Raw genomic sequence first — 62,101 nt, 5'->3', positions numbered from 1 at the left:
TCATTACCGCAGAGGCACCGAGTTCGAATCCTGAAGAAGACATAGATGTTTGTAGTTTTCTGTCCTATTGTAGGTTGAGTCTCGCATCGTGGCCGTGCGGTCTTAAGACGTTATGCTTCAGGCTCCGGCTACGAGACGTGCACGATTCAAGTCCCTTGGGGGACAACTTTTCTCCTGAGATTTAGGCCTATGTATGGGACCGGTGTCCATCCACCATCGTGAGGGAATTAGGGAGCTACGAATTAGTAGCGTAACCACGTCATGGAAACCCACACCAACGACTAGGGGTTCGTCATGCTGACCACACGCCACCCCGTAACTGGTTGCATGATCTCCCACCTAAGTATGGGTGAGGCATTCAGTCGGTAGGTAGGCCCTAGCCCTCACGGGCTGTTGCGCCACGGGTTATTATTATTATTATTATTATTATTGAAAATTGAAGAATAGAGGGGAATAATAGAAAACAATAATATGAACAGATTTTAAAAAGTACGGTATAGCGTCTGACTGCCACGCGTGAGACCTGGGTTCGATTCCGCGCCGAATTATCTCAGGTGAGAAGTTTTCCGATATTGTCCCTGCACAAAGGGTGAGGGGGATGGAGCTCACTCAGCCTCTAATAAATGAGCACCTGAGGGCAGTTCTTGGGTGTAGCCGACAGGAGCGTGGTGCTCATAACATCACGAGAGTATGTCCACCAGCCCCTATGTGCCTTCATGGCCGGGTACAATGTACAGTCAACGGCACAGATAATGGTAGGCAAATTGTCCACCGCTATTTTCACTACTTTTTTATTCTACATCCTATGTTGTTTTAAGGAATGAAACTATGTTGGTTCGAAGCAGGCATTGTTCTCTGCTTATTGAAGTCATTATTACAATTCATTTGTCATCACAATGTGTAATACAGACCGAATTAAAATGGTGGTGGACAATTCGCCTACTGTTTCTTTCGTCGTTGGGTGTACAGGGAACATCTTTCCTTTTTTTTCACCGAGTGTTGCTTTGTGGAAGGTTTGTTACTAAGAGCATGGTGTTGATCACACACCTAGATCTACGGGGCAGCTCACTTCAGTGCTCAAAGTGAGGGCGCGATAAGGGGATGGTTTCCCCAGCTAGGGAAAATTTGCGCAGAGCATCTCCCACAGACCTGACAATTTCCACTACAAGCTCTGGCTCACCTTATACAGAGCGTAGCGCATAAGCTAATTGGGACTAGACCTTCAATATGTAATCTTGTATCAGAACTACGAAGATGTGTCCTCCTCCGTAAAAATCTGTGTCGTTAATCAAATCCGTGACACTAATTACCCTGGATCTAAAACAAACGCTTAGATAAATACGAATTCGCTCTGAACCACCGACATGTTCCGCTTAGTAACAAACAGTATAGTAATTAATATACAATCACTTGTAAATGACAAAGGTTCCTTACTGCATCCCTATTAGAACGATTGATTTAACTTAAGCAATGAGTACCTAGGCACCTTTTAAACTGAATGTGAATAAAGCCACTAAGAGCATGGTGTTGATCACACACCTAGATCTACGGGGCAGTTTGTGATTGCATTGTGCCTCATTCCTACGCTTTCCACTGTCCTTTGTTGATTGATTGATTTGGTGCTTTAAGTCCACTTTATGCACATTAAGGCTAATCGGGACTGGGCCTACAGTTTAAAGTGGGATCCGAACGCCTCCACCGGGTATCGAACCATGGACTCCTTGATTACAAGGCGACGACGGAACCACTGCGTCATCGGGGCAGCTTTACTGTCCTTTGTGACGAGATGCTAATATAGTGTGCGTCTCATTAGTACCAGTATAGCAACGAACTGCATTGTTTGGCATCGTCACGATTAGCCAACAGTGATAGAAAGACGACGTTCAAAAAACGAAATCAATCAATTAAAAAAAAGGTCGTATCAGTATGCCATATCCATCAATGGTGATGTTTCTGAAAGTGTTTGGCTACACTGTTAGGAATCATTCGTGAAGTGTCAAATTGTCAATGCGAAGGAATAATCCTTGAAAAAATGGCGTCGGATGAACACGATGGAGCTACAACTAGTGAGTTTCTATTTATTTTTGCTTATTTATGTTTTTGAAAATTTCAAGTTAATAATAAAATATTCGTGTTGTTATATTTCTTGGTAGTAAAGGTACGTTTCAGCGAAATAAACAAGAAAGTGTCATGATAAAATCCTCCCAACACCGGTTTTATTCAAAGTTATAGTACTAGAGAGTACTCCCACGGGAAAGAAAATGTATTCTATAATTTCAAAAGAAATATTTTCCTCCTAAACTTTAGTTTTTGTTTGAAAGTGCAAATGTGGACAAAGAAACAGCAACGGTTCCGATTGTTTTATGATTTTTTTCAAATTCTCCTAGCAGGAAGACTAATTATCAATTATCATAGAAATTTGGAAATCATTGTCACACGAAATATGAACCTGCGCTGTTTGGGTTTCAAAAAAAGTTATTTATGTTCAAAAAACAAATTAAAAATTACCTCACGCAAGCATGGACAATGTATTTTCCGTTGACAAGAGACTATAAGGGCCCAAGTTCCTTTTGTTTTATTGCGATGTCATCATGCTACAAATGCAATTTTTACATGGTTCGATTTCGATTTATTTATGTTAACACATACTGCAGAGTTTTGGCGATAAGTTACCGGGTGTTTTGTTGACACGGGTTATCCACATCCATATACTCCTATGTAATCCTACCGTTGACAACAGCCATTTGTTTACTATCGTCTTCCGGACGAACTTCCGCTCCTGTGTAGGTCACATCTGTGAGGTATGAAGGGGTTTTCGGCATCGGTTCACTGATTCAGTACGTCCCATATCAAATCGAGGATTCGGAAAATTTGTATGCCAAAGGAAACATCCAGGTGGGGGCTACAGATATTTTTCCAGGTTCTTCTAAGAACTGGTTTGGTAACATTATCGTATGGGCAAAACGGATTCCTTGAAATTTCCTTCAAATTTACAGGAGAAAGTACTTACGGAAATAATTTTCTTGAGCGTTTTGGAAGTTCCTGAATGTAGATTTGATCCATTTTAATGTGAATGCGTGTTGTTTTCTGCGAAAATCTCTGTACGACACGCTGTTTCTCCTCACGCCATTTGCTTTTTGCATGAGAGTGCAATGTTCCGTGTGTTAAGACGATGCAACCCCGTAGCCAGTGTTTCAGCCTCGCCGTGTTTTCACTAGAACCACCTGTAGAGTTCGGAACAAGCCATTTTTTCCGAATGGGTGTCACTTATCGCATAACATTGTAGCAACATTGTGTTCCGACGTCACAGGAGAGAGGTTTTTTTATAATTTTTCTTTGTATTTATGCTAATGGAACCTAACCTAACAGGCCTAACCTAACCACGTAGGCATTCCTCGTCTCACGTCTGACGTCAATATTCAAGGTTGGAAGGAAGAGAATTACGAAAGAAAGATGGTTCCGACCCGAATGGGTGTCACTTATCGCACAACACTGTAGCAACATTGTGTTCTGACGTCACAGGAAAGTTTTTTTTTCATGTTAGGCAATACAAAGGTAACGCGTCTCTTAGCGAAAATATTATTTTTTCTTTGTATTTATGCTAATGGAACCTAACCTAACAGGCCTAACCTAACCACGTAGGCATTCCTCGTCTGACGTCAATATTCAAGGTTGCAAGATGGTTGTGTGTAAAGGAAGAGCATTAACAAATTTGGAAAGAAAGATGGTTCCGACCCGAATGGGTGTCACTTATCGCACAACACCCTAGCAACATTGTGTTCTGACGTCACAGGAGAGACCTTTTTCATGTTAGGCAATACAAAGGTAATGCGTCTCTTAGCGAAAATATTATTTTTTCTTTGTATTTATGCTAATGGAACCTAACCTAACAGGCCTAACCTAACCACGTAGGCATTCCTCGTCTGACGTCAATATTCAAGGTTGCAAGAGTGTTGTGCGTAAAGGAAGAGCATTAACGAATTGCGAAAGAAAGATGGTTCCGAATTGCGAAAGGAAGATGGTTCCGAATTGCTGTTTATGGACAATGAACGTGGTAAATCGCAAGGTTATTTCACAAGTTCTACACGTAAATGCGACGTATTAGCATAATTTCAAATAGGGGCACGAAAGTAGATATTTTCCGGTGAACGAGGTTGCACCACTGCATAAATCGACAAAACACTCTCAGAACGCCCCCTAAACCAGTATGCTATCACGGCCATAATGTGTTACAGATTCGAAACAACAAGTAACAGTAAGTACTCGTAAATAGAGAAAATAAACATTATCTTAGTTAGAAATGCATTATTTCGCCTTAAGAAATGTTCCGCAACACGTTAGCAATGTAAAGAAGTCCGAAATATATGATTCGTAGGTGTTTTGCCCATACGATAATAGTACCACTGGTTTTTTTAACTAGCGCGGAAGGAAATTTTTAGAGATCTAAAATTCGGCTTATATTTACATTACCGGAAGCATCTCCGATTTCTTTCATATTTCTTATACTCACGAAATAAGGGTAACACTTTACTATACCGGAGACGGATTTCTTCAAATTTAGAGGAGAAAGTACTTACGCAAATCATTTTCTGGAGCGTTGTTGATGTTCGGGAATTTAGTTTCGATCCATTTTAATGCGAATGCATGTGGTTTTCTACGACAATCTATTTCTGACGCGCTATTGCTACTGCTGCCATTTGCTTTCTGCACGAGAGCACAATACGCTCCCGTATTGTCCGTATATGCTAAATTGAACGAAAGGAGTGCTAATGGAACCTAACCTAACCTAGTAGGCATACCTCGTCCCCGTGATAGTTGGTGGGGCTATCGTGAATTTTTGGGCTGCTCGTGGAAGGTTTGTGGGAAATAAGGAACAACAGTAAGTACTCGTTATTGTAAGAAATAGACATTGTTTTCGTTAGAAATTCATTATTTCACCTAAAGAAATGTTCCGCAATGCTGAATAGTACGTTAACAATGTAAAAAATTGCAAAATAAATCATTGATAGGTGTCTCCGGTATAGTAAAGTAGTACCGAAATAAGTTGTCCCGATGAATGATCTGGTGTTAACAACTGGGGGTGACTTGTAGAAATTGTTCATTGACGTCCAGAAGTTCAAAAATAAGGTTATCCATTTCCTGCATCCCGTTGCATGTTACGAAAATGGCATCTTCCGTGAGGAAGCATTGTTTGCGGTTATAGTGCTACAAAACTGTTCGTGATCGGAATTGGACCACAAACCATTCACGAATAGCCTCACAAACCATTCACGGATAGCCCCACAAACCATTCAGGGTAAGGTTAGGCAAGCATAGTTCAAATGTGGGGTCGTAGAACCATGCGCGGGTAGCCCCAAAAACCATTCACAGTAAGGTTAGGTTAGGTTAAGGTTGGGTTAGGCAAGCATAGTTAAAATTTGGGGTTGTAGTATATCAATTACCCCAGGGGCGGAGCCCGGAATCTGCGGCCAATTTTCATGATTTTTTTTTTTAGCCCTGAACAAGCGACTTGTCATTTTTAAAAGTCGTTAATTCTCAACGTTTTTTGCATTGTAAATGTCTGGAACTTATCAAAAAAATGGTTAGCTTTTGTACGAGAAATGCAAAAACAATTGCATAAGATGAAAATGACGTGTAGAATTCCAGATTTTCAGACTTTCGGGAAATTTTCAACATTTTCCGTGTCGAAATCCTGACTTTGTCTGAAAATTGCGAATTTTTCCAGTTCTAATTAATTTCCGTAACGTTCTAAATTACCTCAGCAGTACTTTACGATACTTCCTTTTGCTTCCATGAACGGAGAATGCCTTGCGTATCGGGAGGAGACATTGTTGTGTAAGGTATTTTTAAAATATTTTTTTCACCACTAACAAGTACTTTTCCGAAATCCAAACAGTGCTAAATACTTAAAGGAAGGTTCAAATTTCATGTGTCAATGATTGCCGAAGTCCTACGATAGTTAGTGTTTCTGCTACGAGATTTTGAAAAACAGCATAAAACAATCTGAACCGTTACCGAACAAAACCTGACCTGCCTAACCTAACTACGAAAGCACATATTAAACAAAATCTTAAGTAATTGCTTAAACTCCGCAGTATGTGTTAACAGAAGTAAATCGAACCATGTAAATATTGTATTCGTAGCACAATGGAATTGCAAAGGAACTTGAGCCCAAACGTGTGCTTATTTAGTACATTTTACTAATAAAATGTTTCTGAATTTGAAATAATGTATTTATTTTTAAACTTAAGGCAAGCTACCTAACCACACTAACTGAGCCTTCATTCTGACTTGGGAGCCGCAGAAAAATCTTGAAATACTAAGGGTGCTGTGAAACTAAAAGGTTTAGGAACCCCTTGTTAAGGTATTGATTACCAGTTCCGTATATCGGAGACATATTAAAATCGGATATTTTGTGTTTCACTTGGTTCGTACTTAGCAATTGTGTATTGCAGAACATAGTTCAAGGTGCCATTATGCTTTTTACACGAAAACAAACACTTTTTCTACTAAAGTAACGCAATTTGCGAAGTGTTTTCTTAGTGCTACAGAACGCACGTAATGGTGCGATATTGCTTGCTTTGCGAATGATATTGCGGCTTTTGTTTTAGAATATCAGTGTTTCCAACTACATTATGCAAGAAAATAGCTACGTTCCACGAATTATTGTGTTTTTGAAATTATACTTTCAAGTCACGAAACATGCACAGTTTGGCAGGTTAGGTTTGGTTAGTTTAGGTTATCATAGTAAAAAACAGTTCAGCAGGTTAGGTTAGGTCAGGTCAGCATAGTAAAATTTGAGAGATTAACTTAGGTTAGGTTAGGTAACATAGTAAAAATTAAGAGATTAACTTACCATCATAGCATCTTTTGGATCTTTATTCCATGACACATCGTTACATGTTTTGAATTTACATGTACTGCATGGTACCGGCTTGTTTGAAAAATATGCACTTCCATATTTTACACAATCTATTTCTTCCTTCACTATGCCGTGTTGGATTGTAAAATCCAAGGAATCTCGTACACCCGATAATAACTTCACGTCACATCCAGGACATGCCATTTTCTCATAAAAAAGGGCACTTTTGGAAACCCTTCTTCCACTGGCGACAGTGAGTGACTATCGATGCTCGCGGCATCTGCAGGTACATAATGGAAATAACAGCATAATGGTATCGCTTCACACAAAAGACAAGTTCATTAAATGAAAACTGATAATTTTTATGTTCTGCAGTATTCTACGGTGAAGTTTTCAGTTTCTGCAGCATTTTGTACTCTGCTGAAACGAGTTTTCGTAAATACTTTTCTTAGTAAAAATGAAGAAATGTGTGTGCGATTTATGGAACCGTTACCACGTATTGTACCTAGGTTGTGAAAATTCAAAGTTTGGAAGACACAATAAAAGCAAAACTAGTTATACAGCAGCTGGTGGCCGATCGTACCCCCTTAAAAATTCCAACTTTTTTCTTTCCAATCTGACTAAGAAATTGGAAGGGCCCAAGTTCCTTTTGTTTTATTGCAATTTCATCATGCTACGAATGCAAATTTTTACATGTTTCGATTTTGATTTATGTCTGTTAACACATACTTCAGAGTTTTAGCGATTACCTAAGATTTTGTTCAATATATGCTTTCGTGGTTAGGTTAGGCAGGTCAGGTTTGGTTCTGTTAGCATTAAAATAAAGTCCCTAAATGTATTCTACTAAGGTTCCGATTTACTTCTACATTCATTCCCACTAGTCTACTATACTTACAGTCGCTTCTCAACAGAAAATACATTGTCCATGGGGAAGCATGCGTGCTTGTGAAAGGTAATTTTTAAGTTGTTTTTTCAACAAATGATTTGTTAAAAAAAATCAAATAGTGGTCATTACTTTAAGGAAAGTTCAGATTTCGTGTGACAATGATTTTCAAAATTCTATGATAATTAGTTTTCTGCTAGCACAATTTGAAAAAAATCATAAAATAATCAGAACCATTACTATTAGAACATTCGAATTTTATATATATATATCTTTAACCAGGGCTCGAAAAATCCCGGTCGCCAGGTCGCCATGGCGACTGTAATGTTATGCTGTAATATGTACGAAATTTTGAAGATCAAATTTTGAAGTTCAAATTGCAGTACAGTGTAAGTTAGCAAATTATTTTCTTTTTAAATCAACGTTGTGAACATTCCAGAGAGTCTGTAATAATTTCTTACTCTTTCTCCCCAACACCCCATTTCTTGTTTTCTCGAATGATTTAGAATACCGTGATGCTCAGCTTCTTATACAGTGTGTTTCAAAAGTTGCACAACCCAAACTTTGAAAATGTATATCATGAAAACCGTAAGAGAAATTTACACCAGGTTTTCTGCATTATAAAGTCTCATCCATTGAGATATTTTTCAATGCTTAAAATTATCAGTTTTCTCCATACAGAAAATTTAGATAAATTAATAACTGGTGGAAGGCAGCGTTAAATTTTTTCCAGAAATTCACTTTTGAATGAGAAAAATACGTAAGAAATTATGGAAGGGTCATAATTAGATGACTGATGCCATGTTAATCTGTCATTTGCGACCAATATTGGTCATGTGCAACATTTGATGGATTTTTTATTAGCGAATTTATGGGTTGAGTGAAAAGGTGCCATTTTTGGGACATATATGGCAATGCTAGCAGGTTGAAATATTGTCAACAGACGCATGCCACATGTGCCTAAGTATTGGCTATACATTTACGTGAAAAATCATAAACTAAGAAATTGGACTCTTGAGAGAATCCTAGTCTGCCTCTGGTTACACTGAATTCTTTTCGCTCACTTTCGATGCTACTATGCCTGTTCTTTTAATTGATTCAGCATGGCGTATTCTTTGGAGCGGCTCGTGTGCATTGCTGAAGAGTATTTTACTACTCATTCTTACACTCCTGTGCAAGAGGTTTTCCAAGAAAAATCCCCTGCTTCTGCTGTACCTCACAAAGCAACTGTTTTACAACTAGTCAAACACCAACAAATGATCCCACAAATTGTTAGGAGTTGGTACACACAGGAGATGTACTACGTAGAAAGTTTCAGCGAAAAATGCAGGCTCGACCAGGACTTGAACCTGCGTCTCTGGCATACCGTATGATTTCTCTAACCACTGAGCTACTGAGCCAGCCTGATTTCTCACTGTCGCTGTTTTACCTGTGTGGAATCATCTGCCAGTGCTACCACAACGGGATCTGTTGCCTTTGAAACACAGTAGACTTCGATATTGCCTGGTTCCTCCCAGTGTAGAGATATTAATGCATTTTTCGCTGAAAATTTCTACGTAGTACATTTCTTGTGTGTGCCTGATCTTACATAATTAACATCTCTACACTGGGAGGAACCAGGCAACGTCGAAGTCTACTGTATTTCAAAGGCAACAGATGCCATTGTGGTAGCACTGGCAGATGATTCCACACAGGTAAAACAGCGACAGTGAGAAATCAGGCTGGCTCAGTAGCTCAGTGGTTAGAGAAATCATACGGTATGCCAGAGATGCAGGTGCTACTGGCAGAGGAGATTCCACTCAGGTAAAACAGCGACAGCGAAAAATCAGGCGAGGCCAGACCGACTCAGTATCTGTGGTTAGAGCAATGGCACGTTATATCAGAGATCCGTGTTCAAGTCCTGGTCGAATCTGCATTTTTTGCTGAAAATTTCTATTGTTGAAAATCAATTCTCATATGTTTTCAGCAAATTAACAATATTTTTTTTAAATAATGTAATTGCTTTTATTTGGATACATGCTAACATGTGATAGCGTACATGATTAGTTTAGTGTAAATACCTCTTACGGTTTTCTTGATATACATTTTCAAAGTTTGGGTTGTGTGATTTTTGAAACACACTGTAGTATGCACAATAGCTAGTAGGTAGTTTCCTGGCACCTGATTTTCAGAACTGGCGCCTAGCTTTGAAGAACATTTTTCGAGCACTGCCTTTAACTTTTGTTCTTGATTTGACTCAGTAGAAGTGCAAAGTTTCACTTTAATTTACCTTATATTATGAAAAGTATATATATGAATAATGTAAATAATCTACAATAGAATATTTCTTATTACCATATTTCAAATGATAAAAATCTTACTAGTTTTTTCATTGCTATTACTCGCACTAAGGAATTAATCTTGGAAGTCAGCCCAGTGTCCATAGTTTCATTTTGGGGCATCTAAAAGATTAGAAGTATCTATTGTAATATTTGTTTGTTATGAGAGAAGTAATTTTTCATGTTCAAGGGAAGTATTGGGATAAAAAATTTGAGTGAATTGTTGTTGTCTGTGAAAAACTGTTTGTGTTCTGTTAAATTAAGGAAAAGTTTACATTATAATTTTATTTTGTGGTTTAATGTTTGTTTTTGCAACACTTGACTAAGCTTTTCTTTTTTTTTTCCAGGCCAATGGCTAAGCTTTTTCAAAGAGGCTGGCATACCTGCGGGTATTGCTGTTTCATATGCATTAACTTTTTCTGATAATAGAATTAAGATGGATATGTTGCTTGATTTGAATAAAGAGTACCTTCGAGACATGGGGATCACAATGATGGGAGATGTTATAGCGATCTTGAAGCATGCCAAAAATGTACATGAAAAGGTATGTGCAGCGCTTTGTTCTTTCTGCTTTGTGTCAAGTGTTCTATTCTCAAATGATTTTCTCCTGTTTTCATTTTTTTTAATGGCATATATTCCTTATACATTTTTATTGTTGTTATTACTCTTACCAGTTGATTTATTACATGTCAATACTGTTATGCCGTGCTTTTTCTCAGGTGGTACTCCATCCCAGTCCCTTTTTATAGGTGAGAATAAAACTAATAATATTATATAACAAGTGTGTGTGTGTGTGTAACTTCATGGATACACTATAATTTATCAACATTTTCCAATATTTTGAGTTGTTCTTATGAGGAATGGCCGCAGTGGCTCAGTCAGTAACGTGTGTCACTACCATGCTGAAGGACCCAGGTTCGATCCCCGGCCGGTTCAAATCCAGGAACTTTTCTAACGGAAGCGGCCCCTGTGCCCACCCAGTGTCGAATGACATGGATACCTAGGGGAAACCCTGGGGGGTAAAGGCGGTCAGGGGCGTGATGCTGATCACATCACCCCCACTCACGACCCGATCAAGAAAGTGTGGGGCATTACCCCCACACCCCCTATACGCCTTCATGGCATGGTGCTAAGCACAGGGGACCACTTTACCTTTTTTTTTTACCTTACGAGGAATACAACAATACACCTTTCGTCCCAGAATAGAAGCCCTACTCTTGCAGATTCCCGCCGATATTAAGAATTGAATTTTGAATTGTAACTATACTTTATCATTCTACCAGAGTTTTGCTTTAAAATATTCATAATTTCACATGAGATAGTCATTTAATCACAAACATGAGATAGTCATTTAATCACAGAATCATCCCCCTCCCCAACCATTTTGTTGCAAAACAAGAACATTAAGCAGGATGTTTACACTCCAATGAAGTGTTGCACTGCTGTTTTGCAGATGTTGCAAAACTCCCAGACCCTGGAAAGTATTGGCCGGTATCGGTGCTGCTTTTTGATATTGATAAGCTGGTATAAGTATGGGATCAGCCCTCATTTGTTATTTTTATGGAATTCTGTTAGTAATGTAGTGATAAAAATTGTGGTTTACTTTACCAATCTCACATAAAATTGAAAACATATCATAATAATCTTAATTTATTCGGCTACAATGAAGAATACAGAGAATGTCTTCAATTTCGTTAATGCACGGGTAGCCCCACAAACTATTTCCGGTAAGATTAGCAGGGTGGCGACAGATCTGGAAAACTGGGAAAAGTAAGGTAATTTGAGGTGTCAAAAGAATTCAGGGAAATGTCAGGGAATTTTGTCTTGATTGACTTATCGTTATGGAACTCTGCACTGGAACAGGAAATCTTGTTGCTAAGTTAATCATTAATCTGTCACTGAGTGAAGTTATTGTCCAATATTATGAAATAAAATACTAATAATAAATACATAAATAGTTTAATATATTTACTCGAATCATTCAATCATAAAAGCATATCACATTCTTCAAGAATTGACTTTTCTCTGCCAGCCCTGCTAAATTTACATTTCATCTACTGATTTATACGAGGGGTGCCCGGAAAGTAATTTCCAATTACTAGGGACCTTGATTTTTCGCAAACCTGAAAACTGTGAAAAATGTTAAATGCTGCGAAGTTCTGTTTATGAATGTGTAGTGATGTCTGGACACAATTTTCGTCCGTTCGAAATATCGAAATAACGTGAATTTGGCATAAAATGTGAATTGTTGGCATTTTTAGTGATTCTTTTTAAGAAAATGTCCTAAAACAACGAAAAATTCCATGAAATCCAACATTCTTGTCTTTTCTAGGCTTAAAGAAACAAAATGTGCCATATTTGTGTACATAGAACATGCAAGTTTTCCAACATTTTATTCAAGAGTAAACTATAATGCTTGTTATACTTGGAATAATTCCGACAGCCATTAAATCATGATTTTTTCAACTTTAATCGAAACAATTTGCATCACAGAGCAAAGTGGCAGGGTTCTAACAGGAGATCGAGTGTGTACCGACACACGGGAGCCGCATCTTCAGTATTTGTCGTGCGAGATGTGTTTTGAATTACCAACCTAAGTGCGCACCATCGGCATTTGTCGAGCGAGAAATAATGGAGCTTAGTCATTAGGGCATCTGACTACCATGCGAGAGACCCAGGGTTGATCCCCTCAGGGGAGAACTGGGATCTTTTCCACCTGTTCAACCTGCTCTGGCACCCCACCCAGCATCGTATCAAGCAGGTACCTGGAGGAAACTTTTTTTGGGGGGGGTAAAGGAAGCCAGGAGCATGGTGCTGATCACATCACCCCCACCTTTGGCCGTTATCAAGAAAGTGTGGGGTCCTAAATCCACACCCCCTAGTAGCCTTCATGACTTGGTGCCAAGCACATGGAAGCACTTTACTTTTACTTCCTCAAAGATCTGTTTCAACATATCAAACTGTCACGAAAATATGTAGACCATGTAACCTACAATTTAAAGTAATAGTTTAAAAGCACAATGGAAGTATTAAGTTTTGGTATATTTGGCAGAAAAATGTTCTAAAACAAAAATGCGAATTTTGGGAAATTTAACACAAACAAGTCACAAAAAGATAATGCCAATTTGTGGTGCCATAATAGATCGGTATCTGTCATGTGAAATTGATTGAAAATGTTTGGGTGCCTCGCCACTTATGGTCATTATGCACCCTTCAGTATTGTCATATGACTTACAATTTGAAATAGTAGTTTAAAAACACCATGAAAATATAATTTCAGGTATTTGCCTGAAAATGCACTAAAATGAAAATGTGAATTTTGTGGAAAATAACATGGAATAGTAAAAAATATTTTTTTTTAAAAAATACACCAATTTGAAAAAAAAAAATAACAAAAATAACAAAAAGTCAAGGTCCCTACTGATTAGTCATAAATAAAGCAAGAATATCGGTAGTAATTTATTACATTAGTAACGGTGAGTCCTAACCTAATTTTCGGTTAATCACCACCGTTGTTCTGGCATTTGTCTTAGCATGGCATTAAATTTTGTATGCCCATGTCATATGTGTCTGACAGCAAAGACTGGAACTATCTACCTCAGTGTAGCTGTCAAATCCTCGTCCTGCCAGAAACCTCTTCAGTTAAACAAAGAGATGAAAGTCGGTACATGCAAGGCCAGGGCTGTACAGGGAGTGGTCCAAAATCTCTCACCTGAAGTGATGCAAAGGGCCTGCGTGTGCTCAGCTGTATGGGCTTGTGCACATTCGATTGGCCTTCTGTGAATTGTCTGCACCATTGTTTGACAATACTATCACTCACGACGTCCGGTCTGCATACCTCACACAATTGCTGGTGGCTCTGTGCCAAATTCTGAGCATGCAAAAATCTGATTACTACACGTAGGCTACATCGCAGTCGGTGGGAGACTGTATGAGAGCTACAATCTTTAACCTAGAACTGTCCTAAAATGGCTGGATTGTGACTACCAGATTGCAGCTACATGCCACTTCTTCCTGCCTGCATGTGTGTGTCGCTCTCCGGCCTCTAGTGCTGCATACAGGCACCATTGGAACCTTTGTCTCGATGCCCCTCGTATATGAACTTTCAGAAGCTGTTATTAACAGAGTGTTCCTGTTTTAATGTTTGGTTAGCTAAATCAGGTACCTATATAATGCAATTCTATAAATTGCTTGTGTTAAATTTCTAATACCTACATACCCTTTTCGTCAGCAATAATGGTATAACTGCATGTTGTCTGTTTCACAGTACTTCACTTGGATATAATGTACTGAAGCAGAAATCCCATTCATAATGTAAGGAAATATGACATTTTGTTTTGTACCATTCAATTGTTTCACTTATATGCAAGAGTTGAGTTGTTTGCTTTACAGAGAAGAGAGAAGTAGCTTTATGCATAAAAAAAATGAGTCCGGTCTCATGTTTCTTGCAAGCAGAAGGTTCCAAACCTCAGTGGAAATATCAACATATAATACTGAGAATGGATAAGGAGACTGATAAATTACAACATGTATTTCTTATTTCAATCACTCTTCACTTTAATCTCATTTAGTCGTAACTTAAAAAATAATCAAGTACATTATTTTAAACTTGTTGCGTATGATAAAATTCTCTAATCCCTCCCTGGCTTGCGAATTGTGTTAATTTTCCAAATTCACTATTTTGCAGTTTGAATTCAAATCATAGAGAATAGAGAAAAAAATGTCAATTTCATAGAAGATAATATTGGTACTTAGCAAATCTATACCTGGATCTGTATGAGTTTATTATTTCCATTTGCAAAAACATCGATTTAGTTTAGTTTGTAATTGTCAGGGAAAAATGTAAATTTTGTCCTGGAAAAGTCAGAATTTCATTTCTGCTTGTTTGTAGCCACCCTGGGTTAGGTTAGATTAGGCAAACTTAGTTAAAATTTTGATCCTAAGACAATGCGATACAGCTGTAAAAGAAATTCCACTAATATCGGCTTTTTTCCCTATTTCTACACATGACCCCCAAATTTTAACAACAGATTCGTGATTGGAAGGCCAAATTTAGTTAGTATACCAAAAATTAACGAAATTGGAGACATTCTCTATATTCTTCACTCGCTCCATTTATTGAATAGAATTTTATTTTACCAGCCAGGATATATTATATTTTCATGTTAAATTTTATGGATCATATTGGCAAAAATTTTTAGATGGTGGAATCATGGCAAAAAATTTTAGAAGGTGGGATCAATTTATTGAATCTATATCCATTATCAGTTTAATACACTTATGTAGATGCAGTTATTTGAACATGCTAATATAAGTTGTTGATATTATGCAACATTAAGTGATCATGTATATTTTGTTTTCAACCTTACAGCTTTGTTTGCGAAGTGTTCAGTATTAAACAAATTTTGTTTCACATTTTGCAGTAAGATTATGCTTGCCAAGAATTTGAACCTCTAATATGTTTTTTCATCCAAATGACATTTTGTAGTTCTCAAGTTGCTTCTACTACTACTGTATTTGGTTAAGCGTATATGAGTATTGTATGTGATGTAGCTCATTGTACGAAGTTAATTGATTCCCTTTTAAGTAGAATTTAAACAGTTTGCCTGTCTAAATGCTTTCACAGTGATGATTGTGCTTAGTATGTTTAGTGCTAGTGTCTTTGGTTAATGAAGGACTTATTTTAATTTTCAGGCAGTTCGAGAGAGAATCCTTGGAACTTCCAGTACTCCTGGACCCACTCCGAAGAGATCAACACGTAAGAATTTATTCTTTAAAGTAATGCATACATGTTTTTCACAGTGCTTTGGGTGAATCACATACAGTTATGTTTTCTGTTAATTTCATGATGAATTTGGAAAACAAATTGTGCATGCCTGTGATATTTGGCAAGTACATTTTAGTTTCAATTCAGTAAGAAAAACACTTTGTGCAGTGGCAATTAAATATTCTGAGATACTTGTGAGCAACATCCTAGTCGATATTCCCGGGATCATACTGACTTTGCAACTGTCCCCGGTGTGGAGCAGTTTGTTGCAATATTTTAAATAAAAATAACTTTTCAAATGTTACTTAACAAAATTAGTATATTAACCAATTTCTACAGTCACTATAGTAACGAATAACAAACAAAATAACATCAAAATTGAACAGAGTAGCACAACAGAATTTTCTTCATTCTTTTCAGATTATGCTCACAACTAAATAACAAAATATGATTGTAAAATGTCTTTGAATTAAAGAACTGTTGCAATAGCCTCGTCCTCCGGTTGAAAACCTTGACATCATACTTTGATGTAGAAATACGTATATTTTTCAAATGTAACATATTCAATGTATCATCTTCACTTCTTCTTCTACTACTTCTTTGGCAGCAATCTTATTCCTTTCACATCTTCTTTACAGCCATCTTCAGTAGATTTCTTCTCTGCTGCAATCTCATTACCATTACTATTTCATAACCATCTTATGTCCATTCAAAAAGGTTTTATTCTTAACGAGTGCACTTCTTCCGTTTGAAACTATATGTGCAAATGAAACCCTTCAATAAAAATGCAAACCACATTACATTCAACTTACATTATATATATATTTCTTCTTATCATTCTTCCAGAGAGACACTTTGTATAATTCTCCCTTTGTTATTCGTGTCAACACTCTTCCTCAATACATTGACATACACCATACTGATGAGAATAGAAGCCAAACATAAGTTCTTACATAAAAGATAATATGATGATCAACAGAACAGAGATAATAAATTCATGCTGGTTTACACATGATAATAAAATACATAATGCAAACAACTGAACTCGTTTTTGCATAAAATTACAACAAATTCAACCCTTATGTACAATTAAAACATACATCAGTATTTCTTAACAACTCCTTTCTTTTCTCCTCCGAACAATTAAAAGGTTTAATGTTTTCTAAGTTTTGTCTACCTTTTGTTCCCTTTTCATCTAGAGAAACTACAGTCGCACAATTGTTTCTTACTTCTATTACCAAGAATGGGCCAATAAACAAATCATACAATTTGTAGATAGTTTTGTTTAACGCAGAACTCTTAGCATGATTTTTAATCATGATTAAATCTCCTTTGACAATATTTTTAGTACCAGAGCTTGTTTGAACACCTTTAGAATTTCTTCGATGTTTAAGTTTTTCTTTTAGCTCCAAGTGTTTTGCCTTCCAGGATAATTCGTCAATATTCTCAGGCCAATCGACAATATTAGTTATATTATCTTTAACTTGATCGTGTAAAAATAGTTCCGCAGGTGTAAAACCAATAGATTCAGAATATGAATTGTTCAACAATTTGACAACGTTTGTCAAACATTTAGCCCAAGATTTATGATTATCCTTGCAAAATAACCTTAGTAAACGCACAATCTCTTTATTGTAGCGTTCAATTGGATTAGCGTGTGGTGAATATGGCGAAGTAAAAATATGCTTGATGTTCTTGGAGGTAATAAAACTTCGCCACTCCTTAGATTTAAATTGTGAACCATTATCAGTTAATATAATTAGACATGCAGGATAATGATGAAAATACGATTGGTTTAGTTTATTGATAATTTCCATAGATGAAGCTTTACGCAAAGGATAAACCATAATAAATTTACTTGCAAGATCCACTATACTTAGTATATATTGATAACCTTGAGAAGCTGGTAACGGACCAATCAAATCTAATGAAAGGAATTGATGTATTTTAGGAGTTAATATGTGAAGATCTTCTCGTGTGATACGTTGTACTCTCTGCTTTGACTTGGCACGTTCAAGACAATTTCTCAGATATAATTTAATGCTGGCTTTCATGTTTGGCCAAAAGAAAAATTTTGAACACTTTCTGAAGGTTTTTGAATAACCAAAATGTCCACCTAAATCATGATGATCATACAGTACCTTTTCCACAGCTTTTTTAGGTACAAATATTCTCCAGTGTTCAGACGCAATAGATGTATAGAATAAGATATCTTCATGCATTCTAAAATATCCTCTGATTTCGAACTTAGAATCTCCTTTGTTTATCGCAATTCTTAACTTTTGACACTGCTCATCGTTCTGTTGAGATTGTACCCAATATTGTGGAGTATCTTGGGATAGGAGATCGATATTTGTATTATTAACGTAGAGTTTCGATGTGAATAAATCTCCCTGTGCCCTTGCAGGATATCTGCTTAAGGCATCAGCCACAATATTGGTAGAACCTTGAATATGTTCAACAGTAAAATCAAAACTTTGAAGTTTTAATGCCCAGCGGTTTAGTCTTGGGTTTAAACTTCTAGCCGACTGCAACCATGAAAGTGACTGATGGTCACAATGAATAACAAATGTTCTTCCACTAAGATAAACACTAAACTTTTCTACTGAAAAGAGGATAGCAAGACATTCAATCTCATGAGTTGAATACGTTAATTCTGTACCACGCAATACTCTACTAACATATTGTATTACTAACGTTTCATCTTCATCTGATAACTGCCATAAAACTCCTCCAATTCCAACTTTGCTTCCATCAGTGTTAAGATGGAAAATTTTACTAAAATCCGGTTGAGCTAATACATCAGGAGATGTAACTAGCTGTTTCAAATCATTAAAAGCTTGGTGATGATTCTCCTTCCAGTCCCACTTGTTATTTGATTTTAGTAAATCATACAAAGGAGCAGCTATCATTGCAAATTTGTGAACAAATTTTCTCCTCCAATTTACTATTCCTAAAAATTTCCTTAGAGCCTTCTTGTTTTGAGGAACTGGAAAATCCATGATTGCTTGGTTCCTTTCAGGATCAATATGAATGGTTTCTCCAGAAATCACATGGCCTAGGAAATGTATTTCAGTTTGGAAGAACTTGCATTTCGACAATTTAATAGACATATTAGCTGTCTTCAGAGTTGATAAAACATAACGTAAATGTTCTAAGTGGTTTTGAATTGATGGAGAGAAGATTAAAATATCATCAATATAAACAATCAGGAAAGAATTTGTATGATTGCCAAATATTTTATGCATTCTATCAACGAACACACTCACGGCACTTTTGATTCCAAAAGGCAAAAAATGGAACTCCATCAAAATACCTCTATAAGAAAATGCCGTAAACTTAAACGACCTTGGTGTCAAAGGAATCTGAAAATAACCGCAACTAAGGTCAATAGATGTGAAGTATTTTGCTCCCTTCAATCTTTGTAGTAATTCCGAGATAGGCTCTACCTGTGTCATTGGAGAAATTACGTGTTGGTTTAATTTACGGAAGTCGACCACTGGTCTCCATAAACCTCCCGCCTTTGGGACTATGTGGAGTGGATTCCTATAGGGAGATGTGCTTTCTTGTATGACGCCCCACTGTTGCCATTTTTGTAACTCTCTTTCCATATCATCCCGTCTAGCATAAGGAACAGGGTAAGTGGGTGCTATTATTGGCACATCAGTATCCAATTGTATATCGTAAGCTTCCACATTTGCTTTTTTAGGTCTGTCAGAAAATAAAACTTGGTATTCGAGAAGAAGATGAAATAACTGATCCAAACAATCAGATGGAAGAGTATTGTTCATGTACGCTGCACGCCTAATATCTTTCTCCGAAGTGATGTCAGATGTTCCTTCAATTTGTGAAGTGGTTGAAATTGGTAATTTGCAAGAACGTACTATTCCCTTCATTGACGGAAGACTTTCTTCAGATTGCACTAAAAACGGAGTAATTATTTCCTGACCTAATGAATTCGAAAGAATGACGGTTGCGTTGCTGTAATTTATAATCGCCTTATATTGCCACAAAAACGGCGAACCCAAAATTAAATCAGCATGTAACTGTTTGACAATATACAGTCCCATGTGGAAAAACTCATTTGCTATTTGAACTGTTACATATTTGAAACCCATTACCTTTATACGTTGATCTCCTGCAAAGCAAGCCAATTGTATTCCTTCTAATTGTTCCAATTTTGCTCCTGGTATAATTGAACTTAGAATTGTCCAGATTTTATAATCTAATAAATTACACTGACTTCCAGTATCAATTAAACAATTTAAAGACAGATCCGCAATTTTACCTTGTATTTCTGGATTCTCAATTTTTGGTATTGGAGTACCGTTTTCTGACATAATCCACTGGTTCAGAATCGTACCATTCTAATAAAAATGCTACAGATAAAACTTTATCTCTGGTAACGCCTAAAGATTTAATTTTATTATAATCCTTCAGACATTCCTTAACATGTACTAAATAAGGGTTATTAACTCTACCATCCAGCTCCTTTGCATTTATTTGTGGCAAGGTAAATCGGAGCATATCACCCTGCCTTAGTTGTTTAAGTAGTTAGAAGAATGTGCACTTGTGGTGGTAGTAGCAGTCGGGGTTAGGTGTTCCATATTTGCAGAATTACGCTGCAAGTTGGTGCTGCCTACTGTAACACTATTTTCCTGTGAACTATGAGATGCATTACCATACTCTATTGGTTGTTCATTGTAATTTCCAGTTCTACTATATCTTCTGTTATCAGATGTTGGGGTATTGCCAAGTCTGAAATTTGAATTATTTACGTTATTATTAATTCTTTCAGACCTTACAAACTGCCTTCTTGAGGGATTGCGTTCAAATCTTCTGGGAGATGGGCGATGATTTACAATGATTCCTGCATTTTCGGTCTGTGTTGTAGAATCATAAGAATTCCGCTCCACATTTACTTGCCTGACGAAGTATTTTGGTCTGTCGAAACTTCTCTTCTTATTAGCCTTGTCATCAGAATCTGTATTATCACCGGGCAAAGATAAACTTTTATTCTTTTCGCTCGAATACAAATCAATAGTCCTTAATTTCTGCGTCAGTTGCTTAAGATCTGTAATGTTATGGCAGCCCACATTCTTTGAAATTGACTCAGGTAGCTGTTTCAAAATCATCCGTATTACTTCAACTTTGTTTGGAGTTTCCACAAGGTTACAATAAGCAGAGTACGTTTTTAAAGCGTATGCTTCCAATGACAAACCTGAAGCTGGGTTGTATTTTCTTGATCGTAACAATGTTAACTGACTTTCTAATAACTCATTAGATGCAAACTGATCAAGAAATTTATGTACAAAGTCCTCATAAGAAATGAAACTCTTCTTTTCACTGTTGAACCAGTAAGCGCCTACATTATGAAAACACTTACGAATTATACATAATTTATACTTGGAAGGAACACCAATTATGTTTAACATTGTAGTTAGTTGTTCGATAAATTCTCTAGCAGACTGTTTTGAAACATCTCCTCCAAAACGTGGCAATTGACTGAGTTCACTAACTCGTGAAAATCTATTGGAGCATGTATCAGACTGATTATAAGAATTCCATGTAGAATCATTATTCAGCCACATCGGGTTATAAGTACAGTTTGTTCTAGTACAAGGACTATGATTAACATTTAAGTCATCAGGAAACTGATCATGGATTAAGGAATGACATGTACTTTGACGTTGGCAACCATATACTGAAGTTTCAAGACCTGTGAAATTGTCTTTATTATCACAAGCAACATAAGTTCTAGAAGGTATGGAATTTCTGTTAGATGTAGAACAAATTTGCTTTGATGTGTCTGTAGCACATAAAGAATTAGGTGCATTATTTTCAGTATCACAAGTATGTACGTGCTTATTATCATACAGTAAAGAGTTGTTCAACGAAGAAAGACATGAATGGTTATTGAGTGAACATGTACAATAGATTTTGTCAACAGTAGGATTGCTATTACTAAATTCAGTATTATCTAAAACACAATGCCGCAATGCATATGTATTCTTGCCTTGTGAAGTGGAAGCTTTAGCAAATTTATTTCTACTTTTATTGTGAGCAGATTTGCCCTTGCACAATTTGGTTACATTTTCCTTTACAGAATTCACTTCAGCATCAGATGTATCATAGCCAGAAGAACCTGTATGAAATGTTTCGCATTTATTGTGTTCACTAAAAACAACGTGCTTTATTTTAGAATTTAATCTTGTATCAGTTTGGCATGCTATGTGCCTATGTTCATTAATAAGTGCATCAACATTACTTAGTTCTTTATCTGGTTGTAGAACGTCTCTAACCATACTAGTACAAATAACATCGCTTTGCTCTAAGTTAATGCATTTCTCATTTAAATCCTTAAGCATAGAATCAAATTCTTGCAACTTTACCTGCGTAGTATTCATATTTGTTTGTAGTGTACTTATAGAAGTTTCATGTTGGCACAACTGGTTTGATACATGATGTTTTAACTCATCATCATGATGGTCTAGTTTTGATTCAAGATCACTGACTTTCGAATTTAATAAAGTTACTTCATCATTTATACGTTCATTTAGTAACTTATTAGCTGATTGACAAGAATCAGAAACCTGCTGCAACTTATTTTCTACATGTTGGAGTCCTTCGTTCAGTTTTTCAGTACTTTGCTGCAACCTAACCAATTTTGTACCCCAAACTTCACAGTTTGTTTGTAAACTTTTGCGCAGCTTTTCAGCGTTCTGATCAAGTCTATCTTGTAACCTATTCTCCAAAGCTTCAGTGTTCTGAAGTAACCTATTCTCCAGAGCTTCAGTGTTCTGAAGTAACCTATTCTCCAGCGTTTCGGTATTCTGGAGCAACTTGCCTTGCAACCTATTCTCCAGAGCTTCAGTATTCTGAAGTAACCTATTTTCCAGAGCTTCAGTGTTCTGAAGTAACCTATTCTCCAGCGTTTTGGTATTCTGGAGCAACTTGTCTTGCAACCTATTCTCCAGAGCTTCAGTGTTCTGAAGTAACCTATTCTCCAGCGTTTCAGTATTCTGGAGCAACTTGTCTTGCAACCTATTCTCCAGAGCTTCAGTATTCTGAAGTAACCTATTCTCATGTTGGGCCAAACTCAAGTGAAAAGCAGATAAAATTTGGTCAATATTGGGATTTACTGTATCCAAGTATGATTTTAGAGTGAATGAATTGAATTCTGGCTTGCATGCCTTACAGTAATAGTCTTCTTTCATAGAGCTGAATATTACCCAGTGAATAACTGTAAGACCCCTACAATTTACGTGTTCCCATTTCTTGCATGACGTGCATTCAATCATGCGAGTGTCAGAAAATCTGTCCTTACAACAGAGTAAATCCTCCATTTGCTTACCAGAATTGTCCTCTTCGTTGCTTACTTCTGCAACATCACTGAGATCCGGTTGAAGGCACACACTACTTCGAAGCACGTAAGGCACTTCTCTTTTCTTCATTGTAGCATTATCAGTTCAGTTCTTATCAACTTACAATTTTCGAATCCTGGCTCTAGGTCGCCAATTTATTGCAACTGTCCCCGGTGTGGAGCAGTTTGTTGCAATATTTTAAATAAAAATAACTTTTCAAATGTTACTTAACAAAATTAGTATATTAACCAATTTCTACAGTCACTATAGTAACGAATAACAAACAAAATAACATCAAAATTGAACAGAGTAGCACAACAGAATTTTCTTCATTCTTTTCAGATTATGCTCACAACTAAATAACAAAATATGATTGTAAAATGTCTTTGAATTAAAGAACTGTTGCAACTTCCCGTATAATGAGAAATTTGAAAGTACTGTTGTTCATATTTTTGGCTTTACTGGGAATATTGCTGCATTTTTCTGACATATTATTACATAATTACATACATATTTTACAGTTTTATTGGACATAAAGTCCTTCGCCCTACTCATAGCATCTGGTTCTTCACAATTAAAACTTTCTTAACTCTCCTTGTTGGTTAAATTGATGCTGTTTAAGTATTGCTTCTACGAGGCTAATCTTGGATGCTCATGTTCCCATCTTTAAAATGTTTCACTAATATTCTGACACTGCTAACACCAATGCACATATTTCCATAGGTGCACTGAAGTCACTGGTGAATTTCTGCGGTGGGGATTTCTTATTTAATGAGAAACTGATGAAACTAAATATTGTTGTCTTCCAATTTGTTAGTAATACTGGTTCCGTGGGTTCAGGTGTAGCCAAATGGTTAGTGCTCTTACCTTTGGTGCAAGCTGTCAAGGGTTTGATTCCCCGTGAAATTTCGGCATTTACCCATCATCCTAGGACAATTGGGGGACTGCTTGGAAAGAAGTAGTAGCTGGTTCTGGTCTCGAAAGCTAAAAAGCAACTGCAAAGGGACCCTTGCACTGAGCACACATCACCCATTAAAAATGCCTTGACCCTTAGAGGCCTGTTGAATGGGGAGTTCCTTTTTTATATACTGGCCAAATGATGGAAGCTGCTGTCATCTTACAAAACTCAAGGATACACAATAGATGGTGCCACCTACCACACAATCCTCATTACTTTTTACATTTTGCAGTCTATTGCATGTAATGTCAGACTAACAACTTTTATTCGGATATGTGAAACAACTAAAACTTCTGCACATATTTGTGCATTTGATTCACACATAACACATGATTATGCAACTAATTATATGCAGTAGTTGTTTGCACCCATCATTGATTGTTATCTCTCTCATATTTTTTAGCAGCCACAAGAATGCTGGAACATTACATGCGGAAAGAGGATGAATCTCCAGTAAGAGCCAAACTTTCTGACAGTCTTGCACAGAGATTAGGGCCAATATCAGGTAATTATTCACTTGGTAATACAGGAAAACCTCATTAATATGAAGTACAAGGGACCAAAAAATGTCAACTTTGAAATAGACGACTTCAAGTTATCCAAACTTGTCAAGATATCGCCTGCTTTTCAGGTGAAAATAAATTAGAGCATAAATTACCCCCACAACAAATGTTTTAAACTTGGTAATGGCTCTCAAAATAAGCTTTATGTGTACTACATAATAATATTGTAAGTTTTAAAGAAACTGTATTGACTCAAGTATACCGTGCAATATTTAGACTAAAAATGGGACGCAAAATGAGGACATGCAGCTTACATGGGCACAGTGATTCCTACAAGACGCTGACACCACTTATCCTACATAGTTGTATAACCTGTTCTACACAGGATGCATATTGTGGGAAGAAAAAAAACATGAAAATGTTTTCACCAGAAAGTCTTTTAAAAATAGCATTTTGTTTTAACTGTGCACAGTCGTTGCTCTTCCACGAAATTCTTACAATTGCATTTGTACTGACACCTACAGAGCGGAAAACAATCTCTCATTTAATACAAGTGAAACTCAAAGAATCTCGGCAGCAGGCACACTGGCGCCAGCAAAAGTCTGGAGAATGAATGTTGGATTTTGTATGGTTCTACTAGAGCATTGTGGTGGATTAACTGGTGTAAAGCTTTCCTTCTTTCTCTCACCTGGATGCGTTTATCAGCTGTAAATTTCATTCTGGTTGGCTGTCTAAGTAAAAAAAAGAAGTTTTTTTTTCTTCAACCAACTTCATATTCATCTCCCCTCCCCCTTTCCAGTGAGCCGTCCAAACTCTTCCCTGACTTGCATTGTAATCTGCCCTGAAAAAGGAAACACGCAACTTGTGATCTGTTTGCACAGAATGTGGATCCGAAGAAACATTAAACAATGCCGCACTCGATAATCACTCAGTTCAGACTTCTGCTAGCCTAGGGTAAAAAAAGGAAAGAGAAATCAACATTGTCTGATATCTAAGAACTGCAGTGGAACTCCCCAAGTGCTTTCCCCACACCGAAGTCCCGATTAGCCCATCAGCATAAAATGAAGTCAAAACAAGCTTTGTGAAACTTGTGCATTTTTAGATATCAAAATGGGATGATTGTTATTAACTCTCACATTAATCGTCAATTTATTGTTGGATTAAGGAGTATTCTGGAGGTCAAATACACGCTGTGCCAAAAGTTCTCTCCTTGAATAACATTTTTTTTAAATCGGTCTTGGCACCATTCCTACATTGAGCATTACTGTCGTTCGTAAACTACAGCCAACTCAGCCCAGCTCTTACGAGTGGATTACACAGACGTCACGTCGACGTCACTAGCGAAGCTGTTCCATGCTGCAGTTTACGAACAGCGTGGATTATGGCATGGTGGATTGTCTGCTTGACTCTTGATCATGTTTAAAAGCAGTTGACTTTCTTTTGGAAATAGTATTAGATGTAAATGGCACTATATCTCACCTCTATATAAAGCTCGGCTACATTAATAGAAATTAATATAATATTTTGACAAGTTTTATAAATTGGCACAAAAAAAATGAAAGAAACTTAATCCACTATATATCCCTATGTATCAAAAATAATTATTTTGTAGTATTTTATTGGTTGGTGAATTTAGTTTAGTGTACCGTGTATTAATGCCAACTAATAACGTTGGATTATGGTAAATGATATGGCTTTAAATATATTTATTTCATTGCAGTTCAGATAAAAAACTATTTTTTTCATTGTTTTTTATTATTTTTTCTTTGGATACCAGTTTTTGCATATTTTCCCCATATAAACATCTACGGAAATAATTATAAGATAATATTAACTACACCTTTTCCTTCAGTTGACTTGTCTGACTTACGAAGGCATCAAATAAATGATTGCCGGCCATTGAAAGTTGCTGCTCACATTTTCTGCTAGTTTTCGTCTGCAGTCAGCCATCTCAGTCACATCGAGAACAGCTTACAAGTCTTACGAGCCAAGTAAGCTGGATACGTCATGGATCCGGAAGTGGGCAGAGCTAGCCGTACTTGGATTGAGTTTATGACCAGATGTAGCCGGCTTCGGCTGACTTGTCTGGAGTTTACAAACAGCCGTATTGTGTGATTTATTTCTAGCACGTGAGTTCTTCACAAAGATCCACATTGGAAACAGGAAAATAAAGGAGCATTCTTCATAGCAAAGGCCCAAAATCCTATAAGTCATCCCAGCATAGAATTCAAGCAAATATGGTCCCCTCTCTTCTGAAAATAGAAATAGTATCATACATAGAGCAAAAAGTTATAGGGGCATTCCATGTTAATAACAAAATGAATTAATATGTAAATTGTTATTGATTTAAATTGCATTAAGGTTTAGATGTTTGTGCATGCATATAATTTGCACATTTCACCAGTAAAAGTTACTAGCATCTGCAGCCTATATACTTCACAGACAAATGAAGTCAATATTTGCTACATTTCTAAAGCATCACACATAATGCACTTTTGTTAATGTTTTTTTTATGCATTCATCCTATGCCATCATGCTCGAAGTTCGTCAGCAGTAGCATGATAACTATATTTGTGTTAAAAACTTTGCATGTATATTAAAGTTATTTGAGTTGCACAAAATTTCATTTACGTCATATTTTCAGAGAAGAAAAAAGAGAGCAAGAGAGAGGCAGAAGCTGTGGAAGAGGTTCCTGTAAAGAAAGCACGACGAGTTTTGCCAGAACATGAGGGAAAGTACAAGGTTACAATGCCAAAAGGCAATACCGCACGAACAAGGAAGATATTGTCAAAACAGGGAGCTGGTAAGTATTTGTATAGTACAAGAAACAAAATTCATGTCTTAAAATAAAGATTATATCTCAAAATGCTAGTATTACATAAAGTCCTACAAGGTAATCCGGAAAGTTTTACATATTTTATGTGATTATCTTCCTGTAGTTTACGGTTATATAACCAACCAAAGGTTGGGTATACATCCCCAATACATACAGGCAGCACTCCACTCCAACCAAAGTACAAGGCCAATTCAATTCAGGTAGAATTAATAGGAATAGACATTCCCAGATATGTTAAGATTAACAGAAATTAGGCCTAATTAGTAAAAGTATGATATAACATTGAAATATTAAGTAATTAATAAGCCCCAGACCAAAATTCATTGGTTATCAAAAAAACAACCTTTTGTTTTTAGGTAGAATTCAGAGAGCACATGTTACTTTTCATGCCATTTTTTTTATTAACACATATTTTCAGGATAACATTTGTGCAAGCACAAATTAACTGGCTTTCCCTGAAAATAACTCCAAGTCACAATTATATGTGCAAACAAACCACAAAAACATTAAAAAAATCGATGTTTTTGGACAAAAGACAATCGGTCTCACAGCACCAGAGACATCTGGTGAGAGTCAGTGGAACTAGCCCTGACTAGACTGCCATCTACTGGGCTTCTCGAGGTACTAGATGAAGGCAAGTAACACAAAGTGCTGTGGACCAATCAGATGGCCTCATGGGCGTGGCTACCAGACAATGAGTCTGAGATAGCTTTTAACAAGAGAGGAAGCCATCTTGATTTCACTCTGTGTGGATAGTTGGTACAGTTAACATCGCTCCAAGTTTTGAGCCAGAGTAGGCCAGTGGAGAGAGGACAATGGAGTAGCCATTTGTGTTCCAACATGTGAAGTATCTATTAAGGGGTTGGAAATAGTCCTGTAGTGTATAATATGGACGAATTACAGCACTTGAAGTGCCATAAAGTGCATGGAACCAATATCCATGAAAATTCGGAAATTTTCAAAACCACATGGTGAGGACAATGAGCCTCCAGGAAACCATGATGCTTTGTATCCAAAGACATCCACGATTATTCGGCCCATCCTTTGTGATATAGCTCCCTGATACAGTTCATTTGCAAGCCAATACCCATATGTCTTAAGATACCGCTATATTTTTAGTGCAGACCCACAAAAATCCCCCATTTATAGTTGGAGTGACAAGTGTTGTTACAAGGCCCATGTGTGATGAGGTGGAAGCAGAAGATGTAAGTACAATGCTTTTGTTACCCATTTTGTTGGTTTCATATGTAAGAACAAACCTATAAGTTTGTGCAGTGCTTGTATATAGTTAAATGTGATATTTCCCAGAATATTAAATGTGTCTTTCCAACATCTTGATTTATTAATTCATATTTGGGCGGGTAAGTCCGGGAAGCGTACCTCTCGCTCCGGAATAACTAGGCTGAAAGTCCCTATGATAAACCAGCAATCATTCCTCGGAATGGATGCTGGTCTACTGGGGACATCCTCCATGTTAATGGTCACTGGAGGACAGCGTAGAGCTGCACGGGGATGGGTGCGTCCAGGTTGCACAGCAGAGTAGTTTCATAGGTTCAATCAAGCCCAAAGTGGGTGAGTAGGTTAGGTTAACCTATCCTATTGTTCGGCAACGTAACCTGGAGGCACGTATCCCTGGACCAGCCGCGTAGACGAAGCCATTCGACTCCCGAATCTATCGTCTGTCTTTTGTCTCGCTCGTGTGCGGATCGCAGTTATTACAAGCATAAGAAAACAGTAATAACCGTAAACTACAGGAAAATAATTCTATAATGCAAGCAATGCGTACATACAAGAAAAACTAATATTTTATGTGGTAAATCATTCTTGAATTGTACATTTCAGCCTCAAGAAGCGAAAGTCTGTTTGTCGGGTAATAGGCAAAATTGCATTAGGTAAAATCCTCAGTTCACGGAGATACTATAAATTTCAGTACATTTCCCTTGGCTATGGACTTTGTCATGAATAGAGCCCGGAAGTTCAGGCATTTATTTTCGTTAAAATAGGCAGGCAAAAAGGCATTTATAATGTGGCAAATAGGCACTAAAAATGAAAAAAAAAGGCAAAATAAACCGAAAAAGTCACATTTAGAAGTTGCTTACTTTCATCTATAATTTCTGGCAAAATGTTAAAATCTACATTGGGAAGAGCATTTCAATTTTCTCCGTCTTGATTGCACATAACTCCAAGGTGCTTTTTAAGTTCTCAACATTCATTGATAGTCGGCTGTCAGAGAGAATGTTTTTCATAATAGAAAATGATCTTTCTACTTCGACAGAAGTTATTGGAGCATACATATAACAAGCTAATGTACTTGGACTCATTTTGGTAACAGCATTTTCACCTTTTAGAATATCACAAATTGTTTTCAATTGTTTCAAGTCCTAATTTGCACTCACTACCCGTTAGCACTTTTCCGCAACAGCTGACCCCTTTTCTCCTGGCACTTCCATCATCTGCTGGATAGATTCCTCGAAGGTTTTCATGGATGCTATAATTGTAATTGTCTCTGGCAATGCACCATAATGTGCAAAAGTAAACTTGAATAGCACAGGAGTTTTTTCACTTCACGAATTGAAGCCACTTCATTTTCTGGAAGAGCATCGATCACCTCACTGATTTTTTGAAGGTTGTTAGCATAATATATAGCTGCTGATATCCAGGTTCCCTATCTCGTCAAGACTGGTTGCTGAGGTAAACTAAGATTTCAGAAATATTTTCTTTCTGTTCGAAATCAACATGTCCACTTCAGCAGTCAATCATGCACAAGAAATGTTAACCGAAAGGCAATATCCTGACTCAGCATGAAATACTTTTTTCTCACACTTTTCTCCTTCAGCAATGTTGAAACATGCGTGAGTTCAATATTACTTAAATAAGGAGAAAATTATTCACATAATAAACGGAAGAAAAATAAATGCCACAAACGTTTTTTTGGGAGAAAAATAATATATATATACACATTTTTTAAAAAAAAAATGTCAAATTTCATTGAAAAAGGCAAAAAAAAAGGCATTTTAATTAAAAATAGGCAGTGGGGTCCCAAATAGGCAAAATAGGCAAAATGAAAAGGCTTCCAAAACATTCGAAACAACATAAGAAACGTATATCCGGAAAAAATTTATCAATATATGCAGTAGATAAAAAGAGGCATTTTGCCAAACTTCCGGGCTCTAGTCATGAACATGTTTGAAATTATCTTTGACAGTGTTATATGTTGCTGAAATAGAACCATGGCATTCCAGGGGAGGTACAGTTAACTATCTCACATTGGGTGATTGGGTCGAAATAAGCAAAAGTGTAGAGTCATGTGACTGTGATGTTTGCAACACCAAGTTCAGGGACAAAGATATTAGTTTGAAGAGAAGACGAGTGATGTTTCTAACAGAAATTAGTTCAGTTTGTCCAGTCAGAGAAAAATTCGGGTCATTCAAAATTATTTCTTTGTTTTTGAAAGATATATATATACGAGGGGCGATCAGGTTGCTCCGACCCTAGCATAGAAGGAATGACGTTATGATTGATTTTTTATTTTGTTATTGTTTAGTGATCCTTTATATGCTTTCATTCTGAATAGCAAGTCTGAGTAGCGTACAGTTTTCTTTTTACAGGGGTTTAACTGAGTGAAGTTGTGTCAATGTGCCAGAATGGAGAAAACTGAGGTGAGAGCGGCGATCAAATATTTTGTGAAGAAGTGGACGGTATCCAAAATTCATGAGGACTTGGTGGATACACTAGGGGACACTGCTCCTTCATATAGTATGGTGAAGAGATGGTGTTGTGAGTATAATTGTGGGAGAGAGTCGTGTGAGGATGAACATGCAGGTGGAGCACCAAAAACTGTTATGACAACCGAAAACATTAACAAAGTCCACGATATCGTGCTGAAGGATCGTCGAGTCACTATCCGTCATGTTGCTGAGATGTGTGGCCTGTCATATGGCACTGTGCAAAACATAATTACCCAGGAATTGCAAATGAAAAAAATTGCTGCAAGATGGGTCCCTCAACCTCACCCCAGATCAGAAGCTCAGCCGAGTGCTCATCAGTCAAGAACTTCTTGACAAGTTTCGTGCTGATATAGACGATTTCCTTGCCCGATTTGTAACTATGGATGAAACATGGGTCCATCACTTCGACCCAGAAACAAAATCACAAAGCATGGAGTGGAAACACTCACATTCTCCACCAACGAAGAAGGTCAAGGTGCAAACGTCAGCCAAGAAGGTGATGGCCTCAATTTTCTGGGACTGCAAGGGTGTCCTTCTTGTGGACTATATACAAAGAGGCCAAACCATCACTGGCACATACTACAGTGACCTAATCAACAAATTACGTGATTCCATCAAGAAAAAGAGGCGTGGGATGTTGACCCGTGGTGTGCTCCTTTACCAGGACAATGCACCTGTCCACACCTCACGCATTGCGAGGGCAGCTATAGCAGATGCATCGTTCGAATTGTTGCCCCACTCACCCTATTCCCCAGATTTGGCCCCCAGTGATTTCTATTTGTTCAAACATTTGAAGAATGACATTCATGGACAAAATATTTCTGATGATTCTGAGGTGATAAGGGCTGTGGACTCATGGTTGGAGGACAAGTCGGAAGATTTTTTTTTTGCAAGGTATCCAGGCGTTGGAGCACCGATGGGAAAAGTGCATTGGATTTGCAGGGGAGTATGTTGAAAATAATAAAAAAATTGAAACCCTATTGCCGCTCTTTCTGTTAGGGTCAGAGCAACCTGATCGCCCCTCGTATATATATGCAATGCTTTGAAACATTGAGCATGTTAAAGAATTTCCACCACTAAAGAAACAAAAGTTATTATTAAAGTTAATTTAATTCCAGTGGTTTTCTTCTTGAGAATATTAACGGTGTGTTTTATCACACAGCAATTTTCAATTTTAGCACTCGTTGTAAATATCGAGGCTTAGCAGCAACTAAAAAAATCTCAATTTCAAGTAGTCTCGAGTAACAGTCACATTCTCTGAACGAGCAATAGTTTCAATACATATTTGCTTATTGGCACGCAAACAATAACAAAGTTTCAGGCTGCAATTGGTGTGACCAGAATAAAATACATTATGTAGCACCCATTTGGTAAGAAAAAATATTTTGGAGACACAGGGATTCGAACCTAGGATTTCAACTTACAAAGCTGGCCTTTAACCGACATGGCCACAAGCCACGGAGAAGGAACGAAGCTATTTGAGTAATTTATTCATAAGATTGCATTTTTTCCTGTCCAGCTCGAAACTTTTGATGTTGCTTCTTGCTAAATAGATTAATTTGAAAGCAATACACTTCATCAGATAGTGTTTGTGTGCTGTGCACGTTGCTGACAGAATACAAGTCAAGCTTGTGCATGAAAATGAAGGAAAACGTTGCGAAGTCATGCTTTTGTGGAAGGTGAGTGTTTCCAACCGTAAATGATAATCGTGTTCTAACTAACATCAATATAGCGGATTCTGCTATGTGACGAGGAATACTTATTAACCAAAGGGATATATATTATTTTTAAACTATTTATTTAAAAAAGAAGTCATTATTCTGGAATCTACGGAGAAATTCATTCAGCCGGTAGTGATTTTACGAGTCACAATTCTATTTTTTTCTCCATTACGAAACCAACGTGCACGTGTAAGAAAGGAAAGCCCGACAATTTTCATTTTACAAAAATTCCATTTACTGTTAAATTTAAGTGAGAGAACAACCGTTGCCTTATTGTTAATAGCCTGGATGACTGATGTGTGTGAGTTTGTGGGTGAGGGTACCACCTCTCATGTGCCTCCCTGGCTGTGACATGAACACTTCTTGCTTCGGATTTCTATTATTTTTTCCATCGCATATTCAGTGCCGACTTTGCGATTATGTTTGCCAAAGTGTATGGGGAAGGAGTTTATTTATTCCTCAAGCCTTCTCCTGGGCTATGATAACACTATTTCTGAAAGATTTTTTTTGCATCATTTTCAGGAATTGTAACAGCACTATTTCTGGCTCGCTTATTCTTATTGCGTTTTTTCCTTTTCGTTATTTAGTGTTGCTTTTCTTCCATTTTCGGCTACTCGCGACGATGAAGAGAGACTGAAAAAGAACACCCTGCTCAGGCCAAATTCGAACCCGGGGCCCTCGCATTCTAACGGATTGTGATAACTACTTCGTCACGAACGTCAAAAATGCGTCTCTTCTTCAAATAAATTTCAGGAATATTTCACATTTACATTACTTTGTTTGTAGACGTGGAAATTCCAGTTAATTATTATTTACACTGCAATATTTCCGTTAGCACTTTTCTTTGAGTCTGAGAGACACAAAATTCCCTGCATATGTTTAAATTGAATGATAGTAAGCAACACTGCTCCTTTCCGAACACTTACTTCGGTGACGAAGCTGGACTTGTGAACAGAATTGTACAACAAGCACAGTAAAACTTCGAAAAATCCATCTCCCCCAGCCAACAATCCAAACATACATGTACTTACCAACACTGCAAGACTGCAATGACATCTTCCTGCAGACACAATGATAAGCGCCAGCGGAACTGTAACCGCGTCGTTTCAGTCGCCCCTCGACCAGCCCTGATGATGATTCCGAGATGGAATCGAAAGCTCGGAAGAACTGCTAAAGTGTTTTTTATCGTGCTGTTTGAGCGTTTTTTAGTGTTTTTAACAAAAAACCTTGTTGAACATTAGCATGTGTTGTACATTTATGGGCATTGTAGTAATTCAGGCTTCATTGAAACAAATGAGTTATGGGCATGGTATCTAACTGTGCAGCTTTGTCCTTGAAAACTTAAGTATCAAGGTACATCAGTTTACAATCACAAGTGTTCAATAATTCACAGGATTGTTTACTTTTCAAATAAAATGCGAACATTGTAAAAATAAAGCAATTGTGCATTGTGCCAAATTTGCAATTCTATATGCGTGAGAAACCCAAAGGACTGGCTAAGCATGATGTCGCCAGTGTCCCAGATGTATGTTTCCAAACAACCTATCAAGCTGCAAAATCTGTATGAATTGCAAACTGATCGTGAAGGTGTGACTTTTGTTCTAGTAACAGCGGTCAGGAAAGAGAATGATGATGTGTATTGTACATCAATGTAAAGACGTAGATACTGGACAATACCTGGATATTACTCATTTCTCATGCATAAGGGGTTAGTTAAGAAACAAAGTAAGAAAATCGGATAGTTTTTCAAGAAATACGTAAGCAATTTACTGTAGGAACATCGATATAGTCTTTACACCGATATACAATAGACATCAGTACTTTGTTTTCTAACTGCGGTCACAGTAACAAACGATAACCTTCTACAATCAGTTTTCACAATGTAAGATATCTTCATATATTTTTTTTAAATATGAGCTAAAACCGCCAATGTTACGAGAGCTTAAAATTTTTCATGCGTTTCGTTAAAAAATACCCAATTTTCTTACGTTAATATTTAATTAACCTCTCATCTGTAAGAAATTAGTAAAATATCTATGTATTCACCAGAATGTAATCTTTATACTGATGTGCGATACACCTCACTATTTTGCTTGATTACTGCTGTTACTGTAACTAAAATTATCCCTTTCCCATAAATTTTCAATGCAAAAGGATAGGAGCAAGCGGGTTGAAAGTTTTGTTTGGAAACATACATCCGGGACATGGACTGCTAGTGATGTCACCACTCAACCAGTCCACTGGGACATAGAGTTAGTTACATTTGCTTTCCATAAGTAACTTTATTTAGTGTTTGAAACAAAATTAAAATCCCTAGGAATAGTACATTCAGAACACGTGATAAACTTTTTTGTGTTTGCTAACTTTGTACTCTTGAGTTTCAATTTTTTTGTATATTTTTCCCCTGTAGTTCCCAAGAAAACTGTATTTGACAGACTAGGGGATGGTGTATCTAGTACGACAGCTGATGTAGATAAGCCACGTATAACTATTACAGGGTTGGGCACCAACATCATAAAAACTGACAAGGTATGCTCTTAATCTTTACATTCCAGTTGACATCTTTAGCTGTTATGAACATTAAGTAGAGCTGAGCTGGTGTGGTGTATATGTATACGTTCAGATTTAATTACCAATATCTAGGGGCATGCATTTTTTGTTTTTGATGAAAACACGAAATGTGAAAAAACAAATTGTAATATTAATTTTTCATGTTTTTGCAAGGTGTTAGGTGCATTTTGATACCAAATTTTGTCACGTAATAATGCGAAATTCACTCTTGAACACAAAATTTGGAGTTTATTTACAGATCCGACACCTTCTGAGGTCTGAATTATCCTGTAACTTATGCAAATCATGTAAAATTGATTAATTCTGATGCAAATCACAAAAAAATTAATTAATTCAGCTGTAAATATGTTGAGAAGCAAAAAATGGACTCCTTTACATAGAAATAAATTTAGTACTCTGATAACTATATACATGAAATGTTAATTTTGTGTAAAAAGTATAGTTTTTAAATCGAATTTAGCTTTTATTCACCATTTTAACACCGAAATGCCATTTTATTTACCGCTTTTGATTCCGAAATATGCCCAGTTTTTGTACTGATATCTCGATCTTTTATTTACCATAAATACCAATACCAATACCGATTGATACTTTCCAAAGCCTGGATACATCACGGTGTCCACAGAACTGCTGTGAGACACCTACTTTCATGCCTGTAAACTATACTTAAATATGATTTTTATTTAATTTTGCACCAACAGAGTGTGGCGAAAGTAAATTTCAGAACTCAATGGTGACCACAGGTGAAGGTCATTGGTGGAAGGGCGGTTTAGAGTCTTTTCAGAAAGACTGAACATTGAAACTGTTCCTCGTGGCCTTAATGCAGAGTGGGTAGTGTAATGCAAGGATTTTAATCCAGGATGGCATGAATGTGTTTGTACTCTTTATGTATTTTATCTGTTCATTATTTATTTTTGTTGTCTACTAATCAAGGGAGATGGGAGAATGACAAAGGTTTGAAAATTAATCGTATTGCTTATTGATACTAAGAGGTCTGTTGCTTAGTTTACTGTATATAGGGTCAGAGTGCATAATCAGTTTCCAAATGTTTATTCTTAATTTCTCAACGTAAACATTTGTTGGTTACCTCGTTAAGTCTTGAGTTTATTGTTATCTTTATATTTATATATAAGATATTATTTTATTAATAACCAGGAAGTCTTATTTTTGTTTATTATTTCTTTGTCACTTTCATAATTTCTACAATTGAATGGACATAAAAATCAACTGTTTGGAGTGGTGGGTAGCTCAATGGTAAAACTTTGCACACAAAAGACCCTGGTTCAGTCACTATTTTCACAAAATATTTAAATATATTGTCACATTGACACATGATGTTAGAATGTATCATTGTCAATTATTGTGTGTTTGCAAGTAATGTATTTAACTGTAATTTTCTTTGATAGTCATCTGTCTTTTCACGACTGGGAGATAAAGCTGCAGGAGCATCATCATCTAGTATGGAAGATGATGAAATGGAAGGAGTGGATGAGTTCGAAAATATTGAAGAAGATACAAGACATGAAGAAGAGCCTTTGCAGTATGCAGGCATATTCAAACACTCTGCCCCAACCAAGAGGAAAGTTTTACCTTCTAAGAGTAAGTAACCTTCATACATGTGATTACTGTACACTATAGTATCTCTCGTTAGCTGATAACTTCTGCAGATGAAGATTCATATTGACAATTCATTGTAGCAATGTGTATTTTATAATTCTTTATTTGAAAATAATAAAAAAATACTTTCCAAATATCAATTGAAATAGAAATGAAAGAGTAAAATACATTATGGATTGAGCAGATTATTCAGTTGTTTATCATTATTTGGTCATAAAGGTGTATGTGTTTATTTGTAACAATTATAAATAATGTTGCCAATACAGTATTTCCGTAAACATTGTCCAATAGAGTGAATGATTCTGCTTTTTTTTTATATTGAATTTTCAGAATTTTAGAGGACAATTCTTGTGTTTTGGTTTTCTAAAATGAATTTCCAGCAAGAATTTCCATCATATATTAATTAACAAAGGAAATGGAACATACAAAATCGCAATGGTTGCTACATTTTATGGCTTAGCCAATACTAATGTTGATGTATTGGTGTAGGAAAGTATTTGCTGGAATTTATTTATCAATACCAGCCGATACTTTTCCTGCATTTTGATCTTTCATGACGTCTCCAAAATTGCGATTCGACACTTTTGTGGAGTCTAATTATCCTGGAAATTATGCAAAATTCAGTTCCTTTTCATTGTGCACAAGTTTTGCCTGAAAAACTGTATTTTGTGATTACATAACATGTATTTTAATATTCTGATAAAGTTCTTGAATAGGGGTGACCCTTTCTAGAGACACTCAAATGCCAACCTCCCTTCCACGTAGTACACCCTGGACTGCATTTTTCAGACTTGCAAGACTGATGTCTGAATTCACAGCCAGTATAATCCTCTGTGGGGCTTGTGTTGGGTCGTCCCCATGTTTTTTTTAATATCCCTTGATCCATCTCATCATCATTCATCTCATCTCTGCGATTAGCCAAATGTGGCAGAAAAGCAAAGTAAAATAAGTCGATCAGTCAAGTAGTTCAATATTTGAAAGCAAAACTCTTGGTAAATTGCTGCATACTTAATATTGATCAATATTTTCAACAACTTTTAATTGTTACATATTTCAAGCATCGCACAGTGTTCCAGAATGCCAAAAAAGTTGGCAAAAATAGAAATTTTCACTTTCTGTGCGTAAAGTGGGTTTAAAACAACAATTCAGTCAGTCAGGCATTCAGTCTTTTGCACTGCAGTAACCTCGAAACATGCATTTATCAAGGAGGTCAGTGATCCATTCAGGTTCTTTAAGGACCATTTGGAATTTTATCGGATCAGTAGAATATCGGTATCGGTAAATTTTATATTGGAACTTTATCGGTATCGCCAGAATTTCATATTGGCCTATCCCTACTTAATATAATACTGTATTCACCCTGGTTTTTGAAGGGGAAAAGTGACAAACAATCATGGACCCTCAAACTGGCAATTAGCAGCACAAGATTTCTTTCATTAAGGTATTTCAGGGTGGCTACTCACTGGGAATTCCTTGAATTCCGGGAATTATGCATGAATTGTTGGCTCCAGGAATTGTGCTTGAATTTGCGTGAATTTTTCTCCGTAGATGTGAAAAATTACAACTTTTATTTAACCCAAATCCCATTCAATGTGTACTACATATTTATAAATACTCTCAATTCATTCTACTTTGTTAGTGTCCTTTGCAGAAGAATCTATCTCACAGATTGAAGATTATTGCAAGATAAGATATTTTTTAGTTTATTAGGTAAATTTGAGTTTGAAATCCTTATACAATTTTTCGTACATTACTTTATTCCGTAACATTTGTGACTTGTGTTTGCAGATGTGTAAACTCCGCACCTCTCAAATATATATAGCTACTATTTACTTGGATTGAATTAGAATCTTTGATATGTTGGAATCACACAGGCCCTTTATATTGTCAATATATTTGTGTGTGGGTGGTGAGAGACGGTAATACATAAGGCTGAAATAGAGAAAACATCTGGTTGTACCCTTGAATTTTTGGAAAGTTCGCCTTGAAATCCCTGAATTATACTTGAATTTTATGGTGTTCCTAGAGTGGCCACCCTGTATTTACACACTGCATATACAGAGCATTCCCTGACATTCGCTACAAGACTCGGCGGCAAGCTGCCCGGCATCAGCGCTTGTCTTTCCCGGTGAACGGATCAGCGACAGTCACTAGAGTCGGCTATTAAAATTACAGTTTTCATATTGTGTACTAACCTTGACTACAGAAGGTGTTGAAAATGATGTCCCTCTGCTGCAACACATTCCTGGCATCTCCGAAGGAAATTGGCATTTACACGTGCAAGTTCGTCTACTGTAATTCTCCCGATTTTTCGTACAATACTCTCTTTTAACTCACGGATGGTGTGCGGATTGTCTTTGTATACTTTATTTCCCCATTTTTGTTTCCACTTTTATTCAGAACTGACCCTGTTACTCTAAACTTTTTTACGAGGTTTAATATAAGTAACTGTCGCAGACCCATTCACCGGGAAAGACAAGCGCCGATGCCGGGCCGCTTTCCGCTGAGTCTCGTAGCGAATGTCAGGGAATGCTCTATATTATTTGGCCAGTAATACATTTTCTTTTCTTTTTGCTTATATATATATATATATTAATAACTTACGTTGTGCGAGTATCTAGGTAACTCCTGCGACGTTTCAGGATGCAACTGCTCCCTTCCTCAGGCTGCTCACGTTTAGGTTATGTATAAATCATAACCACGTCGAACTCTCCATAGGTACAGGATATAGGAGTGGTAAAAGGTGTGTGGTTAAAAAACAATAAAAAAACTAAAACCCATTACAGGTGCATGTCAGACTACCATGCTGTTTCCCCGATTAGAAACTGCTCCTTGGAATGATAAGACTTTAAAAATGTGAATACCCACAGTCCGCTTGTGCTGCAATACTACAATGATTTCTCGTAGAGCGTGAGGTCCGGCACTTCCCCTCTCTTTCTCCTCTATTTCCCCTACATTCCCCCCCACTCCTCCATTCCAGTTCACGTCAAGGCCAGCGATATGATAGGGTTCCGTAAACATGGAAAAATCAATGCAAGTGTCACAAAATCATGGAATGACCCTGTACGGTTTCATGTTGGCTGTCTGAATTATTCCATACATAATGCGCACCACAGTTTTTGGGGGCAAAAATTTTGGGAAAAAGTGTGCCTTATACATGAGTAAATACGTTACATATATGCAACATGTACAGCCAATGACTTTTACGAAGTAAAAGTAGGTGAATCGACCTTTACCATTATTTTCCTGTATTTACGGTTATTACAAGCATAAGAAAACAGTTTTTTCTTTGTGACGTTTCAGGAGAACACACGCTCCTTTCATCAGACATTTATTTTCATTTTGACTAAAGATACAGTTATAACAGTGGTTACTAATTTTTTAAACAAAAAGAATCCGTTATATAATGGATGTTGTCAATGTTACATTGTTGTAATATAGCAACTTAACTGTGAAAAGGAGCAGTCTGTTTTATTTTTATTTCAGATTATTATTATTATTTAATTATGAATCCCAAATATCATCAGGTAATTCAAATTCATCATTGTTTTCACAAAGTCTCTTGATGTTTTCTGTTACATTAAATTTTAAAGATGGTGGCTTACTCCATTTGTGAAAGAAAACTCCATACTGGATCAGGGTGGCGACAGACCTGGAAAACCTGGAAAACCGGGAAAAGTCAGGGAATTTGAGGTGTCAAAAAAAGTCAGGGAAATGTCAGGGAATTTCGTCTTCATTGACTTTTTTTCATTTTTTTAAAATTTATTTATTTAAATATATCGTTATGGAACTCTGCACGGGAACAGGAAATCTCGTTCGTAAGTTTCGGCCTCAACTTTAAGGCCCCTTTTATGCGCAACACAACCACGGTGCCAGAAACCAGTGATGGCAGGAGGAGAGAGAGAAAAAAAATTCTCTCGCCCTGGTTTCTTGGCCGGAATTTTAAAATTCGAACACTCTTTGGAGGAAAATTGTTATAACTCTGGCACTATGGGAGCAATCTACTTCGGATAACTTTTGTTTTGCAGCTAAAACATCAGCGCATGCAGCCGTGTACAATTCAGAATGCCGAACCGAGGAAGGGGGTTTGGGGGCGCGACCCCCGAATTTCAATGAAAAAAACATGAAAATCTGGAGTTTGCACCTTCGTCCCCCCCATTTTTGGGGAGAGGGCGCGAACTTTAGTATTCTTTTCGAAGAATGGACATTTCTCAAGAGAACTCAACATGTTTCATGTTCTTGGGTGCCATACAAGTTGAATAATAAGCGAAAATGTGATTTTTTTTTTAAAAAAAATATTTTTTACGAAATATAGGTAATTTGCATTTTTGGAGGAAAATTGTTATAACTCGGGCACTATAAGAGCAATCTACTTCGGATAAGTTTTGTTTTGCAGCTAGAACATCAGAGCATGCAACCGTGTACAATTCAGAACGCCGAACTGAGGAAGGGGGGTTTGGGGAGGCGACCACCGAATTTCAATGAAAGAAAAACAAAAATCTGGAATTTGCCCCCTCTTCTACTGCTGTTTGGGGAGAATGCGCAAACCTTAGTATTCCTTTCAAAGAATGGACGTTTCCAAAGAGATTCAAACATGTTTCATGTTCCTGGGTGCCATACAAGTTGAATAATGAGCCAAAATGTGAAACTGTTCGGAAATGTGGCATGGATATGTTGCGGAGAGGGGGGAGGTTGGTCATCAATATGAATTACCCAGGCTTGCTTAAGACCTGTGTCAGAGTTTCCACCCAAACATAAGAGTATGAAGGTCCAAGAAGCACATTCATTTCGTAATCAGCACCATGATACCATATGGTATCATCGGGAAGTAAAGGTAAAGCCTCTAATCTGTATTACGTGGAAAATGCATTGAATTAATTTTTTTCTTGTCCGTATGGGAGTAGTAAGGGAACTTCTCAACAGATGGAGGGGATAAGAGTGGGTGGTGCCGTCCGATAGTTGTCGGACGTCGTAGTAAGGCATTTTGTTGGGCAAACTAAAGGGTTCCATTGATACATACGATTTTTGTCGAATATCGCCACCCGACAAAGTACCTCACTGCAACCTGCGACAGAAATTGCATGGACTGCAACATCCAAAAAAAATTGAATGCATAAACAAGAAGAGCTTTAGACTGCAAATATGCTGCTGGAATTTTATTACTCTTCTGGCTCACTTCACCTTATTTAATGTAGCAGTGCTTACGAAGGATTTATTTCATCATCCTGACTGGTTTCGCACAAGTTAACATACGTTTACAATGACATTGCACTATTATTAGATATCAAGAAGAATCCAACCAAACGGGATATATATTGAATACTATCACGAAAAAGTGAAACATAAATCTGCATTGGTGAACGTTATAAAAATTGGCAAGTGCATGCCAGTAGCGTACGCAGGATTTCGTCAAGGGGGGGTTATTTCTAAAACTTTCTCCAAATTCACATTACCTTTGATTTATTATACTTTAATTAAATAATAATAATCACAATTAATTAATAATACTTATAATTAATTAATTAGCTGAATTACTACTAATAATACTACTAATACCACTACTACTATTATGTAGTAGAGATCTACATAAATATACCATTTATGAAAACAATAGAATGAAATTACTTTCTAATCATTCAATTTTTATCAAATCCTGGGAGCATTTTTTTTTTTTTGTTTTTTGTCTGGTCAACGAGGTGAGACATTTTAAGGGTGAAAAAAATCCATAAAACAAGAAAATATATTAAAATAAATTGAAATAATGAAAGTATGGAACTCATCCAAGGAGCTGCGGTGGTCTGGTCGGTAGAGCGTCTGACAATCACGCGGGAGATCCGGATTAGATTCCCGAAATTGGTTGAAAATTTTCCGGCTTCTTCCCCGCATAAATGTCCCCGATAATTCACATCTGGATTGTCTCGCTGTTCTTACCAACAAAACATTTTACAATAGTTAAGCTTCTTGTCATTTGAATAATTGTCTAGTCAACAAGGTGAGACATTTTAAAGAGAGACATTCAAACGTGCTGCGGTAAATAATACAATGGGAAAGCAGACTGGTGACTGTATTCTTGTCCGCCTAGCCTTTGTCTATACATTAGCCTCTAACAACGAACCAAGAATTTTCTTTAGTTAATTCTCATTGTTCACACAAAAAAAATACATGTTCGTTGAACACTGGCGTACGTAGAGGCATGGCCGATGGTTAGAGGCACATACTTTTGGTATATAAAAAAGCAAAATTTCAGTATAAAAACAGAGTCAATTTCGGGTTCAAAAGCTGTAAATAAAATGAAATTTCGCTGTTATAGCGGTGAAAAAGCGGTATATAAAATTACATTTTGGTTTTAAAAATGTGAAAATAATCCCAAATTTGATTTAAAAACTGCACTATTACACAAAATAAACACATCCCTTCTAATAGCACATTAAATCATTACCAGAATATTAAGTTTATTCCTGTATAGAGGAGTCCATTTTTGTTTTTCAAATATTTACAGCAAAATTAATCAATTTTCCGTGAATTGCATAACACACAGGATACTTCAGACTTCAGAAAGTGTCGCGTCGGTATATAAACGGTAAATTTCGTGTTTAAGAGTCTATTTCGCATTTTGCAGTTCATTTCGCATCATTTCGTGACAAAACAGGGTAGGAAAATGCACCTCACACCTTTCAGAAACCTTAAAAATTAACATTGCAATTTGTTATTTCAAATTTCGTTTTCTTTTTGTCAAAAACGAAATATGCATGCCTCTACCGATGATGCTACAGCCCCTACCAAAATTTTGAGAAAATCAGAATTTTCAAATAAAAATCCGTTAAGAACTTTAAAAAATCAAAATGTGTAAATACGAAACCTCTTTTAAAGTGAGTCCCGATTACCATTTTTGTCTTTGAATAAAATTTTAATAGACTGAAAAGCTCCAAAAATACGAAATATTTTATTATGCATCCTGCCCTCCAAAACAAAGCCATGTGTTATCCACATTTACTATTCCGGCCCCTCCCCCCAAAAAAACTGCGTACGCCAGAGTATTGAACATTGTTGCAACTGAAATACAAAACATTTTATTTCTCTTTTAAATCATAGTTACCCTCATATTTCACTTTCAAGAACTTGTGCTTATTTTCAAGGCATCACTCTGAAAGACGCGTGTGCTTGGAATGCTGTGCTTTTCTCCATGCTACATGGAAATAATAATTCAAATTATTATTATTATTATTATTATTATTATTATTATTAGTGGTAGTGGTAGTAGTAGTAGTAGTAGATGTAGTAATAGTAATAGTATTGTCCCAGATCTCTGACTGTGGTAAATTGGCCATTTAAATTATTTTTCACAGCATTTTTCATAATATTTCACAAGCTCAAGGGGGGGGGGGTTTAAACCCCGTAACCCCCCCTTTGCATACGCCACTGGTGCATGCTCCCAACCTCAAATTTATTGCAACACTAGTATTGCAATGAAATTAACGCCACTCTCTGTCCTGTCTGTTTGAACTCATGAGAGATGGTCATTAATCTCTCACTGAGTAAGGTTAATGTCCAATATTATGAAATAAAATACTAATAATAAATGTTAATATCATATTTACTCAAATCATTCAATCATAAAAGCAAATCACTTTCTTCAAGAATTGACTTTTCTCTGCCACCCCTGCTAAATTTTCACTTTCCATCTACTGATTTATACGAGGGGTGGCCAGAAAGTAATTTCCAATTAGTAGGGACATTGATTTTTCACAAACGCCAAAACCATGAAAAATGGTAATTGCTGCGAAGCTATGTTTAGGAATGTGCAGTGATGTCTGGACACATTTTTCGCCCGTTCGAAATATTGAAATTTGGCATAAAATGCGAATTGTTGACGTTTTTAGCGATTTTTTTTTTTTGAAATGTCCTAAAACAACGAAAAATTCAATGAAATCCAACATTCTTGTCTTTTCTAGGCCATGTTTGTGTACATAGAACATGCAAGTTTTCCAACATTTTACTCAAGAGTAAACTATAGAGTTATACGTACATGAAATAATTCTGGCAACCACATTAAATCATGTTTTTCCCACGATTTTTTCAACTCCTATCAAAACCATTTGCATCACAGAGCAAAGTGGCAGGGTTCTAACAGGAGATCGAGTGCGTATCTACCGTCACATGGGAGCCACATCTTCGTATTTGTCGCACGAGATATGTTTTGAATTACCAAGCTAAGTGCGCACCATCGGCATTTGTCGAGCGAGTAATAATGGAACTCAGTCATTAGGGCGTCTGACTACTATGTGAGAAGCTGGTACCTTGAGGAAACTTTGAGGAATAAAGGTAGCCAGGAACATATTGCTGATCATATCATCCCTATACACCTTCATGGAAAAGTGCAGGGGAGCACTTTACTTTTACTTCCTCAAAAATCTGTTCCAACATATCAAACTGTCACGAATATACGTAGACCATGTGACCTACAATTTAAAATAATAGTTTAAAAGCACAATGGAGTATTACGTTTCGGTATATTTGGCAGATAGATGTTCTAAAACAAAAACGCGAATTTTGGGAAACGCAACACTAACAAGTCAAAAAAAGATAATGCCAATTTTTGGTGCCATAATATATCGGTATCTGTCACGTGAGATTGATTGATTTTAATTTTTTGGGTGCGTCGCCACTTATGGTCATTATGCACCCTTCAGTATATACGGGGAAAATTCCATTATCTAAAATCCTTACCTTAAAATTAAAAAAAGGCCTATGGAAAATAACTTCCCCCCCAAAAAAAAAATTCAAGATATCAAACTCTCACGAAGAGGTGTAAGCCATGTGACTTACAATTTGAAACAGTAGTTTAAAAACACCATGAAGGTATAATTTCAGATATTTGCCAGAAAATGCGCTAAAAGAAAATGTGAATTTTGGGGAAAATAACACCGTATAGTAAAAAATAAAAAAAGAAGAAAACACACCAATTTAAAAAAAAAATAACAAAATATCAAGGTCCCTACCGATTAGGCATAAATAAAACAAGAATATCAGTTGTAATTTATTACATTAGTAACAGTGAGTCCGAACCTAATTTTCGGCATAATCACCACCATTGTTCTGGCATTTGTCGTAGCATGGCACTAAATTTTGTATGCCCATGGCATATGTGTCTCACAGCAAAGACTGGAACTCTCTCTACCGCAGTGTAGCTGTCAAATCCTTGCCCTGCCAGAAACCTCTTCAGTTAAACAAAGAGATGAAAGTCGGTACATTCAAAGCCAGGACTGTACAGGGAGTGGTCCAAGATCTTTCACCTGAAGTGATGCAAAGGGTCCGTGTGTACTCAGCTGCATGGGGTTGTGCACATTCGATTGGCCTTCCGTGAATTGTCTGCACCATCGTCTGACTATACTATTACTCACGACGTCCGGTCTGCACACCTCACACGATTGCTGGTGGCTCTGTGCCAAATTCTGAGCATGCAATGTAGGCTACATCGCAGTCGGTGGGAGACTGTGTGAGAGCTGCAATCTTTAAACTAGAACTGTCCTAAAACTGCTGCATTGCAACTGTACCAGATTACAGTTACGTGCCACTTCTTCCTGCCTGCATGTGTGTACTCCGACCACTAGTGCTGCGTATAGGCACCATTGAAACTTTTTTCAGGATGCCCCTCGTATATGAACTTTCAGAAGCTTATATTATTAGTGTTTTCATGTTTCAATGTGTGGTTAGCTAAATCGGGTACCTATACAATGCAATTCTATAAATGCCTTGCGTTAAATTTCTAATACCTACATATCCTTTTCGTCAGAATTAATGGTATAACTGCATGTTGTCAGTTTCACAGTACTTCACTTGAATATTCTGTACTGAAGCAGAAATATCATTGATAGTGTAAGGAAATATGACACTTTATTTTGTTCGATTCAGTTGTTTCACTTATATGCAAGAGTTAAGTTGTTTGCTTTACAGAGAAGAGAGAAGTAGCTTTATGCATTGAAAAATGAGTCCGCACTCATGGTTCTTGAAAGCAGAGGGTTCCAAACCTCAGTGGAAATATCAACATATAAGACCGAGAATGTATTAGGAGACTGATAAATTACAAATTGTATTTCTTAATCATTCACTCTTCACTCTTATCTCATTTAGACGTAACTTTAAAAATAATCAAGTATTTTATTTTAAACTTACTGCGTATGACAAAATTCCGTAATCCTTCCCTAGCTTGTGAATTGTAATAATTTTCCAAATTCACTATTTTGCAGTTTGACTTAATTTCTCTATTCTCTATGATTTGAATTCAATTTCATAGAAGATAATATTGGTACTTAACAAATCTATACCTGGATCTGTATGAGTTTATTATTTCCATTTGCAAAGACATCGATGTAGTTTAGTTTGTAATTGTCAGGGAAAAATGTAAATTTTGTCCTGGAAAACCTGGAAAAGTCAGGGAATTTTATTTTTGCTTGTTTGTAGCCACCCTGTGGATCTATGTTACCATTTTCATTATTTAAGTTATTCCAGTGTTCTTCTGCAATGAACAAAGCTTCCCAGACATTCAACTCTGTGTTTCCCATCAATCTTTTTAAAACCCTTCTCTATTTAATCAAATGCTTCTCTTCGATGATATGAGTTGACAAACCTGTTCTTGGGTTTAGATTTATAATGTCCAAATCGTGTTCGTGCCATTTTCCTTGCTGTTTGTCCCACATAATCCTTTGAACATGAACAACTTATAGTATATATTCCTGTGGTTTCCACATCTGGTAGAGAGTTTCTCATTTTGAATTCATTAAATGTACATTCCAAACTTCTTGGTGATTTAAAAACAATTTTGAAATTAAAACTTCTAAAAATTTTTGCAATGTTATGTGAGAATCCCTTATCTTTGTCTGTATTTCTCTTTTCCTTTAGTTTTCTTGCGACTTGTTTTTTGATTTGGTTTATTCTGTTAGTGTGAAAGCCATTTTCTTTTGCTATATTAAAAAGCCTTTCTTCTTCATTTTTGATATCTTTATTATTAGAACATTGTCTTTGTGCTCTCAGGAAAAAAATTAAAAATATGTTATCCATTGTTATACGCGAATGTTCTGAATCTGCTAATTTTTTCCTATGGACTGATGTTTGAATTGTTGAGTCAGTTGTCTTAATTTGCAAATCAAGGAAAGAAATTACATTGTTATTCATGGGTTTGCAAGTGAATTTTATGCGATGATGTGATTCATTTAACAATTTAAATACGTCCTTGATGGTGTTCTCATTTTTAGCAATAATTAGCACATCATCTACATATCTGATGTAGAGTTTGATATCCGCACCTATCTCATTAACAATTGGAGATTCTATGTAATGAAGGAAAATGCTGGAGATGATTCTGAATACTGGGTTTCCCATTGATAGACCATTACTTTGCTGATAGATTTTGCCATCAAATATAAAGTAATTTTAATTTGCACATACAGTAAACCATCGAACCATTTCCCATGATTCTACTGGGTAAACCTTCATCTCAATAAGCCATCCGTGTAATGCATCTGTGGCACCTTCTATTGGGACACTAGGATATAAATTTTCAACATCAAAACTTGCAATACGATACTCATTATTCCAAACAATATTTTTAAGTTTCTGTTTCACTTCATATGCATTTTTAACACTGAATGGTGTTTGTTGTTTAATTATAGCAAGTCTTTCAACTAAATATTTGGATAGTTTGTATGCAGGATGTGTGAAAGTTGCAATGATGGGTCGTATTGGAGTTCCTGGTTTGTGAGTTTTTGGTAGTCCAAAGACAATCGACAGGGTTGAATTTTTGACAATTGAGTTTTTTCTTCATTTCTCTTGGTATTGTGATACTGCATTCAATTACTTTCTTTACCTCATTTATTATTTTAGTTTTAGGGTTTCGAGAGAAAGAGGAGGGTTTTAAAAAGATTAGCGGGAAACACAGAGTTGAATGTCTGGGAAGCTTCGTTCATTGGAGAAGAACACTGGAATAAATTAAATAATGAAAATGGTAACATAGATCCAGTATGGAGTTTTCTTTTTCACAAATGGAGTAAGCCACCATCTTTAAAATTTAATGTAACAGAAAACATCGAGAGAGACTTTGTGAAAACAATGATGAATTTGAATTACCTGATGATATTTGGGATTCATAATTAAATAATAATAATCTGAAATAAAAATAAAACAGACTGCTTCTTTTCAGTTAAGTTGCTATATTACAACAATGTAACATTGACAACATCCATTATATAAGGGATTCTTTTTGTTTAAAAGATTAGTAACCATTGTTATAACTGTATCTTTAGTCAAAATGAAAATAAACGTCTGGTGAAAGGAGCTTGTGTTCTCCTGAAACGTCACAAAGAAAAAAACTGTTTTCTTATGCTTGTAATAACTGTAAACTACAGGAAAATTCTACAATGCAAGCAATGCGTACATACAAGAAAAAGAAAGACCTTTACCATGTTCAGTCGTACTGTTTTTGTGCAATGAGTTGAAGTGAACATGCCAAAAGTAGCGAAAACATGTTTTTTTCTCCATCTGTACAATTCTATTGCTTAAAACAACACAGAATGTAGTAAACAAGAACTGAAATATTTATTAACCATTTGCGTACTGTTATTGTAGACCCTGTTGTACTTATGGAAAAATATAAAATTTTAGTTATTGCCAAATAACATCTAATTTTTAGATTTTTTAAATTCCTTTTTAGTCTTTATTTTATAATTAAGGCAGTTTTAAGACCAAAGCAACAAATGACACATGGTGTTGCACCAAAGTGACAAGCGACAGGCCTCTATTGTCCGTGATAAAGCATCCACTCGTATTATGTAATTATCAGACCAAGGCAAGATAATGTACAGTATTGAGAAAATGACCCAGTCTGAGTGACATGCAGGGGACATGTGCAGCTTGTTATGTCACTTCTTTACAAAAAATTGCATTCCACCCATTTCTGAAGGTTAATTTCCAGGCAACATATTCACAACATAGTACGATGCCAGGGGTCCTGGCCTGGCATGGGTGTTCTTTGTGCATATTCCTTCATCACTTTCACCACTCATCCTCATTTTCATGAAGTAAAATAAACCAAATTAACCAATTGACATGTGTCACTTTGACCTAAAACCTGCCTCAATTCTTTTGAGCATGTTAGGGATGCACTTGGGTAACAACTGTGCAGCGTAACCCACCACCATGGACCCTTCCTGACCCGAGGAATGCCCTCTTACATGAGTGGCCCCGTATCCCTCCAGCATTGATTACCAATCTCATCCAGAGCGGTGGCCAGATGTTGTGCATGTTTGTCTGTGTGAGGTGGTCACATATAAAGGCCTGCACAAGACCTGGAGCAGACCCGTTCGCGAGACATCGCTCCTGAAATGCCATGCAACCTGCGCAACACCCTCGCTTGAGCAGCTTGTATGCCCACCTGCACAGATCGTTCCTGGCAGGCATTGTAGACCCGCCGGGTACCCGCAGTCTTACGATACCTAGTAGGTCTCAGTTCGTTCTTTCCATCAACTGCAGACCCCTCCCTCTGCATGACGTAGTTGCTTCGAGTAGAAACTGCACCTGGCCCACACCGTTCTGCAGTGTTGCCAACTGCAATAGATTTTCACTACTTAAAAAAGGGAACTCGAAGCTTCGTAAGCCACATCACCAATGAAATGAGATTTACGAATGTTGCTCCCCCCCCCCCCCCACACATTGAAATAGGTTTTCCGTGGCACAGGATCCATAAGTATATGTCGTAAACAACCAATATACGTATATATAGTGATATAGGACAGGACTGAAACATGTCACGTTCGACGCTGAGGTCGCGAGTCGAACAACACACTGTTCTACTGCGAACACCAGGGCCGTAGTCAGCCAGGGCCATTGCCGTTACCCTCGTTTGGGGGGTAGGGCCAAGTACTTGGATAAACGTGCCAACAAGAACAATCACAATAATAGTAATAAAGTAGCATGAAAGGCATTATAATCCTCATAAATCACGCAAAAAGGGGGTAGAAGTCGGTTCTCACGCGCATTTGTGTTGAAACAGAGGATTAGAAATATTTTTTTTCAACACGTCAATTTCACATTAGCTAATAATGGAAAACAAGCACACAAACTGTTTTTGAAAGAAAGAAAGTGCATGATAAATGCATTCCGAATGTACAGACATATGGCATGTAAAATTTCCATCTACAATATTTTCTTTTCACATGGAGCGACGTATTACATAATCAATTCATCCAACTCGTAACAAACCAACATTAATAGCAAATAATATCACGGGCCGCCATAGCATTCTCTGTTTTAAAACTTTTCTCACTTAGATCATTCGGCGCTCAGGGCCGACTCCCGCTACCCCTTTGCTACGGCATTGAACTTGATGAGACTGGATAATATTTTATAATATATTTCTACTTTCATAAAATTTGAAATCAAGGGGTTGCAATTACCCCTCCATTCCCCCTCTGCAGGTGCCCTTGGCCGTCTGGAAGGAAAATGCAAGAAAAATATGAAAATTAATTCCATCTTGAGTACCCTTTAGCCCTGCTACTCTTAAATTCTGCTAGTCTGTTTTTTCTTGTACTTTAATGTTTGACCCCCACCCTGACCCTTCCGCTAGACTTAATTTCCGTCCAAGCTTGTGAGCAATGCACCCTACCCCCTCTGGTTGCGCCACTGCGTGCCTGGTTAAGGCACCATGCAATGAAAAGCAATTAGTTTTCAGTGAGGAGATTTTTGTTTGCTCGATCATTCATTTAAATAAATGAAGCTGTAATACTGCGTGCATTTCCTGGCAATAAGATAAAAACTGCTTACGCTGAACTGAAATCGCTAAGTATATAAATTCTCCTTGGAGGAGAGAGCTCCTCCTAGGACCTCGTAGGATTTACGACCTACGTAAGTAGGCAACACTGGCTGAAGCTGTCCACGTGGTGATGAAACACCTGGAGCGACACGCTGCCGGAGGGCTGTTTCCTTCCAGCAGGTTTTGCAGGTGCCCGGGTCTTGTTGAATGCCCAGTTACCTTGTAAGCGCAGAGCGCCTGGAAGACAAAGAACCCGGGTAAAGACGCAAGTCGACTCGTTGCCGTGGGCAGGCGAGCAGGTATACCTGTCCTCGCAGCAAGCGGGCAGTGGGTAGGTAAAATGCAGATTATGCTGGCCTCTGGTCACATACCGTATCGACGGTCTGAGCCCTCTCATACTCCAGTTCCATCTGCTGGGGTCTCATGCATTTCTGATTTTTGGACACCCTGTATACAATTCTGCAATGTTGCTGGTCATTTTCGTTGCATGTTATAAACCCTGATGAAACCTGTTTTTGTGTTTGTTTCCTTGGCATTCCTTAAGTTTTGTGGAGCAGTGTAAATGAGCGTGTGAATAATTATTCTTATATTTATTGATCAGCTGCTTCAGGAACACTTAGAGCAGACACGGTGTCAGGAAAGAAGATTTCAAAACTACAGGGGAGATTAGGTACTAAAGGACTCGTTGACTCTGACCGAAAAATAACAAGAATTATTGAAACTACTGGACCTGACGGAAAAATTAGAAAGATAATTAAAGTTGCAAAACAAAAAAATGCAACAGAAGGAATCTTAGGTAAGAAAATATATACTTCTGTCATGTACTACACTACTTGATTGATTTGCTTTAGTTTACTTCACTTTTTGTGCCATTTTTGGCTAATTTGCGAAGATGAAATTGATGAATGGACACTCACAAACATCCATGCACAGGCCAGGATTCGAACCCGGGACCCCTGGCATCGTAGCACAATGTGCTAACCACTCCGCCATGGGGGCCGGCAGAATACTTTTCAACATATTCTGGCAGTGACGTAGACAGGCTCGCTCTTGACTTAATGTGTCAGCAAAGTGATCCTGTTGTTTTTAGTGGACAGCTTTATTGAAAATAATATAGGGTTTTCCAATAAGAACGATATGATTTTATGAAATAAAATAAAAACTATTTCAGATTATTTTGAAGCATACTTTATTACATTATGTTTTGAATAACACATCATTTAAGTGTCCACCTTGACTTCGTGCACATGAGTGAATTTGATGAACCCAATTTTCGATGACTTTGTGCAATAACTCGTGCCTAATGTCACGAATGCAGCGTTTGATGTTCAATCTTAATGCATCAAGGGTTTGTGGTCTGTTTGCATAGACTATAGATTTCAAATAACCCCACAAAAAGCAATCTAAAGGAGTTACATCACAATTTCTTGGGAGGCCAACTAACAGTTGTATTTCTTGAAATTATCCTTTCACCAAACTGTTCTTGCAATACGTCGATAGTGGCATTAACAGGGTGACATGTGGCACCATCTTGTTGGAACCATATGTCCTCCAAATTAATTTAATCTAAATTTGGCCACAAAAAATCTGTTAACATCAATCGGTACCGCTTACCAGTCACTGTAATTACATCTCCTTCCTCGTTTGGAAAAAAAAAATGGTCCGAGTATGCCACCATGCCATAAACCACACCATACAGTAACATTTTGCAGATGCAAGGGCTTCTCGTGAATCTCTTGTGGATTGTTTTCACACCAAAAATGACAATTTTGTTTGTTAACATATCGACTTAACCAGAAATGAGCTTCATCTGAAAAGATAATTTTTTGCCCAAAATTATGATTGGTTTCAAGTTCAATAGAATGTCTATTTTCATAATTTTTTTGGATAATAACCAAACATTCTTGAAGCGTGTATTTAGCCATGATGAATTGTCACAGTATACTAAACACAAATGACAACTAGTGGCAGTTATAACATTGGAAGCATAGTTGCCAGTTCATTTCAAAATCACATCATTCTTATTGGAAAACTCTTTATATCAATCTCCGTTTTGGTTACTTACTAAGTTTATAGAAAGTCTATATATAATGCTATGCAATTGGCTCAAAAATAGAACCCAATTTTGGGGGGGAGGGGGGAGTTGCATGTCTTTTAAAGATGCTCTGCAAAATTAGATTTTCAGATTGCATTTGATAATGGTATATTCCACTATGGTTACAATTACAAAGTATGTCTGTTGTACTGTGTAAATTCCTTTCTTTATATACATAAAAAGTACTGCAAAGTATGATTAAGCACTCCAATGCCATATTACTTAGAAAATGTTACAGTGCAATATGTGAACAATGCCAAAAGTTGACAGCAATTTTGCTCATTTGTCACTGCCAGGTTATGCTGCCAATGGAAGTTAGGCTGACAAACAAAATATGATTTTGAGACTACACTCAGTGTTCAAAAGTTTGGCATGAAATTTGCAGGACTTCAGTAATTTTAAGAAAATGATGAAATAGTTGTATACTGCTCCAAGACAAGTCATGTGAAGTTTTTGATTTATGCAGTTCTGGATTCTTCTGTTACATTTGTCACATTTCCGACTTCCATTTTACCAAGTAACTTTTATGTGAATACTTTTTGCCTGCTGCCAACATTACTATTGGTTGTGTGTGGAAGTTAAATGCTTATGAAGAGGTTGCAAATTTCGCTAATTAATACTAATTAATATTTTTTTTAAAATTACATTCCTCAGGCGAAGATCTTTGCAGTCAGGGGCACAGAAATATTTTTGGTTTGTGGGGGGGGGATACAAATTTCAACATCTGCCTGTCCATCCATGGATGCACTCATTCCTTTGTTTCATTTCAGATGTTACAATTTCTAGTTTTCAATGTAAAATTTGCATAACCTTGTACTATCAATAACAAAAAGCAGTATTAACAGGATATAGCATGTTTTAAAAATATGTACAATTGTGGAATAAAACTCGGCTTCATTCCATTTTTGCACCCATTAGCATCCACATAAGGTTATCCAACAGCACAAATCAAGGAAGATAACAAGTACAACAATGTGTGGTATGTTCACAGTGGATTGGATTCTTTTGGATAGATAGATAATGTGGACAACGGCAATTTGTTGTGTTTAGCTACTAAAAATGAGAATCTTTTAATGGCAACATCGTTTGTGTCAAATTTGTTGGGGGGGGGGGGGGGAGGCATAAGGGGTACAATTCAGGTCAAAGAATTTAGTGAGATACAATGCACCCTTCCTCCCTTCTGCACCACTGTTTGCAGTATTTCGATGCTAACTATATATAATATGAACCTTAAGTATGTCACGCTGAGGTTCACCCAACGTTGAATAATAATGGTGCTGATCACATCATGTCCACTGTGGCCTTACTTGCACCCCCACTTCCTCCTGTGTTACCTTTTAACATCACTGAAGTTAAACAAAATATCCCCAAAGTAGAACAGCAGTATGTAAATGATAGTGGGTATACAAATGATATGTGAGAAAACAAATGACAATAAGTTAATTCCTGTTGCAGGAGTAGTGGAGTAGTTTTGAAGCAAGAGGTAACCTTGAAAGAACACACACACAAGATCACTATTCTTTTCATGCATTTTCGACATATTTATTACAATGATAATGGATTGATTGAACAGTTGTTTTTTATTTTAACCAGCTAACCCAACCAATGCTGTGAAAGTGAGTGTTAAAGAAAGGTTAGGAAATTCTCCCTGCACTTCACTTCAATCTACATCTCCTGCAAAGACTAAGATGATGAAGGTATGTACTGTTTATTTTTGGTTACTCTTTTTTAACCAACAATAACATTCATGATGGATGCGGTAAACGCAGCTTAAAATTACTTACATGAAATTTTGAAATTTCGTATTTCCGCGTTGCACAATTTAATGGTTAAATCCAATTAATTTCATAGACGACTCTGTCCATTAAATTGTGCAATGTGGAAATATGAAATTTCAAAATTTCGCATAACTAACAACAACATATTCATGAAATTCTTTCGTCAGTATTCAACATTCCATCATTGTTAAAACTTTTTGTTTTTGGTAATACATTTTTTGACAAGATTCTGTTTTCTTCAAGCTGATATTAGAATATCTGGCATATAGACAATTTGCAATTGCAGTGCATTGTTTGGCTTGGGGCCGAGATAGCACGTGACTGCAGACTGTGAGGACATGGAACAGATACGGGCATTTTCGATCCATAACATCCCACTTACTTTTACGCACATATCTTTAGCATATGTATGTTGCATAACGAGTACTAACCTGGGTTTATAGTGGTGGCCAGCTGCATTCACACATTCCCGGCATCTTTTGATGAAACTTTTATTGACACGCAAAAGTTCCTCATCCACAATTCTTGGAAGTTCTGTTTCTCTTAATCTCAGAACAAGTTGCCTAACTGTTTCTCTACCTGGAGCTGCAACACCAGGAAATGGCTATAGAAATTGCTGACAAACATCTCAATATGATTCAGTTTTCACATAATTGTGTGATTCAATTCAAATGTTCAAAATTAATAAAATTATATAAATAAAGGTATTACAAATTACATGCTTTAAAACAATTAAAATTCGGACTTAAATTTTCATCAAGAGATGCAGGGAATGTGTGAATGCAGTTGGCCATCACTTTGAACAACTCTTATAACACAGGTTAGTATTCGTTATGCAATATAAATATAATTGTCTGCTTGCTAAAGAAACGTGCGTAAAAATTAGCAGGACATTACAGATCAAAAATGCTGACATCTGCGCTATACCTTTTCGTCTGCAGCCACATGCTCTTTTGGCCCCGAGCCAAACTGAACACACTGTACTGATTGAAGAGTTGTGACTCAACCAAGGGATTGAACATGGATCTCTGGCACTTTGCCACTATTCAATCCATTACTTAACATTTAGTAGATGAGTGGCCTTTCTACTTACCACCCCCATGTGGAAACAATTAACACATCATTTCTCAAAAAAATAATAAAAAAAATCCATATAATATTTCAATTCTGTCTTGTCTGTTCATTTGTATGCATATGAAGGTATGACATGCTCAATTACAAAACAATATATGCATAAATACGGAGAAATTAGTACTCACTTTTATCCGCGAAGCTGTTTTTTCTTCTTTTTCGATTAATTTCAGTGGCCACTGCCACCATCCTCGTTGGATCCAACGAGGATGGTGGCAGTGGCCACTGAAATTAATCGAAAAAGAAGAAAAAACAGCTTCGCGGATAAAAGTGAGTACTAATTTCTCCGTATTTATATACTACCGCGTCTCTCTTTTCCCAATCATGAATATATGCATCATTACTATTATTAACAAGGGCCTCCTTGCTGGCACAGTGGTTGCATCATCGCCTTGTAATCAAGGGGTCCCGGCTCAATACCCGGTGGAGGCACATAGTGGTTCAGATCCCACTTGAAAAGGTATGTTGCCTTTAGCAGCCGGAGCCTTGCATGCATGGATAGTGTGGCCAGATGGGAACTTTTCAATCGTGCACTTTTCAAACTTCCAGAGGTGTAGAAAACAAATCGTAGCTAGAGAACTAATCGTTGTAGATGGTTGAAATGAGCTTCGTTTTCTTTTGGAATGACAGGGCTTTTAGTGGAGACAAAATACACACACTGTGCCTCCTCAATAATGAGTGCTAAAGGAAGAAGACAATTGACATTTAACAAAGAGATTGGTATTCAACATGCCCGTGGCCACCACAATAGACCAAAGTGAATGAAAAAAAAAAAGAATGTGCCAATGGCACATCCCTACAACCGTGAAAATAAACTGATACTTCGTGGAGAAAAGAATAATAGCAATACATGAGAGGAGCAGTGTTGTCAGGTTACAGAAACAATTTCCGGAATTTTGTTTCTAGCGTCAACCCTATGGACACTGAATGGACCAAATTTGGAGGAAAACGACAAAAGACCACTCTTTGAGAATATGCAATGACTGTCTCCAATTTGAGAGAAAATCGACATTGTTAAATTTTCGGGAAATTTTGAAAACTAGGGCCTCCAGGACCCCTAATTGTTACACATTGTTAAAGTGTTCTTTTCTTCTCATTATTACATGTAAAAGTGAAATACAGTTGAACGTCGATTTTACGTTTTTCAGGGGACGAAGCTGAAAAAATGTAAAATGCAAGAAAATGTAAAATCGAGAAAGTTAAAATTGGGGTTCCACAGTATATATGTAAAAAAAAAAAAAAAAATCAGTGGTTGATGAGTTTTAGCCCATTTTATAAGGTCTATTATCCAATAATACACAAAGGCAAATGGGGATTTTTCCAAACACCAATTGTTAATAATAGTAACAATGGATGTATTATTTTTTATAAGTTGAGTATGTCATACTTTCATATGTATTATACTAATGAACAAAAATATGGAATTGAAACATCATGTGCAGTTTTCAAGGAGTAGCATGTTAATTGTAGCCACGTGGTGCTGGCAAGCTGATGGGCTCTCTGTCCATCTTCAACGGATTTACAGCCTTTTCCCCTTCGTTTACTAAGCCTGCTTGCATATGTATCGTTCTTTTGCCGGGGTCATTTTCTGTGACAACGCCAACCCCGGCAGCATGTTTTGCACACACACACACTGACACAATTGGGATTCTCGTCAAGACCTTGGAGGGAATGCATGAAAGCCTGATGGCTCCTGCCCTGCGTTGCCAACCTCCCTAGAAGAAAAACTGTTTAATGTGTGAAATTATGCTAAATGCTAATAAATTTAAATAGGATTTAAATAATAATAACAATGAATTACTATTATTGATAATTAGTAACTAATTTATTATTATAATTATTTTTCAGATTGTAATTTTAAGTTATGCATCTATTTTCCAAGATCAGTTCAACATTGAACTAGAGAAAGTTTTAGATGATTCGTCGATTACAAAGTGGAACATTTGTATTATTTGTGCCGCACAACTTTCTACCAATTTCTTGCCATGAAATGTTCCCCGTGAGGTAAACTGGGGGAGAATAAAGAAAAGATGAAAATAATATGTTCCTGGACCGGAAATAAGATATGGATATCATTGTATTTTATTTTCTCAAAATATCATCCTTTGAAGTGAATTTCTCCCTCCCTGAGGAGCAAGTTTGCAAATTATGCTAGATTTCCCCATTATTCAACACTACTAGGTGCCCACGAACTCATAATGTGCTAGCTTTAGCATCCTTATAATAGGGTTGGCATTGCTGCCTGCTTCAAAACAACTCGTGTTTCTTAGATCTAAATTGAGAAACTTGTACACGATAATGTACTTCAATTTTTTAATTTTTTTAATCAAATTGAAATTACATTCATTTTTACAGAACTCAAATTCTAGCCTGTGATTTCCTCCCTGCCTCTGTGGATAACTGTACCTAGAGATTATTCAGTTTTTGCAAAGCACTGCAAGAATGGGCATGTGCAATTAAAAAAAATGCACAGCACTCATATGAATCAAAAATAATAATGGTACAAATGAGGTCTTATCTATTCATACCAGCTTGCCGGTAATTTTTTGCACAACTTTTAAAGAGCTTCACATCGGTATGATCACATGACAATAAAAAGAAGCTGTCCTTCGTGGTGGAGTGGTAAGCACAGCATGCTATGTTCCCAGGGGTCCCAGGTTTGAATTACAATGTGGACATGAGTGTTTTTTGTGAGGGTCCCCTGATTTATTTCATCTCTCACCCTCATCTTCGTGATTAGCCAAAAGTGGCAGAAAAGCAAAGTAACAAACAAAGTCAACCAATCAAGACAATGAAAATGAATAATTTACTACCTTTCAGGATTTATTCACATTTCTGATGAGTCTATTATGAGTTAGCATGAATATTATGAAAGAAAGTACCAGCTTGTGAAAGCAAACAACTATAAGGTAATTCACGTTGATTTTCCAAATAATTCCTGTGAAATATTACTAGTTTCCACTGATGAGATGCATGGCTGAATGCTTCCAAAGTTATAGGTGTAGAAATTATTGTACATTTATTAAAAGTAATAATTATTATATTTTTGTTTTCCAGAGAATTGGATTTAATAAATTGGTAGTTAAGAGACATTCAGATGAAGGAACAAGTGGGGTAATGATGCAACATGAGCGAATCTCACCGAAGAAAATCTCAAGCAAAGTTGAGATGCCATTCTCAAGCAGCTCATCAGTTTGTTCCGAAAGTGGTTCTATAACAATGAGGTGTGGAATGTTCGGGAGAATTGGAAGGAACAGTTCTTAGCATCGTCATCTTTCAACGCAAGAAATAGTTGACATGTATTTGAAAATAACAGCATAGCACTCTTCTGTGTTGAACGATGTGTTGTGTGTTGTCGGAAATTTAATTTTGAACTTTATTCCCATGAACTTGCCATTTAAATGTCCGAACACAAAAGTACATTTTGCGAAGGCCAAACTTGAGCAATGTATCTTCAGTTTTTTTATGTTGTATAGTTATCAGATATCCAGCTACATTATTTGTATCATTGAATTGGAACACTGTGTTTTATATTCATAAATTCTGCAGTTGGTAATTTCTTTGAATTCAACAGTTTGTTTTGGTATTCTAAGAATTATTGTCAGAGCAGTGGTATATGCTACCCTAATATTGATGTCTTTATGCTTAGGTTTATTATGACGATATAAATTTTAACCCGGAAGAGCTAAGGATGCACATTTCCCTTTCATTTAAAGTGCCAGAGGGCAGGGCTGAAATCTCATCACTGTCAGTGATAAGTTCTGTGTGTTAGTCAATATGATCACACACAACAAAGGAATGTCAACAATGGAAACTTTCCCAACTATGTTAACTTAATGTAAACATAGTGCTTGTTAAATTTCATGTTCATAGGTGGTTAAAAGGTGAAGGAGCATGTCAACCACAAGGCAATGTGATGCATAGGGAAGGCTTCATTGTTCCTCTTCTTTTCAGACGAGGAGAATTTGATAATTTCATATTTTTGTTTAGAATTGTTGATAATTTAGTGTGATTTCTATATCTGTTCCTGCATTAGTTTATTTTTAATGAGCGAGTGGAGGAAATAGTTTTTTTTTTTATTATTCATATTTTCTTCTCTGTGGACACATGTTTAGTCATATTTGTTTATAATTTTTCAATAAAGACTGATTTTCCAGAAAAGCCAGTTAATATATGCCTGATAAGTTTTGTGTTACATAGTATTTTTGCAAGCAAAGTGGCCGTCACATTATGTCCATTTCTGCAGCTTGTAGTAACAAGTTACTGCATACATACAGATTACGCAAGGTAAAACAAAATGAATTGATGCCAGTGAAGAGACCTTTCCAGTAGAGGTGACACATGAATTTTTATTTTTACATTGGTTTTTGATGATACAAACAAGAATTTTTGTAAAGGTAAAAGGTAAAGTGTTCCCCTGTGCTTAGCACCACGCCATGAAGGCGTATAGGGGGTGTGGGGGTAACGCCCCACACTTTCTTGATCCGGTCGTGAGTGGGGGTGATGTGATCAGCATCACGCCCCTGACCGCCTTTACCCCCCAGGGTTTCCCCCAGGTACCCATGTTATTCGACGCTGGGTAGGCGCCGGGGCCGCTTCCACCGTTAGAAGAGTTCCCGGATTTGAACCGGCCGGGGATCGAACCCGGGACCTTTAGCATGGTAGTCAGACGCGTTACCGACTGAGCCACCGCGTCTTTGTACCTTCTATAATTCACTTAGATGCCATTGAAATATTAGTTTCAATCATGATGTAAAGTCACAGGGGTTACTTAACTGCATGTTCTGAAAACCAACTGCAATCAGGAAATTATTCCAATTTTGTAGTTCCATTGGTTGTTGAAACTACACAACTTGGGTTAAGGTACATCCCTACTATGCTGGTTGGCAAACCAACAAATTGGTACTTGTCACCAGCATGTGCCAACTGCTCATATAACATGCTGATCCAAACTCATGAGTACTGGTCTATGTTGAAGGAAGTGCCAACTTGCATAGTGGGGATGGGTTGAATGATTACACTGATCAACACTGATTTTGGTACAGACAAGCTGTATGGTGAACAATACTACAGACCACAAGATTAACGGTAATGCGAAAGAAAAAAGTGGCTATCATGTCAGGATTAAAAGTTATGTGCGAAAATAAGCTATTACATATGTACAGT

The 62,101-nt window shown here is 36.9% G+C and overlaps 1 protein-coding gene across 1 annotated transcript; it reads left to right on the top strand.

Moving 5' to 3' along the window:
* The first annotated feature begins 1,999 nt into the window (after window positions 1–1,999).
* On the top strand, window positions 2,000–61,096 carry LOC145978820 (uncharacterized). The gene is made up of 10 exons (XM_083111687.1): window positions 2,000–2,066; window positions 10,411–10,607; window positions 15,758–15,821; window positions 24,556–24,657; window positions 27,300–27,458; window positions 35,351–35,469; window positions 36,918–37,110; window positions 52,533–52,727; window positions 55,620–55,723; window positions 59,993–61,096. The coding sequence occupies exons 1-10, from the start codon at window positions 2,033–2,035 to the stop codon at window positions 60,197–60,199; spliced, it is 1,374 nt and encodes a 457-aa protein (XP_082967813.1). The 5' UTR covers window positions 2,000–2,032; the 3' UTR covers window positions 60,200–61,096.
* The last annotated feature ends 1,005 nt before the right edge of the window (window positions 61,097–62,101 follow it).

This window comes from Lepisma saccharinum, chromosome 25 (genome assembly GCF_977018435.1).
Source record: "Lepisma saccharinum chromosome 25, izLepSacc3.1, whole genome shotgun sequence".
NCBI lineage: Eukaryota > Metazoa > Arthropoda > Insecta > Zygentoma > Lepismatidae > Lepisma > Lepisma saccharinum.
The sequence above is the reverse complement of the archived record's forward strand: the minus strand, read 5'-3'. Positions and strand labels throughout refer to the sequence as shown.

Bases quoted from the DNA above. Each gene is read 5' to 3' on its own strand.
- LOC145978820 (XM_083111687.1), top strand. From the start codon at position 2,033: ATGGCGTCGGATGAACACGATGGAGCTACAACTA. The intron at 27,459-35,350 runs GTAAGTATTTGT...TTTCCCCTGTAG, and splicing joins ATTGTCAAAACAGGGAGCTG to TTCCCAAGAAAACTGTATTT. The intron at 37,111-52,532 runs GTAAGTAACCTT...TTTATTGATCAG, and splicing joins GAAAGTTTTACCTTCTAAGA to CTGCTTCAGGAACACTTAGA.